This window comes from Trachypithecus francoisi, unplaced genomic scaffold (assembly GCF_009764315.1).
Source record: "Trachypithecus francoisi isolate TF-2019V2 unplaced genomic scaffold, Tfra_2.0 Lachesis_group5, whole genome shotgun sequence".
NCBI lineage: Eukaryota > Metazoa > Chordata > Mammalia > Primates > Cercopithecidae > Trachypithecus > Trachypithecus francoisi.
Genome location: NW_022681470.1, coordinates 1,125,784 through 1,186,731, shown reverse-complemented (window position 1 = coordinate 1,186,731; position 60,948 = coordinate 1,125,784). Strand labels below are relative to the sequence as shown.

Below are 60,948 nucleotides of genomic sequence, written 5' to 3'. Positions count from 1 at the left end.
TCCCTGCGTATAACTTAAACAGAGGAAAACGGGTTGTAAAAAGGTAAGAGGAAGCCAAAGATGGCAAGAGGACGGGTGGCCTCCGCAACGGATCATCGAATATTACAGTCCTGCCACCCGGGCAGAGGATGGTTCACAGGGCCATTCCATATACACGCTAAATAGAATAATCAGACCACAGGCTGCTCTAGAGACCATCACCAACCAAAGCGCCTCAGCCCTGGAAATGCTCGCGCAACAACAAAACCAAACGTGCGCGGCAATTTATCAACACAGGCTGGCACTGGACACTTACTAGCAGAAGACGGTGGGGTCTGTGGTAATTTTAGTATCTCCAATTGTGGTCTTAACAGACAATAACGGAAAAGCAGTTCTAGAAATTGCCTCAAACATTGGAAAAGTAGCCCATGGACCAGTCCAAACCTGGAAGGGATGGGACCTGGCAAACCTTCTAGGGGGCGGTTCTCTAATTTAGGAGGATGTAAAACTCTGGTAGGGACGGGCATCTTCACCACTGGGGTCCTCCTGTTTCTCCCCTGTGTTACCCTAGTTTTAATGAAAGCCATTAAAACTCTTGTTGAAACTACAGTAAACCGCCAGACGATCCAGACGATGCTCCTGCTACAATGGGACCGTGGATGCCAACCCGTCTCTCAAGAATCCCCAAAATTGGCCAGGCGTGGTGGCTCAAGCCTGTAATCCCAGCACTTTGGGAGGCCAAGACGGGCAGATCATGAGGTCAGGAGATCCAGACCATCCTGGCTAACACGGTGAAACCCCGTCTCTACTAAAAAGTACAAAAAACTAGCCGGGCGAGGTGACGGGCGCCTGTAGTCCCAGCTACTGGGGAGGCTGAGGCAGGAGAATGGCGTAAACCCGGGAGGCGGAGCTTGCAGTGAGCTGAGATCCGGCCACTGCACTCCAGCCTGGGCGACAGAGTGAGACTCCGTCTCAAAAAAAAAAAAAAAAGAATCTCCAAAATTAAGTTTCTTCTTTTGTTTCCGAGGTGCCCACGCCACCCCCTATGTCTTGCCTGAAGTAGTTATTGAGAAAGTCGTCCCTCTTCCCTCTTCTACAGAAGACAAATAGACAGGAATGAAAGATTCTCCCCCGGGCCTGAAAGCTTGGGGGGATGAATAACTCCTCCCTTCCCAGGCCCAGTCCCAAGGCCACTTGCGCCAGCAGCGTGAGTCAGTGAGACAGGAGAAGCAGGAAGTGGGCTGGCCGGAAGACACCTACCCCTGAGGATGGAGAGAGAGGCCTTCCGGGTACCACGTAGCAGTCATGTCAGACTGGGACCCTTCCTGTTTGCAGAGGACTATAATACCCCTGCCCTGTCCTCATTTGCTGCTGACACCATTTTAGGCCTCAGCCTGCCGGCACCCAGGTGCTCATTAAAACAGCATGTTGCTCCACACCGCCTCGTGTTGTTTGCTGGCACGTTCTTGGGGTTCGAACCAATACAAGAACCTTTCAATGCCTTTAATTACTCTGTTAGTATATAGCAGCTCCACGCACTATGAAATGCCCAGACTCTGGCCAGGCTGCCTGAATTGAAATCTTGGGTCTGCTGCGTGTCCCTCAGCAACTTCTTCTGTCACTGTATGGCCCATCTGTAAAATGGGCATGATGATTGTGCCTCCTTTGCAGGGTGATCATGAAGATTCAGTGAGCCGCTATGTGCCAAGCTCTTCCAAGAGGGCCTGGCGTTTCAGCAGGTGCCACGGGAGGTAAATGGTGAATAATGCAAGTCTCTTCTTCCCAGTCATAGCAAGGCTCCTAAGTCTTGTTCTGCTGGCCTGATCATCATCTACCAGAGGGAGGGCAGCTTGAGGTACAGGTAAATCTTGAAGAAAAAGTGTCCCTCGCCACTCCCCTGCCTCACCCCTCCATCCCCCCAGCTCAGGTTAAGGGCTTGCAGGCACAGCTGCACCTCTGCCCAGGCAGCCCCAGGGCGGTGCCCTGGAGCTGCTTCTACAGACTCCTAGGAAATTGCTCAGAGCCACGCAGCAGTGTTGAGAATGGAATCCAGGCAGGGCTCACCCCTGCATCTCCCTAGAGAGCACTTGCAGACCTCTCTGGAAAACAGACAGGCAGACTGGAGATTGGAGTTGGGAGAACTGAATACCCCCAACTTAGTGGTGCACAAGTGGTGTTTCCATAACTTATGCCAGAAAGTCAATTCAGTTATCAAGACAACTATGGACTAGGATGCACCACCATCCGCAGACCTGGACCCTGCCTGAGCCTCTCCTGCAGCACGGTTGGATTAAACCCATCCCAAAAGTGATGCTTTGGGATTGCAAAGATAGCTGCCCCTCTGAGGAGACAGGAGGGGGCTGGGAGGGTCACAGGGCGGCAGAGCCACGGCGTCCTGGACTTTCCTAAGCCCGTTTCCGATGGGGCTGGTGGCTGCGGTGGCTCTGACTGGGCAAAGGAGAGGGCATGGGTGGCAAGAGTGCTCCTAGGCATTTCCAGGCAAGGGAAGGCCTCCTCTCACAAAGTCCCTTCTCCCCAACCCCATTTCAAAACACACCAGGGTCTTCCTTTAAAAACCTTTGTTTTGGCCGGGCGCGGTGGCTCAAGCCTGTAATCCCAGCACTTTGGGAGGCCGAGACGGGTGGATCGCGAGGTCAGGAGATCGAGACCATCCTGGCTAACACGGTGAAACCCCGTCTCTACTAAAAAATAGAAAAAACTAGCCGGGCGAGTTGGCAGGCGCCTGTAGTCCCAGCTACTCGGGAGGCTGAGGCAGGAGAATGGCGTAAACCCGGGAGGCGGAGCTTGCAGTGAGCTGAGATCCGGCCACTGCACTCCAGCCTGGGCAACTGCGAGACTCCGTCTCAAAAAAAAAAAAAAAAAAAAAAAAAAAAAAAAAAAAAAAAAACCTTTGTTTTCTTCTCTGGATGTGTCTTCACTTCACTGTTACTGTCAGGCCTGAGGCTCAGCAGACGTCCTCTCTTCAGCCACGTCCTGAGACTGAGCACAGCCTGGGGAAACCCCACCCTCTGAAGCAGCCGCTCCAGGCTCTACCTGGAGCTGAGAGGCGCTCAGGCGGGGAGGAAACTGCCCTGCTTCAGCCATGCTTTCGTCAGAAACTTCTTCCCCTTCAGCCGTAAGATGCAGAAAAGTAATTTGCTTCTTCCTGCTTCTTAAAACCCAGCTCAGAAAAATTTCATCCATCTCCATCCTGCCAAAAACAATGACAAAATCACTCACTCATTCAGTATTCTCAGACTGTCCCGTCTGAGGCTTACTCCTCCTCCAGCTTGAAGCCACCGGAGGACTGAGGTGAGCAGTGTGGCTTCACCGCCGCCCTGCTGAGGCAGTCTGAGGGCAAGGCACTTGCAGTCCCTGCTCTGCGTCCTCGCCTGCCGCGGCGACCGCAGGATCAGCCCCAGAACTGAATGAGGTTGCAGGAAACTCGGTTCAGCCCAAACTCTGTGACCTCAGATAAAACATTTATCTAAGTTGTCCCCCCGGCCAAAGGAGGGCTCTGGACAACTTACTGTGTCTCTTTCAGCTTTAACATTCTAGATTCTTTTTTGTTGTTTCTGTTTTTAGACGGGGTCTTACTGTCACACAGGCTGGAGTGCAGTGGCGTGATTGAGGTTCACTGCAGCCTCGACCTCCCAGGCTCAGGTGAACCTCCTGCCTAAGCCTCCCAAGTAGCTTGAACCACAGGTGCACACCACCACACCTAGTTACTTTTTATATTTTTTGTGGAGACAGTTTTGCCATGTTGCCCAGGCTGGTTTCAAATTCTTGTGCTCAAGCAATTAGCCTGCCTCGGCCTCCCAAAGTGCTGGGATTACAGGCATGAGCCACCACACCCAGTAACACTCTAGATTCTTGACTAAATGTGAGTAGCTGAGTTTCAAAATGCACTTTAAGACTTTTTTCTTTCCTCCTTTCTTTCCAGTCTCAAGATATAACCTTGAAACAAACTCTAAAAACCTTTTTTTCCTTAGTCTTAAAATATAGCCTTGAAATGTACTTTGAAACTACAGTCCCTTCCCTTTTCCACTGCACACTTCCTTACCCCATGCACCTTTATCTAACCCTATGCTTCTTAGGAAATTCCAGGGGTTAGTTTAAAACACACCAGGCATGCAGGTCCAGCTGCGAAATTCTTCCCCACTTACAGATTGCCTCAAGATGGATAATCTACAGCCTGATTGTAACCAGCAAAAAAAGGCTCTGGCTGCTCGCCACTTGTGGGAAGAAGTCAAAATAATAAAAAGTTGGCCCAGCATCGTGGCTCATACCTGTAATCTCAGCACTTTGGGAGGCTGAGGCAGGCGGGTCACCTGAGGTCAGGAGTTTGAGACTAGCCTGGCCAACATGGTGAAACCCCATCTCTACTAAAAAATACAAAAATTAGCTGGGCATGGTGGCACATGCCTGTAATCCCAGCTACCAGGGAGGCTGAGGTATGAGAATTGCTTGAACCCAGGAGGCAGAGGCTTAAGTGAGCCCAGATCATGCCAGTGCACTCCAGCCTGGGGCACAGGGCAAGACTCTGTCTCAAAAATAAACAAATAAATAAATAAATAAATAAGTTATTATAGCTTGAGACTAGAAGGTTCAAGGAGGAAAGGAGAAAGAAAAAAAAAGTTTTAAAATGTGGTTTGAGGCTTAGCTGCCAAGCTGCTCAATTACATGGCCATGGCCACTGTGGAGATGGTGCCAACCTGCACTCCAGGTGGACCGTAACTCAAGACAGGCATCAGGGCAAGACTCAGCCCCTGCACCTGCACAACTCCAGCATGGCTTTCACATCAGACTTCCCTTTTTTAAGCCCCTGCCCTCAGCCCAAACTTTGGAAGTGGTTTCTTTAGGGCCTTGGCATTTCCTATCAGATAGCATTTCATCAGTAAAGCTGCTTTCCTTTGAACACACCTTGCTTCTTGTGAGCAGCTGCATTCCTGAGGGAGTATCACTTTACTGTGGAAACCAGAATGTGGAGGGCAGCTTTGGTTTCCTGGAGTGGTAGAACACTATTGATTACCTAACTGGTTTTGAGATTTAAATCCTCCCTTAAGAGGCGGAGCTTGCAGTGAGCTGAGATCCGGCCACTGCACTCCAGCCCCGGCGACAGAGCAAGACTCCGTCTCAAAAAAAAAAATAAAATAAAATAAAAAATAAAAAATAAAAATAAAAAAATAAATCCTCCCTTAAAAGAACTGTAGTGGTTTGAATGCGGCCGCCATGAAGACCTTTCTCTGGGACTTGTGAATGTGACTGTATTTGGAAAGAGTGTTTGCAGAATACCTAGTTGATGCCAGAGAAACAGTGTTTGCAAGATACCTAGTTCATACCAGAGACTGGTGTCTAGGCAGTGGCAGCTCTCCCCAGCACATGAACATGCTGGTTTCCAAGCACCTGCTTGGATGGGAGTTTTGTTTCTTTTGGGAGGGCAGAAGTGATGGGGTGTAGCGCTATCCAACACATACCAAGCTCTCATTTTGCAGGAGCATGTTGTCTTAGACCGCAAGCTGGATAATGTAAGCAGACACAGACAGAGGTCTCTGCCCTTGGTGAGTAACCATGGAGAAAGTGGTAAGAAAGGAATGTATTGGATATCATCTGTCCTCTTCTTCTCAACTATAATGCAAGTCTGCACTTGCCATCTTCGAGCCCCAACACTGCACACCTGGCCACTATTTAATCTAACTGTGATCCACTCGTCCAGTGCAATAAGGCCAAACATCCACTCAGGTTTGTGGCAGGAGAAAGGAAGGTGTTTATTTGCAGGATGCCAAGCAAGGAGAATCAGGCAGCTCACACCTAATATCTGACCTCCACAGCGGCTTGCAAGAAAGGGTTTTTAAAGGCAGGGCGGCTGGTGCAAAGGTAATGAGTTATCACGATTGTTCACAGTCAGTTACACATCAAACGCCTTGAATCTTTCCCCGATTCTCACTACTGCATCTGACTAGTCATTAAAAAAAGGAAAAAAAAAAAAAAAAGGAAAAGAAAAAGAGAAAAAAATAAAGGCGGGGTGAATTTTAGGAAAGCAGAAATCACAAGCAAAACTGTAAATGGATACATTGAAATTGCGCATTGGTTTAGCCTCCAAAGGACAGGAAACCTTGAAGCGGACGCTTACAGGTCATCGGTAGAATTCACAGATTTTTCTGAGTTGCGATAGGTTACAGAAGAGAAGCTTTGTTTAAAATTTGGGGTCAGTAGAAAAGAATGTTAGGTCTGGCTCTTGGGAACGACTTCCTCCAGGCCCCTCAGGAGGAAATTGAAGACAATACCAGTTAGAGTTTAGTCCTTAGGCCCCTTCTCTGAGGTTTCTGTGCCAGTGAATCCTTGACCGGCAAGGAGCATGCCTTTGATATGCAAACTAACCCATTCAGACCCATACCTCCCACATCTGACAGGACACCCCAGGAGGCAACATTCCTCTGTCTTATGCATCCCAGAGTCTGGTGCCAGGCAATTAGGAACCATCCCTGTAACTCAAAGCCCATAGAAATCATTCAAACTAGCCAATCCTAAACTGTTCCCCTGGCCCTGCTTTGACTCTCTCCAAGAAAACCCCAATAAAGATAGTGGCCCAAACCTTCTCCTTGCTCCTGTCTTCTGCTTCCCGCCTCCTGTGTCTTCCCCATGTGGCCCTGCCTGGCCTGCTGTGCCTCCGGTCTCTAGGACCTGTGAGTAGAATACACTTCGTCTTTTCCTAAGACTCTCCTCCATCTTCTCTTGTGGCTATACCTGATTGATCCTCACATAAAAACGTGCAAAACAGCAGGTATCCAACCCCTCCGTATTTTGACAAGGCATAGGAAGACCAATATAATGGGGGCAGGATAGACAAACCATACCAGAGCATTTTTCTTTTACAGCAAGTGATGGAAAAAGGGTGGTTCCCCTGCCGTTTGGTTGTGTGATTAGAAGACAGCCCTTTGTCACAGAGTTGTCGGCCTGCCTGTGATATTCGTGGCTATGGCTAAGATGTGTGAGGTAAGCCCCTGGTTCCTCCCACTTCCGTGTATTCCTGAGGACTCTGCTTTCCCACACTTTGAGTTTTGCGTCTTCTCACAGGGAATGTCTGTGGCTTCTCTGTACTTTGGTGATTATATGCACACAAATCATAGTGACTTGGCTACAGGCTATGGTTTCAAGAGAAGATAAAGTTCTCAGTTGGCCTCTGATGGGCAAAACAGGTACGATGGACCCCCTGGGCTTTGCCCTAGATGAGCTCATGATCACTAGAAACCGTCCCCCAGATGCTGGGCCACTGGCACTCTACCCGCTGCCCTATATATGGGTCTGGGCTGCTGGAGGTACCTGGTCTTCCAGTGGTCCCCTCAACACTCCCTTTCCTGTAGCCAGTCTGCCCTAAGCAAGTTTCCGGACCTCTAGCCTTGCTGCATGGACTAGTAGTGGGCACTGACCATCACTTTTAAGACCAAACAGTATCAGTGTTTGTTGCTAATATTAAGTGTGGCTGGAGGTTGGGTGTGGTGGCTCACACTGACAATCCCAGCACTTTGGGAGGCCATGGTGGGGGAAGCTCAGGAGTCTAGAGACCAGCCTGGGCAAAATAGTGAGAGCCCGTCTTTAGGGAAAAAAATAAAATAAAATAAAAGTGGGCTTATTTGATGGAATTGCTGAAGTGCTATAATCATTGCTGAGTCGTCTTCGTAACTCTGCAAGCAGAAGTGCTTGTGTCTGGTCCAACTGCTTTTGGCAGAGGAAGGGAAACCATCTCACAGGAGAAAAGTGACTTGGACAAGATCTCCACAGGCTTCAGCGCTGGCCTTCTCTTTCCTTTGTACCACAGTATGATTTAGGACTGATAGGGACCCTCCCACCAGTGGCCTCATCTTTTTCATTTGTTTCTTCTTCTAGCTGAGGCAAGAGTTGGGGAGATAAAGAAAACAGAAAAAAGACTAAGGTTGGCTTAAAGCTGTGGTGTGACCAGGAGTGCAATCTACCCCCAGTGTATGCAACAGTTATTTCTTCTTTCTTTTGGGGAGGGGCCAGATCAGGTGACCAGAACTATCTAAGCCTACAGGTCTTAGAAAACATCTTTTGGTTGTGCTTCACATTTTATGTTATTTTTTTTTTGAGATGAAGTCTTGCACTGTTGCCCAGGCTGGAATGCAGTGGCGCTCCACCATTCACAGCAACCTCTACCTCCTGGGTTCAAGGGATCTTCCCCCACCCCAGCCCCCCAAATAGCTACAGGCATGTGCCACCACAGCAGGCTACTTTTTCTATTTTTTTTCATAGAGATGGGGTCTCACTAGTTGCTCAGGCTGGTCTCAAACTCCTGACCTCAAGCAATCTTTCTGCCTTGGCCTCCCAAAGTGTTGGGACGACAGCAATGAGCCACCACGCCCGGCCACATTTTACTTTTTAAATGAAAATGAGGCCGGGCGCGGTGGCTCAAGCCTGTAATCACAGCACTTTGGGAGGCCGAGACGGGCGGATCACGAGGTCAGGAGATCGAGACCATCCTGGCTAACACGGTGAAACCCCGTCTCTACTAAAAAATACAAAAAAAACTAGCCGGGCGACATGGCGGGCGCCTGTAGTCCCAGCTGCTCGGGAGGCTGAGGCAGGAGAATGGCGTAAACCCGGGAGGCGGAGCTTGCAGTGAGCTGAGACCCGGCCACTGCACTCCAGCCTGGGCGGCAGAGCAAGACTCCGTCTCAAAAAAAAAAAAAAAAAAAAAAAAAAAAAAAAAAAAAAAAGAAAATGAAAAGCCTAACAGGAATGTTGACTCAGTGAGTTATCATGCACCTGTGGTTTCGTGGCGATGCCAAGGGATCAGAGGAACGAAGAGGGAGGCTGTTGCTCAGCTGGGGTCTCAACCTCCAGAGCAAGGGGGAGACACAGCCCCAGCCAGCTACCCGGCCCCTGGGGTGGGAGGGAAGGAGCGAGGGGTAGCTGTTCTCAGCTAAGGCCAAAGGTATCAGTGGCCAAGAGGGAGACAACGATCACTGGGTTGCAGCCCCCTCCACCACCGTGGTGAAGGGTGTTGGGCTGGAGGTTGGCAGGCCTCTCCTGAGAGCAGGTTCCCCCAGCTGCTCCTGCTGCATGGCACCAACCTGGGTTTCAGCTACATTACCCAGGAGGACTTCCAAATCCAGAGGCAATTCTATTTCCTGAGGCGCCTTGGTTGGCTCTGCATCGGTGGTGGGGACTCAAGAGACAGCCTCCCTGTGGTTTCCAGTCCCCTCACATTCCCTTTGTCGCTTTCTCCTTCATGATGTGGTTTTACACAGATAACACTGGTAAGTAGAACAATGTTCTTCTCTGAGTCAGACGTGTGAAGCAGGAAGGTGAACAACCTTCTCAAGACCTCAGAGCTACTGAGAGAATCCTCAGGACAAGTAGGAGCACACAGGTAGGTGGCGTAAACATGCACAGAGAGCCTGGCTTCTACTTGGAATTTTCCCCTCCCTTGGCCTTAAAAATCGGATTTCTCCCTTTTCCAGATATGTTGATATAAGAGACAAACTATTTAGAAAGCAAAAGCCTCAACCGTTTGTGTTCAAAGTATAACCAAATGATTTTATTGCATTTACTGCTCCTGGGCACGCAGATGCATCTACACAGAAACAGTAGTTGTGGTTATAAAATCTTTTAACGAGTTTGGGGCAGAGGCTTTTAAGTTATTTTTGAGACAGGGTCTCATTCTGTCATCCAGCTTGTGCAGTGGCGCAATCTTGGCTTACTGCAACTTCTGCCTCCCAGACTCAAGCAATCCTCCCACCTCAGCCTCCAGAGTAGCTGGGGCTGCAAACGTGCACCATCACACTCAGCTAATTTTTTGTATTTTTGGTAGAGATGGGGTTTTGCCATGTGGCCCAGGCTGGTGTCACTGAGCTAGGCGATCCACCCACCTTGGCTTCCCAAAGTGTTGGGATTACAGGTGTGAGCCACTGCACCCAGCCCAGAGTTTTCTTGATGTGAAAATTACGTGAGTGACAAGGAGCACCAGGAGCTTTGCCTGGCTCACTGCCTGTTGGTAGGATCTGACATATGAATAATACAAAATACCCGTCTGGTGTGACTTGCAGATTAAGTCACTGCTAGACTATAGCCTTGATGCCCTCTCTTGCTGACCCTAGCCAACGTAACCAGTCTTCCAGGAACAATACCACGTTTTAAATTGCTTGAGGTTTCACTACCTACTGTCACTCAGTCCCAAATCCCAGCAGGAGACACAGCTCCAGCTGGCCTGCCCAGCCCCCATCAGAAGGCAGGGAGGGAGGGGAATTTGTCAGCCTTAAGGCTACTGAGTAAGATTCTTCCATGCAGAGGACACCTGCCCTGAATGCCAAAACTTGGGTCTGAACACTGCCTTTGATGGAACTGTGAGCAAGCTCACTCAAGTTTGTATTGACTCATCTGTGAATTAGGAATGATAGCATACCTCACGTTTATCCGGAGTCACGGGCTGAATGCTGTCCCTTTCAAATTCCAATGTTGCAAGTCCCAACCTCTGGTACCTCAGAATGTGACCTTATTGGTAAACAGCTGCTGCGGACACAGATGACATTATACTGGAGTTGGTGGGATGGGCTCTATTCTGACATGACTGGTGTCCTTAAACAAAGGGAGGCTTGGGGACAGACACGCCACAGCAAGAGTGTCATGTGGAGATGAAGGCAGAGAGTGGGTGACACCAAGGAACGGCAACTGCCAGCAAAGGCACGAAGCCACTTCTCCCTCACAGCCCTCGGATGGCACCAACCCTGAGGACATCCTGATCTTGGATGTGCAGCTCCCAGAACTGTCAGGGAATACACTCCTGTTGTTCTAAGCCAGTCAGTGTGCGGTACTTTGTGACAACAGACCTAGAAAATGGACACACCAGCACTCCAAGCTAATGTATACGTCAAGTGTGATGCCGGGGAAGGTTCTGTTCTGGAGCTTGGCTCACGGGACAGGAGAACCCCTCACTGGGGGCTGAGCTCCACATTCCCAGACAGGACAGATTGGAAGAAGGGACTTAAGTGCCTTTTAAACGATGACCACTCAGCTTCTAACCCGCAAGCATTTAGCAAGGATCTCTGGGGTATAAAGACACTATGGGGGGGGTGTGCAACACAAATTAAAATGTAAGCTTTGCTTTTGGTGCGCTCCAGATCCTTAGTAACTGGCCCTCAGGAAAATCAAAAGGTATGATGACTGTTTCCAAACCTCAAGGAGGAGCTCTGCAGACCCCTGCCACAGACTCCAAGCCCAAAAGGGCTGCCTGATCTTGGATGTGCGGGGTGCTCCTGCCTACCTGATGGCCAGGCATCTTGGGCACAGACATGACACGTCTGGCTCAGTGTGCCTGACCCTGCTCTCCACTGAACCCGTCCGTCCCACCCTGCCTTCTTCCTTCCTCCAGTCCAACACCCTCCAGCAGCTTCTCAGTGGAAGTGCAGGCACCCTGGAGCTTCAGGAGCAGATCCTAGCGTTCAGACAGGGAAGGAAGGGAGTATACTGAGGTTTGGCTGGTGACCAGGGTGCCGCCCCGACGGGGGATAACCCAGTTTTACTCCCCGAGCTTGGGGAGCATGGGGCAGGGGTCTCTAAGACGCAGAACACCTGGCATGTCCAATCTGGTGGTGGCACATCCCCCCGTTTTTGGCACAGCAGAAACAGAACACTCGGCCACTCTTTCAACACCCGGGGGAGGGAGAGTGCTCCCACGGTGCCGCCCGAACGCTCACTACCTGAGAGCAAGGCCAGGAGGGAGGTGTGCACTCTATCCTGGGGAAGGGGCGTCCTGGGTGGGGGCGCTGATCAGTACCAATGTGAAGGGCAGCACCGGCCAGGGTGAGGCTGCTCCAGGTGGGCAGGCTCAGTAGGAGTTCAGAGCCTGCTTGGAACGGCGCTTCATGTGTAGGCGCTCGTGGCGGAGGAGGTCATAGTTCTGCGTGAAGCTCTTGACGCAATACCGGCACTGGAAGGGCCGGGCTTTGTCCTTCAGGTGAAAGTGGCTGCGGTGCCGAGCCAGGTGGTCGTGCCGCTGGAAGGCCTTCCCACAGTCACAGCACTGGAAGCTCAGCTTGGCCTTGCCATTTTCCAGCGGCTCTTTGGGACCCTCGTCCGCGTCCTCGGACGCCTCCTGCTCTCTCTTCTCCACCGGCTGGAGTCTGTCCGGCTGCAGGTGTATCCGCCGGTGGGAGAGCAGGTGGGAGTTGAGTCGGAAGCTCTTCCCGCAGACACCACACCGGTAAGGCTTCTGGGCCTCATGGCTCTCCAGGTGCCCATCCAGGTCCTCGCTGTCACTGAACAGCTCCCCGCACACTGAGCACTCGTGCGGCTTCTCCTGCTCCCTGCGGCTTCGCAGGTGTCGGATGAAGTTGACCCTCCAGCGGAAGATTTTCCCACAGTTCGGACACACGTAGGACTTCTTGGAGGTCTGCACGTCGCCCCCGGCCTCGACGCTGCCCCGATGGGAGGCGGGGAGGCTGCGCTGCTTCTCTTTGGGGCTCTCCGGCTCCTCTGTGCAGTACGCGCCGTGCTGGGAGTCTTCCTCCCCAGAGCTGGACAGAACGATCTCGATGGTCACTTCTTCGTCCAGGCTGTTCTCTAGAGATCGCGGGTTGCCGCCAGCTACAGGAAGGCAACATGCAGGTCAGCGGTGCTGCACAGGCCACATCCCAGCCCCTACGACCCCGGCACAGGAAGACTCAGCTTGGAGTCTACAAACCCTTATTTTTACAATGTTCCTCGGTGACCGGGGCGGCCTGGCCGGCCCTGCAGGGGCCACTGGTGTAGCCTGTGAGGACGAAATCTTCAGCATAGGCCACGCTGTGTCCAGAGCATGCTGGACACTTTGCTCTCCCTCTTCCCAGCCACTTTCCCTTATCTTCACCCCCAACCCTTTTGAGCTCTACCACCCCATCCCAAGCTCTAGGAGTCTGTATTTATCCGTGCAAAGCCTTGGCCATTTACAGATCACATACTTAACGAGGTATGGGGGAATGCTCTATCAGGATAGTGAAAGGACTTGGGAGAGGAAGACTCTACACCCTACACATATCATGTGCTGGGCACCTGCATGCTCCAGGGACTGTGCTAGACTTCTGACAGGCACATTCCGATCTGCTCCTGGATGCAACCCGATGACCTATTGGTTGCCATGTTTACACATGAACTAAGGTGATCTGTCCCAGGAAGGAGGGCTGAAATGCTACTCAGCCTTGCTGGGCTGCTCAACAGTCCCAGACTGCGGGTACCCCACGGCTCCCCGGCTCCCAGTAGCACCGCATTTCTGAGGCTACAGGTGGCCATGGGTAAAGCTACTCTGGACTTCCTGCATCCTGAGTCTGTGACGCTGGGAAGGTGGAACCACGGGGAGGGGCTGGGTGGGCAGTGCAGAGCCCGGCCTGGGGTCCTGGCTTACGGAGCAGAGCCCATCATACAGGTGGCCTGTTTCCTCACTGCTGTGAAATGCAGGAGTCAAATCTAGAACTTGGGGGAGTGAATCAGGCCCTCCTAGATATGAGCAGGAACATGGTTAGTCTGGGCTTCATGGCTGTGGGGAGGAGAGCCCTGACGGGTCAGAGCAGCTCAGGACAGGAGAAGCTAGACAAACAGAAGAAGCGCAAGAAGACACAGAGGCTAAGGAGAGCAGAGAGACGAAGGGCAGTGGTGGAAGCGGTGGGGGCATTTGTCCATCAGTCACAAGGGGGTCGGGGCAACATGAGTCTGCGAGTGGGTACTGAGTCTGCCAAGAACCCATGTAGTGTAGGAGGGAAATCACCAGATGAAGACAGAGAGTGTGTGTGTTTTAAATTTTTTGTAGTGATGGGGTCACACTATGTTGCCAGGCTGGTCTCAAACTCCTGGGCTCAAGCGATCCACCCATCTCAGGCGATCCACCTGCCTCAGACTCCCAAAGTGCAGGGATTACAGGTGTGAGCCACTGTGCTCCGCCGAGAGGCTAGGTTTGACGCTCATCTCGACTCTTGGTTTTCTAGCTACAGGTACCTCGTTCCAGCCAGAGAGCTTCTCAGAGCTTGGGTAACCTCGTCTATAAGGTGAGCATGACAGTGGTAGCCGGTTGCTCTAAGTTGCTGGTGGGGCAGGTGAGGTCATGTGTGTGATGTACTTTGTGGACCTCATGGGGTGGAGACAAGAGCAAGGTGTAACTTTTACCAGGCTGCCGACAACAAGGTACTTGATCGGCAGTTGACTTCTGTTAACGGATCTGGGTGGAAGAAGAAAACAAAGTGACAAGGTGGGCCGCTAAGATCTCTTATTTGTTAACTGGGTGAGGAGATGGAATGATGAGAGCAGACAGTGCATGTTATTGTGTCCGCCTGAAAACTCACATGAGGAAGCCCTAACCCATAGGGCCTCAGCATGTGACTACTTGGAGACAGGGTCTTTCAAGAAGTAATTAAATCAAAATGAAGTCACATGGTGGGGCCAATCCAAAATCACTGGTGTCCTTCTGAGAGGAGGAGATTGGAGGCAGACTTCAACCAAGGGAAGGACCCTGTGAGGACACAGCAAGATGGGAGCCGTCTCCAAGTCAAGGAAAAAGGCCTCAGAAGACACCAGCTCTGCTGACGCTTTGATTCTGGACTTGTTGCTTCTGGAATTGTGAGAAAATAAGTTTCTCTGTTGTTTAAGTCACCCAGTCTGTGGTACTTCGTGATGGTAGCCACAGTAGACTAACATAGACTTTGGCACCAGGAAGTAGGGTGCAGCTAAAACAAAGACCAAAAACTGTCGAAGTCATTTTAGAACTAGGTGATGGGTAGAGGCTAGGAGAGTTTTGAAGTGCATGTTTAAAAAGCCTTGAGGAGGTGGCTGGTAGAAATACAGACATTATAGGAAATTGGAGAAAAGGAGATCCTCCAATTATAAAGTGGCAAAGAATTTGGCCAAAATTCTGTGGAAACAGAAATTGTAAGTGATGAACTTGGATACTGAGCTGAGGAGATATCTAAGCAAAGTGTCAAAGGCAAAGACTAGTTGTTTGCTGCTTACAGTGAAACGTGAGATGAGAGAGAAACTCAAGAAGGAACTGTTATAGCAAAAAGGAACCATGACTTCAAGATCTGGAAAATTCTGTCTATCCATTCTGCAAAAAATAAGAAAGTGTGCACTGGAGAGACATCAAGAGTGTGGCTGGCTCATCATCTGTTAAAGAGATTCTGAGTGTGATTCATGGATCCAATCTACCATCTCAAGAGAAGCCAGGAACACAGATGAGGTTATCCAGGAAGGTCTACGGAGGACACCCTCGTCTGACGGCCTGCAACCCTGTGAACTGCATGGAGGGCAGGGTTTCTGAGTATTATACACCAGCACAAACACTGCCAGTTGGGACTGAAAGGAAAAGAGATGGGATGAAATAAAAGAAGGCTATTGGATTTCTGGGATTCTACAAACTGGCCAGTAGAGCTATCTGGCTATGAACATGGACTCTCCTTCAAGAAAAAGGAAGAATGACTCCAAAGGTGGCTCAGAGGTTACAGGGCTGCCACTGCCATCACGGGACCAGAGGGTACAGGCTCAGGAGGTGAAGTCACTTCCTTCTGAGTTCCAAAGAGCAGGGCCAGTAGCTGCTGGGCCTGGAGAATAGAGAACTGAGCCAAAGGTTATTCCTGAGCCTTAAAATCCCATGGAAATGACCTGCTAGTTTTTTTTTTTTTTCTTTGAGATGGAGTCTCGCTCTTGTTGCCGAGGCTGGAGTGCAACGGCACAGTCTTGGCTCACTGCAACCTCTGCCTACTGGGTTCAAGCAATTCTCCTGCCTCAGCCTCCTGAGTAGCTGGGATTACAGGTGTGTGTCACCACGTCTGGCTACTTTTTGTATTTTTAGTAGAGAAAGGGTTTCCCCGTGTTGGCCAGGGTGGTCTCGAACTCCTGACCTCAGGTGATCCGCCCGCCTCAGCCTCCCAAAGTGCTGGGATTATAGGCACGAGCCACTACACCCAGCCCTGACCTCCTAGATTTAAGACTTGCTTGGGACCCATTACCCTTTCTTCTCTTGGATTTCTCTTTTGGAACGAGAATGGTCTATGCTATGCTTTTCTTACAGTTGTACTTTGGAAGCAGAAAACATCTGGCTTCACAGTTCATAGCTGGAGAAGATTTTGCCTCAGGATGAATCATACTTCAAGTCTAACCCATACCCAATTGAGACGCTGATATTTAGATGAGATTTTGGACTTACAGTTGATGCTGAAATAGGCTGAGAATTTGGGGGCTGTTGGGATGAGGTGAATGCATTTTGCATGTGGGAGAGACATGAATTTTGAAGGTCCTGAGGGTGAGGTCTTACAGGGGATGAATTGTGTTCTCCCAAAATTTCATGTTGAAGTCCTAACCCCAAAGGACCTCAGAATGTGACTGTATTTGAAGATAGGCTCTTTGAAGACGTAATTAACATGAGGACATATGGGTGGGTGGGCTCCACAGTCCAATATGACTGGTGTCCTTATGAGAGAAGATCAGGACACTGACAAACACAGAGGTAAGACCACATGAGTACACAGCAAGGCAGTGGCCATCTCCAAGCCAAGGAGAGAGGCCTCAGAAGAAACCAGCTCTGCTGACACCTTGATCTTCTATTAGTTGCCTCCGCAATACTGAGAAAATAAAATTCTGTTGTTTAGGCCACCTAGTCTGTGGTACTTGTTATGAAAGCCCTAACAGAGTAATATAGCTCACAGCAGACAGCATCACCTCAAATCAGCTAAAATGACCAAAATTCGATGCATAATTTCTACAAAAGGGGAAATAAATCAAGGACAGTCCTACTATGTGCTATCAACACAACAACATGAAGAGAATTCCTTGGAGAAAACAGATGAGACTGCTAGAAGTCTGCCCACAACACCAGAGGGTAAGCAACATCTGGGAGTGTCCTGTGTGGGCGTGGATACAGAGAAGCAGACCTGTCACCAGCGATCCGGCATCAGCTGGCGGCAAAAGCCTTTTAGGAAGGCAAGCTGGCAGGAGCTACCAAAATAAAAACAGTGCCTACTCTTTGAAATCTATTATCTCTCCCTTCTCAGTAGCAACCCTTGGCTTCTGACTGTTTCAGAGCAGTCTGTGTCAGAGTCCAACAAGGGAAGAATGGAGTTGAAAACTCCTGTGTATACATGAACATCCATCCAATCTTCTAAAAGTATATTGATGGGGCTGAGAGACATGCTATGGGCAGAAAGAAGCTAGAGAAGATTCAAAGTGCATCACAAACATCAAGCCTGCGCTTGAACTCCAAGTGGACCCCAAATGAATGCATCACCCTTGGCATGCAGAGGTGGGCTTCTTAGAAAACCAGGGGTGGGCATCCATGCTTGTGGAGCAGGATCTCATCCTTTCAGATCTCCCACACTAGAAAAGCCCCTCTGTCCATGCATGAAAGGGGGCAAGTACAAAATGCATGGAGCTGGGTCAAAATGGCACAAATCTTGCCTTTAAAAGCATCACAGGGAGAACAGATAATGCGTGTGAGTCGGTCTCCATAGCTGCAGAAAACTACAGTGACACGTGGGTTCCAGTAAGAATCAGAGGCTTGGGTTTGATATTGAGAAGAACTTATAAAAGACGGCAGCATTGTAGCCTCTGCTTCTGGAGGTGGTGACTTTTACCAAGACGACTCAGAGTCTACACTGTGGCTATTTCTCTGAAAGCAGGAATGGAACATACACTTTCCAAGAGTCCTGTGCAGCTTCAGTACACTAGAAACCTGCTCTTTAATCCCAATTCCAAGACTGTGCCAGGATGCCGGCCATCCATGCTGAGAGAAGAAAAACACTCGCCACATCACCAACAGCACTACAGCAGCACCCTGCTTTGACACACCCTCCCTGGCCCCCAGAAAAGGCAAGGAGGGTGAGCCCGGGACTGGGAGTGAGCTGGAGAATGACCCCAGCACAGAGGAATCTGGACAAGCAGGTAAGAACACCACCGCAGCGGTCAGTGGGGATCCTGAGGAGTTCAATTCCTAACTGTCCCATGCCCTCACCACCGCACATTTCCATCACACACCCACATGCCCCCAACACACAGGTGCACCTGTGAACGCACACACTCACACATGCAGCTCAACCCATACACCATGTATATGCAGCACACCTGCATTCCACACCACCATCCCCCATGCCACACTTGCACACATACATTCAGGCGACACACCAGATACACATGTGAACACATAGACACACAGGCACACACCCCACACCTCCCTGGCCCTTCTTTACCTGGGTAGGTGTTTTGAGGCACCACCGTCTGCGGGCAGGCCTGGGACCCCGGCACCTGCAGCTCCTCACGTTTCCTCCTTTCTTCTACCTGGAATGGCTGGAGACTTGGAGAGTCTTTCCAGAGGAAACGGAAAAATTGATTTGTCTTGCACCTACAGCACTACCTGGGAGGGTGCTACCTGAACAGATGCCAGGCTATGATCTGGGGGTGGCCCTGGGCTCCCTCCTGGGGACTGGCAGGGGGTGGCCACTCAGGAAGTGTCTGTTGAGTGAATGAACTTGAAGGCAGAATGGGCCAACTCCACAAACATGAGCTCTGAAGCTAGACAGTCTACGCAGATCCGGATTCTACTCCACTTACTCTATGGCAGAGACAAGTACCTCCCTCAGCCCCGCATTTATTCCCACTTTCTGTGGTGGGTTTTCTATAGTCATCACCACAGGCTCCTGCACATCCTGCACAAACAGCTTGTGCAGAGCCTACGGGGTAGAGATGGGACAGGAGCTACTGTGCCACGCCGTCTCTGAACGCTTGTTCCAGGTGGGGATGGTGTGTCAAAACCTTGTCTGCTTCACGCTCTAGGTCTCAAAAGGGAAGGAGGTGTGGAGTTGCTGATGTTTCTGTCAAAGCTATTTCCTCCTGAAGGAGCAGGTGCCTCGAAGCACCATGGCATGGAGATCATGGGTGCAAGCGCTGGCGACACAGCCTGAAGGAGGGCTGGAAACTGCTGCTGCTGAGCCCCAGCACCTCCCCACACCCCAGTGTCCTCACAGCACCCCTGCACCAGGCAGATGGAAGACTAGACAGGTGAGGCACCTCAAAGGGCTGTGCTCGGTGCCCAGTAAGGAGGAGACACTCCCTCCGCAACGAGGCTTGTCGTGAGTATCTGACCTCACTCCTGGAGGGGCCGCTGTATGGTCAGCACAAACCAGATGTAACTTACAGGCAGAGGAGTAAGACATTCCTATTATTTCCCAGTCCTTGGCCGAGGGAGTACAATCCCAATGCCTGGCAAAAGTAAGATCCCCCATTCTTTCTATGAAAAGTCAGGGACAAGGCAAGACATGCAAGACCCACACAGAGTCTGGGGAAATGAGGAAGGCAACTAGGGGCTGCAGAGAGAAGTCAGCAAGTGGGCTCATCTCTGGCTGCCAGCAGCCCTTCACCCTACTCTGTCCACTCAGTTCTGGAATCATTACTTACCCAAGTAGGAGACCTGGGGCACTTCTTTCCCCTGGAGATCCTGCAGCTCTGGAACGCGTGGCTCATTCTCCTCTCTCTGGGAGAGATCCGGCTGGGCAGCTAGCTCGTCTGTTCAAAGAAAAAGGCAGGATACATGTTTATTAGTAATCTGATCCTACAGCAACCAGGGCTGGTCCAGAAGAGAAAAGGTGGAGGGATGCCCAGCGGGCGTGGCACCATCAGGGGTGAGAAGTGAAAAGGCCAGAGCCGGCAGCGCAGGGGCAGTGGGGGCAGCACATGCAGGGAGAGCTATGGGCTTGGGGGTCTCTCTGAGGCTTCTGGGTGTAAAGCAGATGTAGAAGGACGAAAGGGTAAGAGCGATGGAAGAGAAATGGGCATACAGCGCATGTTCTGTTTGGTTCTGATAAGCCTGATGAGGTGAGACGGCAGGTGATCAGTCGCATACACTCTGCCTACAGGGAGGCCGCTGTGTGCAAATGACCTCCCATCCAGGTTGGGGGTGAACAGAGAAATATGATGCAGGCCCCGCTTCCCTGATCTTAGGGGACGAAGTTGACTCTTAATCCAAGTGAGAACTCCCCTGCCCAGTTCCCTGGTCTTGAGGTATGGGGGGAAGTTAAGTCTTACTTGGAGGAATTGAGACCCCGCAATCCTCCCCAATGATGAACTCTCCATAGAAGCCAGTCTGGGCAGGATCTAGAAGGGACCAATCCTCTTCAGAGAAGCATAAAATCATGTCCTTGAATGGAGAAACCCGATTCTGAAAGCATAGCAGAACAGGGACGCCTCAGTCTGGGACGAGCTAGCTGTCTCAGTCTTAGTCCACTGAGGCTGTGAGAACTCAATGCTGTAGGACGGGCAGCTTCTACACAACAGAAAACTGTTGCTCACAGTTCTGGAGGCTGGACGTCCAAGATCAAGGCACCAGCATGCTGGGTGCCTGGTGAGGCCCCACTTCTTGGTTCAAAGACAGGCAACTTCTGTGTCCTCACAAGATGGAGAGGGCAAGGGAGTTCTCCGGGGCCTCTTTTAGGAGGGACTAATCCCACTCATGAGGACTTTGCCCTTGTTACCTGATCATCTCCCCAAAAGGCTCCACTTCCTAATCCCATCATCTTGGGGATTACAATTTCAACACAAATTTTGGGGAGATACAAACACTGAAACCATTGCATTCTGCCCCTGGTTCCCCCCAAATTCATATCCTTTTCACATGCCAAACAAATTCATTCCATCCCAATAACCCCCAAAGTCTTAATTCATTCCAGCATCAACTCAAAAGTCCAAAGTCCAACATCTCATTTTAATATTATCTAAATCAGTTACGGTTCAGACTCAAGGCACAGTTCTACCTCAGACAAAATTTCCTCCAGCTGTGAACCTGCGAAATGAAAAAAGTTATGTGCTTCAAAATATAGTGGTGAGGCCAGCGTGGTGGCTCACACCTGTCATCTCAGCACCTTGGGAGGCCGAGGCGGGCAGATCACCTGAGGTCAGGAGTTTGAGACCAGCCTGGCCAACACGGTGAAACCCCATCCCTACCAAAAATACAAAAAGTAGCCGGGTGTGGTGGTGGGTGCCTGTAATCCCAGCTACTTGGGAGGCTGAGGCAGGAGAATCATTTGAACCTGGCAGGTGGAGTTTGCAGTGAGCTGAGATCATGCCACTGCACTCCACCCTGGGCAACATGGTGAGACTCCATCTCAAAAAAAAAAAAACCCAAAAAAAAACCACACACACACACACACACACACACACACACACAGAGAGGTGGGACGGGCACAGGATAAACATTCCAATTCCAAAAAAGGGAAACAGAAAAAAAGACAAGGAGTAACAGGTCCCAAGCAAGTCCTAAACCTACAGGTCCCAGCACATTATGGTTTACAGCTTGAGATTCATCTCGAGAATAATCCTTTTTGTCTTGATACTGTGCTCCCCAGGCCCACTGTGTTGGGAGGTGGCCCCACCTTCCAACCCCACAGGTGGCACCTTCACTGGACAGGAGTTGAGCCCCCAAGGCCCTGGGTGGCCCTGCCCCACGGCAGCCCCTAGGGAGGGCCTGCCCTCAAGGGGGTTCTCTGTGGTGGCTCCACCTCCGTGGCGGCTCCACCTCCGTGGTAGCTCTGTGTCTCTTTCACAGGCCCAAGGCTCTCCTGGGCTGGAACTTGGCTGATGGCCCCACCATCTAGGGCTTCAGGGTGACTGAAGCGGAGCTCTCTGCTATGGCCCCTGCTTCCTACGGTTCTTGCGCTCTGGGCCTGTGATGGGCAGAACAGCTCTGATGATTTCTGAATTGCCTTTGGGGTCATTTTTCCATTTTCTTGGACTAGCTCCCAGCCTCAGTTTCAATGGCAAAACCTTTATCTTCTCTCCTAAACAGGCTGGCTCACTCTTATCAACATAGGCTGACAAATATTCCTGATCTTTAAGTTCTGCTTCCCTTTTAAGTAACAGTCCCATCTTTTTTTTTTTTTTTTTTTTTTTTTTTGAGGCGGAGTCTCGCTCTGTCGCCCGGACTGGAGTGCAGTGGCCGGATCTCAGCTCACTGCAAGCTCCGCCTCCTGGGTTTACGCCATTCTTCTGCCTCAGCCTCCCTAGTAGCTGGGACTACAGGCGCCCGCCACCTCGCCCGGCTAGTTTTTGTGTTTTTAGTAGAGACGGGGTTTCACCGTGTTAGGCAGGATGGTCTTGATCTCCTGACCTCGTGATCCGCCCGTCTCGGCCTCCCAAAGTGCTGGGATTACAGGCTTGAGCCACCGCGCCCAGCCAACAGTCCCATCTTTAAATCACTTCTCTCTTTTCACATTTCACAAGCTGCACCTTCAAAACTTTGCTTAGATACTTCTGCAGCCAAATATCCAATTGCAGTGGCCTGTAAGTTCTACCTTCCACAAAACACTAATACATAAGCACAGTTCAGCCAAGTGATTTGCCACTATAAGAAGGATGGCCTTTCCTCCATTGCCAGTCACACATTTCTCACTTACATCTGGGATCTCATCAGAATAGCTTTACTGTTCACATTTTCACCAACATTCTGGTTGAGAATAGCAAATCTCTTCTTTTCTTTTTTTTTTTTTGAGATGGAGTCTTGCTCTGTCACCCAGGCTGGAGTGCAGTGGCCGGATCTCAGCTCACTGCAAGCTCCGCCTCCCGGGTTCACGCCATTCTCCCGCCTCAGCCTCCGGAGTAGCTGGGACTACAGGCGCCCGCCACCTCGCCCGGCTAGTTTTTTGTATTTTTAGTAGAGACGGGGTTTCACCGTGTTAGCCAGGATGGTCTCGATCTCCTGACCTCGTGATCCACCTGTCTCGGCCTCCCAAAGTGCTGGGATTACAGGCTTGAGCCACCGCGCCCGGCCAAATCTCTTCTTTTCTTTTGGAGCCTCACCAGAATCACCTTTAATAGTCTGTTCATGGGCCGGGCACGGTGACTCACACCTGTAACCCCAGCGCTCTGGGAGGCTGAGGCTGGCAGATCACCTGAGGTCAGGAATTCCAGACCAGCCTAGCTAGTCAAAATGGCAAAACCCTGTCTCTACTAAAAATACAAAAATTAGCCAGGTGTGGTGGTGCACGTCTGTAATCTCCGCTCCTCAGGAGGCTGAGGTTACAGTGAGCAGAGATCGCGCCACTGCACTCCTGCCTGGGTGACAGAGCAGGACTTCATCTCAAAAAAAAAAAAAAATTGGCCGGGCGCGGTGGCTCAAGCCTGTAATCCCAGCACTTTGGGAGGCCGAGATGGGCGGATCACGAGGTCAGGAGATCGAGACCATCCTGGCTAACACGGTGAAACCCCGTCTCTACTAAAAAATACAAAAAACTAGCCGGGTGAGGTGGCGGCGCCTGTAGTCCCAGCTACTCGGGAGGCTGAGGCAGGAGAATGGCGTAAACCCGGGAGGCGGAGCTTGCAGTGAGCTGAGATCCGGCCACTGCACTCCAGCCTGGGCCACAGAGCGAGACTCCGTCTCAAAAAAAAAAAAAAAAAAAAAAAATTGTTTGTTCAGGGCAACACAGGCTTTTTCCAGCCTGCACTTCAAAACCCTTTCAGCCTCTACCCATTACCCAGTTCCCAAGCTTCTTCCATGTTGTATTTGTTAGAGTAGCACCCCAAATTTTTGGTGATAATTTTCTGTCTTAATCCATTTGGGCTGCTCTAACAAAATACCGCAGACTGGGGACTCATAAACAACATAAATGTATGTCTTACAGTTCTGGAGGCTGGGAAGTCCCCAGCTGATACCAGCATAGTTGGGTTCTGGTGAGGGCCCAGTTCCTTGCTCCATAGAAGGTCATCATTTCATTGTGTTCTCACATGGTGGAAGGGGCAAGGCTGTTCTGAGGCCTCTTTTATAAGGGCACTAATCCATTTACGAGAGATTTGCCCTTATAACCTGATCATCTCCCCAGTGCCCCACCTCTTGATGCCAGCAGCTTGGGGGCTAGCATTTCTTTTTTGTTTTTTTTTTTTGAGGCGGAGTCTCGCTCTGTCGCCTGGACTGGAGTGCAGTGGCCAGATCTCAGCTCACTGCAAGCTCCGCCTCCCGGGTTCACGCCATTCTCCTGCCTCAGCCTCCCGAGTAGCTGGGACTACAGGCGCCTGCCACCTCGCCCGGCTAGTTTTTGTACTTTTAGTAGAGACGGGGTTTCACCGTGTTAGCCAGGATGGTCTCGATCTCCTGACCTCGTGATCTGCCCGTCTCGGCCTCCCAAAGTGCTGGGATTACAGGCTTGAGCCACCGCGCCCGGCCTATGGGGGCTAGCATTTCAACATGTCAAAGTTGTGGGGAGGGGACACAAAAACATTCAGACCATAGCACTAGGGAGCAGGGGGTGGAAGCTGGGGCTGAGGGAAGAGCCCAAAGCAACATGTGCAGATAGAAGGGAGAGAAAGGAGACTGACTACCCCAGGTCCAGGCTCCAGGGGACACACTGCTTTGTAATTTCTGCTCTTGGATCCACCTCATCCTTATCTTGTTTGGCAAAATCCAAATGGCAGCTGCCCCGCTGGGTGGCCAAGGATGGGGAGAAACAGGTCTTCCTACTCTGCTGGGGAGGCTGCACATCCACCGCTCCTATGGTGGGCTGCTGGACAATGTCCAGAAGTTACCAGCGTGCTCACCCCTCAATGCAGAGATTTCTTAAGTTGATGTCGCACATGTGCAATGTGAAGTCTATAAAAGCTGCTTCACTGCAGCATTGATCTAATAAATACTGAAAACCTTGACACACATCAACAAGACAGCGGATTAAGTAAGCTACAGAAATCTCCCAAGGGATGATCCTACACGCACAGAAAGAACGAAGGCCTCTCTGCACCGAGAAGGAATTCTCTTCAAAGTGTGTTGTTGCAGGAAAACACCTGTGCATGATGGAATCCGGATGGCCACCAAGTGCAGGGCGTGGGAGTGCCGAAGCTTAGCTGCCTCTGAAGAGGGACCCAGGACTCTGGGGTTAGGTGTAGCAGGGAGATTTTTTTCATAAACTTTGAATCACGGACCATGGGAATGTGTCAAAAAACTGATTTTAATTTCTATTTTTATCTTTATATTGTTTTAGACAGTCTGTCACCCAGGCTGGGGTGCAGTTGCACAATCACAGCTCACTGCAGCCTCAACCTCCGGGGCTCAAGCAATCCTCCTGCTCAGCCTCCCAAGTAGCTGGGACTATAGGCGTGAGCCACCACGTCTGGCTAATTTTTTACTTTTGTAGACATGAGGTCTTGCTGTGTTACCCAAGCTGGTCTCAAACTCTTGGGCTCAAGCAGTTCTCCCACCTCAGCCTCCCACAGTGCTGGGATTACCAGTATGAGCCATGGTGCCTGGCCTAATTTTCATTTTAAAAATGATGGTATAGCCATACAATACTAGGAAACCAGGAAAATAAAGCAGTCCTTTCTATAATTGGAAAGGACCACAAAATAAAATTTTTGTGGAAAAAATAAAATTAACTCATAGGACTTTCATATTACTAGTATCTATGTGACAAACAAAAAAGGAACAGAATAATTTTTAAAACATGCCTTGTATCTGCCTACCTCTCTGGAAAACTATCAGTTACTGTCAGATGGTTTCCCCAGGTGTTGGGGCCAGGCATCCAGGACAAGGCTGGGAAGGAGTGATTTTCTTTCTCTTTTTTTTGAGGAAAAATAGAATGAGGGGGTGGGGGTAGGTGAAGAAGAGAAAGAGATAATGGGGAAAGTGAAGGAAAGGGTATTTGGAAGTCTCTGTACTGTTCTTGCAATCTTCCCTAACTTTAAAATTAATTCCAAAGAAAAAATTTAAAATAAAAATAAAGAGAATACCTCAAAAATTCTAAAATTGCATCAGGGTTTTGGAACAAGGACTCTTGCCTGTACATATGAAACACAGGCATCTTGGTAAAAATTCGGACTCAGTAGGTCAGGGGTGGAGCCTCAGAGGCTGCATCTGAATGAGCCCTAAGTGGACGTGCTGCTAGGAAGAGGCCAGTGCGGAAAAGCCTCTGAGCCCTAAGTGGACGTGCTGCTAGGAAGAGGCCAGTGCGGAAAAGCCTCTGAGCCCTAAGTGGACGTGCTGCTAGGAAGAGGTCAGTGCGGAAAAGCCTCTGAGCCCTAAGTGGACGTGCTGCTAGGAAGAGGTCAGTGCGGAAAAGCCTCTGAGCCCTAAGTGGACGTGCTGCTAGGAAGAGTCAGTGCGGAAAAGCCTCTGAGCCCTAAGTGGACGTGCTGCTAGGAAGAGGTCAGTGCGGAAAAGCCTCTGACCCTAAGTGGACGTGCTGCTAGGAAGAGGTCAGTGCGGAAAAGCCTCTGAGCCCTAAGTGGACGTGCTGCTAGGAAGAGGTCAGTGCGGAAAAGCCTCTGTCTTCCCAGGCTGTTGAGAATCCAAAACAGGCCTCGGGAAGCCACTGGATTTCCTTACAAGGACTTGTGGGAAACAACCTGATGCTGGTTTCTTAAACCATGGTTGACAAAAAATACAAAAGAATCCAGCACTCTGACAAGACTTCCTGGAAGGGTGTGTGTGTGTGTGTGTGTGTGTGTGTGTGTGTACGCGGGCAGAGTATATATTAACAACAGATCGGCTGCTTTTTCCTTTCAGCCTTGGTTAGGTGTTTGAGAATCTACTTGCTATAGTGTGAATGTGTCCCTGAAATGTCTTGTGTTGGAAACTTGATCCCCCATGTGGCAGGATTGAAAGGTGTGGCTTTTAAGAGGTGATGAATGGGTTGTCATGGGAGTGGAACTGGTGGCTTTGTAAGCGGAGGAAGAGAGACCTGAGCAAGCATGTCAGGACATTCAGCCCCTCGCCATGTGATGCCCTGCACCCACCTCGGAACACCACAGAGCCCCCACCAGCAGGAAGGCTCTCACCAGATGGAGCCCCTCGACCTGAATCTTCTCAGCCTCCATAACTATGAGAAGTCAATCTATTTTCTTTATAAATTACAGTTTCAGGTATTCTGTTATAAGCGACCGAAAACTGACTAGACAGTCATGGCATCACAGGAGCAAACCCAGGTCCAAGGGCCAGGTGGGTGGACAGACAGTACTCCAGTCACCTACAAAATCTGACACGGCCACTTGACAGGATACCCAGGGAGCTTTCTGAACCATGAAGACCAATGCTTACCTGTTGGGGAGGAGCATAAAAACAGGACAGTGATCTACAGCAGGATCCTTTTATTTGTGACAGATGTATTTGTGAGGCGCACAAATAAATTGGCAGAGAAAAGTCCAGAAGGGAGTTCACTAGACCATGCAGAAGCTTCTCACATGACTGGGAATGAGTGGTATCTTTTCACTTCCTACATTTTGTTAATTTTTCACATGAGAAGGGATGGGGAAAATAGATAAACATGTCTACTTACGACTAAACCTTCAGAGGAGATTTTTCTAATGCCTCCCACTAAGCACAGTGAAAACCCTGGCCACTGCATATAAACCAGCACAGGAGACTCTGAGAGGTGGAGAGAGGGTGGCGGAATGGTCAGGGACCTTGGAAGAACATGTGCTAAGTTCACTGGTTTTTCTTTCCACCACGTATTTCCCTGACTTGAAGCCAAAGAAGCCAGCCACCAATAAATACCCATGGGCACAGAGCAAACACAAGCTCCAACAAAAGCCTGCTCTCTCAGCCACAGGACCCGGAAAGGGGCAGCCCCGCCACACGGAGAATAACTGCTCTACTCCACTTAATCCCACGTAAGAAAACTGTGGCCCCTTCTTACCAACACCAGCAGAGAATGAGTGGGGAGCCTAGACTTCCACCCTCACCAGATGCAATGAGGTACCCTCACACCCCTGCTGGGGTGGTCTCACAGAAGGCCAAACAGGGAGCTGGGACACCTCCTCCGATGCTAGCTAAGAACGAGCCCCTGCCCGCCCGTGGAGACCATGTAGAGAGCTGGAACTCCACTCCCACTCAGCTTATGAGGAGCGTCCCCACTTTGGTGCCCGTGAAGACCCAGGAAGAAACCTGACATTCTCTCACCAGGTAATAACAAGTGGTGGCCCACCTGCCCTTCTCTTGCTGGAGCAATGTCAAAAACAACACAGCACAACCAAACAAAACCAGCTACACCGAAGTTAAGGTCCAGAGTCTCATCACACAAAAATATGCAGGCAGAAAATCACTTACTATACCAAGAACTGGAAAGATCTGAAACAGAATGAACAAAGATAACCACCAATAGATGCCAACCCTCAGGCGACAGATATGTTAGAACTATCTGACAAAGAAGCTGTCATAAAATGCTTCAGCGAACAATTATAAGCACACTCCAAACAAACGAAAAAATAGACACAGAATGTCTCAGCAAAGAAACAGAAGATACAGAAAATAATTAACTAGAAATGTGAACAGTACACACCACAATATGAGACAAGAAGCTCAGTGAATAGGCTCAGCTGAGGAGGAGACAGAAGCAAGACTCAGTCAACTTGAAGACGGAAAAATAAAGTTATTCAATCTGAACAACAGAGAGAATACAGGCTGAAAAAAAATGAACAGAGTCTCAGGTACCTTTATAAATCACACAGTTTCTAACAAGAGATCTAAAACCCATCTCCTTAGCACTCTGGAGAGGAGAAAGAGAGGGAATAAAAAAGTACTAGAAAAATCTAGCTCAAGACTTCCCAAACTTGGCCGGGCGCGGTGGTTCAAGCCTGTAATCCCAGCACTTTGGGAGGCCGAGACGGGTGGATCACGAGGTCAGGAGATCGAAACCATCCTGGCTAACACAGTGAAACCCCCTCTCTACTAAAAATACAAAAAAACTAGCCGGGCGAGGTGGCGGCGCCTGTAGTCCCAGCTACTCCGGAGGCTGAGGCAGGAGAATGGCGTAAACCCGGGAGGCGGAGCTTGCAGTGAGCTGAGATCTGGCCACTGCACTACAGTCCGGGCCACAGAGCCAGACTCCGCCTCAAAAAAAAAAAAAAAAAGACTTCCCAAACTTGGAAAGAGACATTAACCTAGAAATTTAAGAAGCTGGGCAAACTCACTGGGGCGCGATGGCTCACGCCTGTGATCCCAGCACGTTGGGAGGTCAAGGCAGGCGGATCACCTGAGGTCAGAAGTTCGAGACCATCCTGGCTAACACGGTGAAACCCTGTCTCTACTAAAAATACAAAAAATTAGAGCCAGGCATGGTGGCACACGCCTGTAGTCCCAGCTACTCGGGAGGCTGCGGCAGGAGAATCACCTGAACCAGGGAGGCAGAAGTTGCAGTGAGCCGAGATCGTACTATTGCACTCCAGTCTGGGCAACAGAGCAAGACTCTGTCTCAAAAAAAAAAAAAAATTATTAAAAAAAAAAAAAAGCTGAGCAAACTCTAAACAGGTTAATCTAAAGAAATCCATAACAAGACACAGCATAATTTAACTTCTGAAAACTGAAGGCAAAAAAAGAAAAATCTTAGTCAGTCAGAGTAAAATAATACCTTCCTTATAGGGAAAAAATTTTTGAATGACAGCAGATTTCTCATCAAAAGCCATGGAGGCCAGAAGGAAGTAACACAGTATTTTTCAAGTGCTAAAAGAAAACTGTCAACTGTGAATCTTTCATCTGGTGAAAACATCCTTCAGGAATGACGGGGAAATGAAGACCTACTAAGATGAGGAAAAAATAAGTAAGTCCATCACCAGCAGATCTATCTTAAGAGAATGGCTAAAGAAATACTCTAAACAAAAAGAAGGAACCTTGAAACGTAAGAAGAAATAAAACAGTAAGCCAAAATATGGGTAACAGATAGGTTTTCTTTTTCCTTTTGAGTTTTCTGAATAATGTTTGACAGTTGAAGAACAAATTACAACACTCTATGATGTGGTTCTAAATGTATGTAGAGGAAATATTTAACACAACTGCATTATAATAGGGGAAGAAGGGTGAGGGTATGTAAAAGGAGGCATATTATATTTCTTTCTTTTTTTTTTTTTCTGATGGGGTCTCACTCTGTCACCCGGGTTGGAGTGCAGTGATACAATCACAGCTCACTGTGCAGCCTCAACCTCCTGGGCTCGAGCAATCCTTCTGCCTCAGCTTCCCAAGAAGCTGGCACTATAGGAGCACACCACCATTCCCAGCTAATTTTTTAAAATTATTATTTGTAGAGACAAGGTCTTGCTATGTTGCCCAGGCTGGTCTCAAAATCCTGGGCTCAAGCAATCCTCCCACCTTGGCCTCTCAAAGTGCTGGGATTATAGGCATGAGCCATGGCACCCGAACAAAGGAAGTACGTTTCTACACTTCACTCAAACTGATAAAATGACACTCAGTAGATAAGTTATGTATATATAATGTAATACTTAGAATAACCACTAAAAAGGCTATACAAAAATATACACACACGGCCGGGCGCGGTGGCTCAAGCCTGTAATCCCAGCACTTTGGGAGGCCGAGACGGGCGGATCACGAGGTCAGGAGATCGAGACCATCCCGGCTAACACGGTGAAACCCCGTCTCTACTAAAAAAAAAATATACAAAAAATTAGCCGGGCGAGATGGCGGGCGCCTGTAGTCCCAGCTACTCGGGAGGCTGAGGCGAGAGAATGGCGTAAACCCGGGAGGCGGAGCTTGCAGTGAGCTGAGATCCGGCCACTGCACTCCAGCCTGGGTGACAGAGCGACACTCCGTCTCAAAAAAATATATATATACATACACTCAACACCACACTAGGTAAATCGAAATGGAATTCTACATGTTCAAGTAACCCACAGAAAAATAGGAAAAAGGAAACAGAGAAACAAAAACAGAGCCAGAAAAATAGAAAGTCTTAAGCCCTAACATGTCAGTGATGACATTAAATACAAATGGTCTACACATATCAATTAAAACACAGTAAATGGCAGAGCAGATTAGAAAACATTATCCAAATATATACTGTCTAGGCCGGGTGCAGTGGCTCACACCTGTAATACCAACACTTTGGGAGGACAAAGCAGGTGGATCACCTGAGGTCAGAAGTACAAGACCAGCTTGGCCAACATGGTGAAACCCTGTCTCTATTAAAAATACAAAAATTAGCTGGGCCTGGTGGTAGTAGTCTCAGTTACTCGGGAGGCTGAGGCAAGAGAATTGCTTGAACCCAGGAGGTGGGGGTTGCAGTGAGCTGAGATTGTGCCACTGCACTCCAGTCTGGATGACAGAGTGAGACTCCACCTCAAACAAAATAAAACAAAACAATAAACATATACTATTTAAAAGTAACTCACTTCAAATATAATAATGTAAGCAGGTTGACTGTAAAAGGATGGAATAAATATATTATGCAATTAATAATCAAAAGAAAGAAGCTTTATTAATATCAGATAAGAGTAGTTTCTTACAAAACTAAACACATACTTACCAACGATTGCATACCCAGGCATTTATCCCAGAGAAATGAAGACTGATGTGCACATAAAAACCTGCACACAAATATTTATAGCAGCTTTATACAATAATGACCCCAAAACAACCTGGATGTTCCTCAACCAGTGAATGGTTAAACGAACTGCTGGACCTCCATGCCATGGAATACTACTCAGCAATGAAAAGCAATGGATAGTAACACACGCAACAACCTGAATAAAGCGCCACAGAATTGTGTTGAATGAAAACAGCCAATCCCCAAAGGTTACATACTATACTAATCCATTTATATAACATTCTTGAAATGAAATGACATTACAGAGCTGAAAAACAGATCAGTGGTTGCCAGAGGTTGAAGAGAGGGCGAGGGTAGGAAAGAAATGAGTGTGGACATCAGGTAACAGGAGATATGGTAAAGCACCTGTTCTGTATCTTGAACACATCAATGTTAATACCTTGGCTGTGACATTGTACTATATATAGAGAATATAGATTTTTACTCTGTATTTTACCATTGAGCGTTTAAAAAGTTCACAGGATCTCTCTGTTATTTCTTACAATGGCATGTGAATCTATAATTATGTTAAAATAAGAAGGTTAATTTAAAAAGAAAAACAAAACTTCATGTGTACCATGTTCGAGGCAGCATTACTCACAACAGTCAAAATGTGGAAGCAATGCAAATGTCCATCGACAGATGAATGGATCAACAATGTGCTATATACACACATGGGAGTATTATTCAACCTTAAAAAGGAAGTGGATTCATGGTCGGGCGCAGTGGCTCACACCTGTAATCCCAGCACTTCGGAAGGCCAAGGTGGGTGGATCACGAGGTCAAGAGTCCGAGACCAGCCTGACTAACATGGTGAAACCCTGTCTCTTCTAAGAATACAAAAATTAGCTAAGTGTGGTGGTGGGTACCTGTAATCCCAGCTACTCGGGAAGCTGAGGAAGGAGAATTGCTTGAACCCGGGATGCAGAAATTGCAGTGAGCCGAGATCGAGCCACTTGCACTCCAGCCTGGGTGACAGAGCAAGACTCTGTCTCAGAAAAAAAAAAAAGACGGAAGGGAATTCCAACACATACTAAGACATACATGAACCTTGAGGACAGTATGCTGAGTGAAATAAACCAGTCACGAAAAGGCAAATAGTGCATAATTCCACTTATATCAGGTATTTATAGTCAAATTAGTAGGGACTGAAAGTAGAATGGAGGTTGCCAGGGGCTAAGGGAAAGGGTAAATGGGGAGTTATTATTTAACATATAGGGAATTTCGGTTTGGGAAGATGAAAAAGTTCTACAGATTGGGTGTACAACAATGTAAATGTACTTAACACCACTGAACTGCTTACTTAAAAACAGTTAAGATGGAAAATTTTAGGCCAGGTGCGGTGGCTCAAGCCTGTAATCCCAGCACTTTGGGAGGCCAAGACGGGCGGATCACGAGGTCAGGAGATCCAGACCATCCTGGCTAACACGGTGAAACCCCGTCTCTACTAAAAATACAAAAAACTAGCCGGGCGAGGTGGCGGCGCCTGTAGTCCCAGCTACTCGGGAGGCTGAGGCAGGAGAATGGCTAAACCCGGGAGGTGGAGCTTGCAGTGAGCTGAGATCCGGCCACTGCACTCCAGCTGGGCGACAGAGCAAGACTCCGTCTCAAAAAAAAAAAAAAAAAAAGATGGAAAATTTTATGCTATGTGTATATTACAATTAAAAATAGAAATTAAAAAACACTTATAAACAAGAGCTTCATGATGGCGACTTTTAGTGCACTGGGAACAAACTATCAGAGTAACAAAACAACACTGACTTATCGAAATCTCTGTACTGTGCTCGCTATGGCATTTACCAGGGACTGCAGGAATGGAAAGGTGAAGACCAAACCTCAATAGGTACCGAATGAACAGCATCCCCTTGTGCGTTATACTGTTAAAGACGCAACTTTTTTTTTTTTTTTTTTTTTGAGGCGGAGTCTCTCTCTGTCACCCGGACTGGAGTGCAGTGGCCGAATCTCAGCTCACTGCAAGCTCCGCCTCCCAGGTTTACGCCATTCTCCTGCCTCAGCCTCCCGAGTAGCTGGGACTACAGGCGCCCGCCACCTCGCCCGGCTAGTTTTTTGTATTTTTATTTTTATTTTTATTTTTTTTGAGTCGGAGTCTGGCTCTGTCACCCAGGCTGGAGTGCAGTGGCCGGATCTCCACTCACTGCAAGCTCCGCCTCCCGGGTTCACGCCATTCTCCTGCCTCAGCCTCCCGAGTAGCCGGGACTACAGGCGCCAGCCACCTCGCCCGGCTAGTTTTTTGTATTTTTTTTTAGTAGAGACGGGGTTTCACCATGTTAGCCAGGATGGTCTCGATCTCCTGACCTCGTGATCCACCCGTCTCGGCCTCCCAAAGTGCTGGGATTACAGGCTTGAGCCACCGCGCCCGGCCGTTTTTTGTATTTTTTAGTAGAGACGGGGTTTCACAGTGTTAGCCAGGATGGTCTCGATCTCCTGACCTCGTGATCCGCCCGTCTCGGCCTCCCAAAGTGCTGGGATTACAGGCTTGAGCCACCGCGCCCGGCCAAAGACGCAACTTTTAATAAGAAATACTGGTTTTACCTCCTTCTTGTTTGGGAATAGTCACAGTACACAGCAAATGTTGACATGTATGTGTTGAGCATCAGGGTAAACGGGCGTGTGTCACAGCTTTGGTGGGGCAAAAGCAGGTTATGGAGATGCTCCCTAACTGGGTAACCTGGCTAACTCCTTTCCATCCCTAGCCCTCCCTTCTCCAAGTTTAAAGTCATGTCGGCTGCGCACAGTGGCTCATGCCGGTAATCCCAACACTTTGGGAGGCTGAGGCAGGAGGATCACTTGAGGTCAGGAGTTCGAGACCAGCCTGGGCAACATAGTGAGACCCTGTCTCTACAAGAAAATACACAACTTAGCTGGGTGTAGTGGCATGCACCTGTAGTCCCAGCTGCTCAGGAGACCATGGTGGGAGGATGGCTTGAGCTCAGGAGTTTGAGGCTGCGGTGAGCTGCAACTGTGCCACAGCATTGAAGCCTGAGTGACAAGGCAAGACCCTGTCTCTAAAAATAAAAATAAATAAAGTCATGGCAAATGAACTGTGCAGAAAGCAAACTGCTCAGTTTCTGACATTGTGCTGAGATATGATAATAGTGTGTCTACTGTTTTTCAGTTTTCTGTTGGGTAAGGAGCAACTAAACAAAAACAGGAGCCACACCTCCTGTTCCCATGGGAGGGGATGATGCTGTCATAACTAAATCTCATGCCAGCCAGTGGAAAGCATTAGGAGGGAAAGTGAAGGAGATATGGCCAGAAAACATGGCCAAAGGCAGTAACTGGGCTAGAGAGGTGAGTAAGATCACCTGCTGAACCAGCCCCCAGCTCTGACTCTGACTCCTCAGAGCGCCCGAGTAAGCAAGTCTTTTTTTTTTTTTTTTTTTTTTTGAGACGGAGTCTCGCTTTGTCGCCCGGGCTGGAGTGCAGTGGCTGGATCTCAGCTCACTGCAAGCTCCGTCTCCCGGGTTCACGCCATTCTCCTGCCTCAGCCTCCCGAGTAGCTGGGACTACAGGCACCCGCCACCTCACCCGGTTAGTTTTTTGTATTTTTTAGTAGAGACGGGGTTTCACCGTGTTAGCCGGGATGGTCTCGATCTCCTGACCTCGTGATCCGCCCATCTCGGCCTCCCAAAGTGCTGGGATTACAGGCTGGAGCCACCGCGCCCGGCCTCGAGTAAGCAAGTCTTATACAAAAACACGAACGAGTACATTCGAGGCAATTCTGGAATGACTCACCATGTAGGTCTGTGACAGGACTGAAATTATCTGTGCTTTCTTCCCTCCACTTCCTAACATTTCTAAAATATAACCATTGCTGCGATGATTATTAAATTGAAAAATTCTCTGTAAAATAAAAGAGCAGAGAGATCTCCTTTTTCACAAGAGGGGAACTTAGACACACTGAGAGGCCCATCAATGGGGACTCATGGGCCTTTGTTTCCTGCTATCGTCTGCACAAAGCTTCCTGAAGGTGGCCTGATGACAGTCAACCCAGTGAGCGGCTGGGACCACAGGGCAGGAGGAGAAATGGGGCGTCTCTTAAGCTCACGCTCTGCCCATTTTAGCTTTTCTGGGCCTGGACTGAACATCCTGTGTGGCAGTTACAAAGCTGGCTGGGGCCCTAGGAAAGCTGCCCTGTAGCCTACAGAGGCAAACACGGGATTTTCAAGGACTCCTGTAGAAACCACTCACCGGGGGTAGCTGGAGGGTGGTCACCTGCTGTGTGTCCCGCACATTCTCTTCCTGAAGAAGGAAAGCATCTTGCAGAACTGAAAGAGATCAGAAAATGGTGTCCCAAAGGGGACCAGGGCCAGGTCTGGTGCTGATACCTTCTGAGCTTCCCAGGGCTCTTCACTTCCATTTTGGTAGCAAAGAAAATCACAAGAGAGGCACCAACAGGGAGCTGTTTCACGGTGCTTTTCATAAAACCCCAGTCTCTGTTCTTACCTGTAAAATGAGGATTACAAAATGCTGCACATGAAAAGCACTCTGTAAACCACAAAGATTGCTGTGACTTTGTTTCCAGATATAACAAGGGGGGCTGTAACAGAGAGTGCTTGGGTTCATGATGGCACAGTCAATTAAATGAACTCTTTCACCTCGGGTAGGTCCCCGGATCTCAGCATTGTTATCCAAACTATGGGAAAATAAAGGTTAAAACTCCATGGAGTTCAGCCGTGTGTGGTGGTACAAGCCTGTAATCTCAGCTATTCCTATTTTGGGGACTAAGGTGATAGAATCACTTGAGCCCAGGAGTTCCACACCAGTATGGACAACACAGACAGTATTTGTCTCTTAAAAAGAAAAAGAGAAAAAAAAAAAAAGAAGAAAAAGAAAAAGCCGTAGAGTTGAGGAATCTATAAGAACTGTTAGGGTCTGGATGTGGTGACTCATACCTCTAATCCTAGCTCTTTGGGAAGCCAAAGTGGGAGGACTGCTTAAGCTCAGGAGTTCAAGACCAATCTGGGCAACACAGTAAGACCTCATCTCTACTAAAAATAAAAAAACTGGAAAGCTGAAACAGAAGGATTGCTTGAGCCTGAGAGATCGAGGCTGCAGTGGGCCACAGCTACACCACTACATTCCAGCCTGGGCGACAGAACATGGCTCTATCTCAAATGAAAAAAAAAAGTAAGGGCTGTTGGCAATCAGAATTACTGTGGAACTCCATAAAAAAGAAGGAAAATCCTGTCATTTGTGATGACATGGATGAACTTGAAAGACATGCTATGAGCAATAAGCCAGACACAAAAAGAGAAATACTCCATGCTCTCACTTAAATGTGGACTCTAAAAAAGTTGAACTCATAGAAGCAGAGAGTAGAATGCCGGTTACCAGAGGCTAGGGAATGGGGGGACTGGGGAGACACTGGTCAAAGGGTACAAAATTTCAGTGACACGAGAGGAGTAAGCTCAGGAGTCCTATTGCATAACATGGTGACTATAGGCAGTAACAACGTACTGGGTACTTACAAATTGCAAAGAGGGTAGATCTGAAGTATTTTCACCACACAGAGAAAAAGGAGAGGTGTATGAGGTAATGCATTATAATAATTAGCTTGACTTTTTTTTAAGAGACTGGTCTCACTATGTTGCCCAGGCTGGAACAGAACTCCTGAGCTCAAGGGATCCTCCCACTTCAGCCTCCTGAGTAGCTGGGACTACCGGTGTGCCACCATGCCCAGCTAATTAGCTTGATTTAATCATTTCACAGTGTGTATAGATATCAAAACCTCACACTGTTCACCGTAAATACATACAATTTTTTGTCAATTTGAAAACAGAAATTAAACGAAGAAAAACTGTTACCACCGTAGGAACTCCTGAAAGAGCATTTGACACAGTGCCCTAAAGACCCTCATACAAAATGTAAAGTGTGGCTTTGGGACCATCTCACCAGTCTTATTTTGGGCTACCAGGGACTCTGCCACTCTTGTCTCCTGAAATTGGAAACTATCCCCTGTTCAGGCTTCTGCCATGAGCTACATTCCCTGCCAACAAGGCAGCCATGTAAAAACGAGTGCTGTGTTTCAAAAGGTACTCCTTTCTCAGATGAAGACTTGGAGAGCTGTGCTATAGTCTATTGGTTAACCCCAGGTCATACGTGAAGTCATTATCACAGCAAACCCCAGAGGTCAGTGTCCCTGGCCTTTCAGACTTGGGACACAAAGCCTGCAGGAAACAGCAGCTGCAGGAGTGGCTATGTGGAACTAAGGATGGAGTCAGGAGCCCATACAGATGGCAGTGCCATTCTAGGGGTCTCAGTGGAAGGCAGCCTCTTCACTGTGTCTGAAGGGAAGCTCGGGCTGGATGGGTGTAGATTTGAGGAGGTGGTATTTTTGTGTGTGTACGTTCTAGTTCAAGTTTCTATCTTCATCTTTATTTAACTAAACCTCCCAGTTTTATTAAGGTATAATTGACAAAAACTATGTATTTTGTGTATGAAAACTGTACAATGTGATAACTATACATTGTGAAATGATTAAATTAAGCTAATTAACAAATCTACACCTCATATTTTTGTGATGAGAACATTTCTTATTTACTTTCTTAGCAATTTTCAAGTATAAGATGCATTATTTTTAATCAACATCACCATGCTCTACCACAGAGCTCCAGAATTTATTCATCTTATCTAATGGAAACTTTGTACTCTTTGATCAACATCTCCCGGAGGGGGTGTTTTATTTTTTAGAGGTGGGTTCTCACTATGTTGTCCAGGCTGGTCTCAAACTCCTGGCCTCAAGCGATCCTTCTGCTTCAGCACCCTTAGTAGCTGGAACTATAGGCGTGAGCCACTGTGCCTGGCTAGCAGGTGGTATTTTAGTTCTGCTTCCTCATACCTGCCACCTTCTGGGATATGTGGCTATCTCAGATATACATATGAATATGTAGCCCACCCTACCTTTGGCCCCGATAAATGAATACATGGACCCTTTCGAGAATCACTTTGGAGAGCTAGAGACCCTACACAGAACCTGGGTTGTGGGGAAGATCTTCAAGATGAGTAACTATACAGCTCTGATGGGTAGTGCATTCCAGTGATAAATTGTCCTAATAGTTAAGGTTTTCCTGATTGTTAACTATTGTCACACCTACTTTGCCTATTGATTATTGCTCATGGAAATGGGAGAGCTGGCCCTGTTTTCCTAAACCCCATCTGTGGTTGCTCGCTTATCTCAGAACTTTATCAAGAAGCAACTGCACAGGCTGCTGTAGTTCCTGAAACTCTTCCCCTCCTCCTGCGTGCCTTCCCAGACCCCACTACAAGGCCTCTCACAGCCCCCCACTTCCTGAATAACCCAAGCTACTTGCACGTGCATTATGTGGGAGACTGGCTGCTTCCCTTATGCCTGTTGTTATGGGCTAAGTTATGCCCCTCTCAAATTCCTATGTTGAAGTCCTAACCCTTAGGTACACCAAAAGGCGACTGTATTTGGAGACAGGGTCTTTAAAGAGGTCATTAAGATAAAATCAGGTCATCCGGGTGGGCCCTAATCCAATAGGACTGGTGTACTTACAAGAAGAGGAGATAAAGACACAGACACACACAAAGGAAAGACCATGTAAGAGACCCAGAGAGAGGTGTCTGTTACACTCGCTCTGCAAACTTCTCTTAGTGTAAACATCTTCCTCTTCCTCTCCCTGAAAGAAAACTGCCTGTCATCGAGAGTCCTAGCACAAAGCTTGTTGTCAGCTTTCAGGGCCAGATATTCATAGGTTTTTACGGGTCCCAAGGAGAGCCAGTGGCATAAGAGACTTCCCCTCCCAGCTCCTTCTTTTTTGTTTTGTTTTGTTTTTGTTTTGAGACGGAGTTTCACTGTTTTTACCCAGGATGGAATGCAACGGCATGATCTCAGCTCACTGCAATCTCCGCCTCCTAGGTTCAAGCGATTCTCCTGCCTCAGCCTCCCGAAAAGCTGGAATTACAGGCACCCACCACCACACACAGCTTATTTTGTATTTTTAGTAGAGATGGGGTTTCACCATCTTGGCCAGGCTGGTCTCAAACTCCTGACCTCAGGTGATCCGCCCACCTCAGCCTCCCAAAGTGTTGGGATTACAGGTGTGAGCCACTGCGCTCAGCCCCTAGGCCCTTCTAAATCCCTATCTGCAAACTTCTCTTAGTGTTAACATTAGGCACGTCTAAAGCCAAGGAGAGAGGCTTCAGAAGAACCCAAGGCTGCTGATACTTTGACTTCAGACTTCCAGCCTCCTGAACTGTGAGAGAATACATTTCTATTACATAAGCCACCCACTCTGGTACTTTGTTATGGCAGCAAACAACACACCAGCCTCCTGAACTGTGAGAGAACACATTTCTGTTACATAAGCCACCCACTCTGGTACTTTGTTATGGCAGCAAACAACATACCAATCTTGACTTACAAGCAAAAAAAGGCGGAAGAGTTTGTACGATTTGTACAGAAGTCACTATAGTTTTTCCACACAGAGAAATTTAATAGGCATTTTGGTTTTATTACTGAAAAGCTTATCATAAGGCCAACACTTCTGCAAACAATAAGAAAGCTCCCCTGGCCCCCCAGACACTTTCTTTCCACTGTACCTACAGAGCACTGTGGCAAGTCCACCCGGAGGAGCCCGCGTGCCAGGAAAGGCCACCCGGAGGAGCCCGCGTGCCAGGCGTCCTTCAACCCAAGAGTACTGGTTTCCCACGATATGGACTTAAAAGCTTTGGGCGGCCGGGCGCGGTGGCTCACGCCTGTCATCCCAGCACTTTGGGAGGCCGAGGCAGGCAGATCACCTGAGGTCAGGAGTTCGAGACCAGCCTGGCCAACATGGCAAAACCCCGTCTCTACTAAAAATACAAAAATCAGCCAGGCGTGGTAGCAAGCGCCTATAACCCAGCTAATTGGGAGGCTAAGGCGAGAGAATTGCTTGAACCTGGAAGGTGGTGGTTGCAGTGAGCCGAGATCGCGCCACTGCACTCCAGCCTGGGTGACAGAGCGAGACTCCATCTCAAAAAAAAAAAAAAAAAAGTTTTGGGCATCTCAGGCCTCGTGCTCAGCCTTTTATAGGTTGTATCGCATTTAATTGTCCAAAAACCCCAAAAAAGGTCATTACTATCTCTGTTGGACAGAGGAAGAAACGGAGGCTTTCGGAGTTTAGAAGCATGCCTCATATCATACCCAGAAGATTCAAATCTAAGTTTATAATCTGACGACAAAACTACTTTTCTGTAGCAACCACGTACTTCATACACATACTCAAACCATGTCTAGCTGATGTTCTGGTCCCACACACTAGATACCATCCTGTGTTCTCCAAAATATTTTTATATCTCTTTGCAGCATCACAATGCTCCTGTAAATAGGAATTGTTTAGCCAAGGAAACAGAGGTTCCAAGAGACAAGAGATGGTCATGCTCCATTCATGCAGCAGGCCCTAGTTGTACACTAGCGGTCCCTAGCTGTCATCAAACTGACAAATCCTGCAAAGATGCACCCTCAAAGAGATGAGAGGGCACCACCTCAATGACACCCACTTACAGAAGAGTTAGCTCCAAGAGGATCTAGAACCATGAAGAGAACAAACATCCTGATGAGATTCTCGTTTAACTGCTCTAGGAAGGGACTCACACCCTGATAACAGCTCATAGCTCCTCAGGGGACAGGAGAAAACTGGTGATGTAAAAGCCATCAGCTTAAAAACCACCCCAGTGTACAGTGTGCGGTGTGTGCTCCCCCAGATCACCCCTGCTACTCCCTGGGCTGCATACCTGGATCCCCGCTGAGCTGGCTTGGTGCTCTGCTTGGGAGCCCCAGGCACTGTGCCAGGGCTATGGGCTGGGCATCTTGGCTCTTTGCAAGGTCGCCGTGGGGCTCTACTGGCAGCTGCTCCTGCTCCTGGTCCAGAGGGCTGTCCCCATCCTCAATCACCACAGGGTCTTCACAGTGCTTGAGCTGCAATCCCAGAGAGAGCTTTTCAGGGCTAGGTGAAGAGGTCTCATCTCTCCCTGGGCCTGGTGACCATCCACTCCACAGCTGCCCAGCAAAGGCTCCACTTAGGCCCTGGACTGGGCTGTAAAGGGGCACGACACCATCATGCCCAAATTAGAGCCTTCAGGGAGTAAAACTGGCCTTCCTAGGAAACTCTAGTCTGGGCCTAACCAAAGTACATGGCTCTCAATGGAATTCCTCATTCCCTGGCCAGTGCATGCATGGCCCAGCCAAAGTGTCTAAGCACCAGATCTCTACCCGTCCCAGCCCCACCCCTTCTACTCACCCACTGCCAGGGTCTCCCGGGCTCCCGTTCCAGTGCCTCCACCGCGGCCACAGCCTGCTCTCCACTCTCAGGCTCCTGCGCCCGCACCCAGCTCTGGATCTCCCGGGGCAGGATGGCCAGGAACTGCTCCAGCACCAGCAGCTCCAGAATCTGCTCCTTGGTGTGCCTCTCAGGCCGCAGCCAGCCCCGGCACAGGTCCCAGAGGCGTTGCAGGGCCTCCCGGGGGCCTGCCGCCTCCTGGTAGCGGAAACGGCGGAAGAGGCGCCGAGAGGACTCGGGACTGGGAAGCTCCCCCTGGGGGCTAGGGTTCTCTCCAGGTGGACTCCTCATTTTCCTGGGCTCCTCACTTTCCTTCGGAGCCAAGACTCGGGGGCACAGGGCTGTGGGCATGATGGGATTTGATGGGGGTCAGCAGCAGAAGACGACCCTATTTCCAAACAGAAATCACTGGCTTCAGTGTTCTGGTCTCCTGCGGTCATTTCTGGGGGACAGTGACAAGGACACTGTCAATGCCCTCAGAGACCAGCCCTTTGGAGAAGCCCTGGGAAGGGTAGGGAGTGTTGGTGTGGCTGGTCTTTACACACAGGATGAAACAGACAGAAAGATAACCTCCCCCCATCAGTACCATTACGTGTGGATTCCCGTAAGCGGGTGACTAGATGAACAAGGCAGGAAATCTGGGAGAAAGTGGTGGCATTTCAACGTGACACTGGTGTTTTGAGCATCCCAGGAAACCAACAGCGCCACATGCAGATGTAATCAAGACTCTCTGGTACCTTAAGTGGCTGGGTCCTCCTGGAGAGACCTGAGATGGGCAGGCCAAGCAGGCCACTATATTGAAGCTCTGGAGCCGAAGTCACTGTTGTTGTTCTTAAGACCTTTAAAAATAGAGCTGGAAAGACAAAGACAGACATGCATCGGATGAGCCTTCAAGCACATCCAGGAATGGAAAATCCATCCTGCTGGTGGCAGAGGGCTGATGGTGCTCAGTGCTGGATGGACAACCCAGCCAGAATCAGCTTTGCCCAACAGAGTCTGCAATGGGAGGCAGGGGAAAACACCCAGGGACAGGGAACATCACATGAGAGAGCCACATGCAGTCTACCTGGGACAAACAACACTGCACTTAGAAGTATCCGTGGTTTCCTGTGAGCCTTCTGCCAACTCTTGCCTGACGTTCAACCTCGCCTCCACCCTCATGTCTATCCTTGACCTCTTCAAACCACATTCAAGGCAACGGCACACCCGCCAAAGCCGTTCCTCGGCCAGGACAGAGGAGTGGGTCCCTCACCGCACAGCTCAGCCCTCAAAGAACCCCTGAACACTGCAGCTGCCACACCCTCAAGGTGGGACTCAGGGGTCCCTACACCTCCCCGCTGGTGTGCAGACAACTAGCCGACACATACAGGGTGGCAAAAGAGACCAGCAACCAGTATACCTGGCTGGTGTTCATGATTCCCACTCTAGAACACTGACCCGTGAAAGGGCACATGGGGACACTCACAGGGCCCTTCTCTGCCATCAGGCTTCTGTGATCCTTAGGACGGCAGTGCCTGCCACTCCTCCATCTGCAGGAGGTTGTCCAGCGTGGCCGCGTCTTAACCTCCAACAGCTCACAAGGGGGACTCGGGCCTCACTCCCATTTCACAGGAAGACAAGTGATGCCAGAAAAGCTACCAAACAACTCAGTGGTTCCAGAAACACCCACTGCTCTGAATCTCTTTGCTTTCCAAAGTAACAACACATACAGAATCGCATATGCGGGCCGTGGAGGCGTCGGGCTGGATGCATTACAGGGCTCCCCGCCACCGGATTCCCTTCCAGGGCGGCTCCGGCATCTGGAGCCCGGGGTGGGCCCCGCCCGCCCTGCTCGGCGGCCCCCTGCGGCGCCCATCACACACCTGCAGCGCCCAGGACTACTCAGGTCCGCCCCCCCGGAGCACCGGCGCCCACCCAGGCTGCCACTCGGATCGTCTCCAACCAGACGGCCGCGTCCGTCTTTGTCACGGCGGCACCTGGCGCGTCGGAGGCTCGGAGGAGATGCCTGATGAATGAACTAACGTGAGTGAGGCGGAGGAGGGCCCCGCAGGGGCGGAGCGAGCTCCCAGCCGTTCGCGGAGGAGGGACCGAGCTGGATCGGCAGAAAGGGAAGGAGAAGGTCGCTGTGGGCCAGGGAAGGGGCAGCCCGCCCTCCGCGCCCTCGGTCTCCCTCACACGCGCGCCCCCCGTCTCGCCGGCTCCGGGGCTCCTCACCTCACAGCCTGGAGCTCCCTCCCGGCGTCCGGCCGAGAGCCCTCCTGTGGCGGCGGAAGTCCAGGGCAGCCGTCCTCATCCTCCCAGCCCGCCCGGCCGGGCGTACTCGCTGAGGCGGCGTCTCCGCAGGCGCCCGCTCCTTTCCCGGCCCGTCCAGACCGCGTCTCCCGATCATCCGGAAAGCCACGGCTCGGCTCGGGGGCAAATGGAGGCGCCTGAAAAACAATGGTGTTGCTTTCTCCCCCGCCCGCACCTTCCTGAGCGCTGGGCTCTGGGCTGGGAGGCGGCGCCGCGGAGGCCGGCGCGGGCCGAGGAGGGCGGGGCGGGGCCGGCCGCGGGAGCCGGGGTGCACTCACCGCCGCGGCTCGTCCCTGTTGGCGGGCGGCGCAGGCCTGGCCGCTGCCGGAGCCCGCCGGACGCCGAGGAAAGGAAAGGCCGGAGCCCTCCGGCTCCCTCCCCTGGGACACTTCCTGCTCCGCTCTAGGACCGGGGAGGTCTTCGCATCTCAGTGGTTCGCTCCCCCGCCCCCCGGCCGAGGTGTGCGCTGGGGGTGACATCCGACACCCCCGGCCCGCCCAGCTCCGCGCGCGCCTGGGCCTGGCCGCCGGGCCGGGGGCTTTGTAGGTCAGCCACGTCGCCGCGCCCCGTCCTTCCCGCGGGCCCGCCGGTCCGGAAGGTCGGCCCGGGGCTCTTTTCTCCGCTGTTCTCCTTCTCCGGCGCCCCCAGGACACGCCGGCCGGTGGACGCCCGGAACGGCAGACCGGGAGGCGCGGCTGGGATGGAAGCTGGAATTGGGGGTGCGGGATGGAGCGGAGGGAGGAGGCCCCGCGCGCCGTCGGCCGCCTCATTTCAGACTCCCCCTGCGAGCCCCCCGCCAGCCGAAGCCCGGGCCGCCCAGCCCCTCCTGTCGCTGCGGGACGCCAAAGGTAGCGCTCGCACCCGCGCCTTCCGGGCCTGGCGCCCACGTGCGGAGTCCCCGGGTTAGGAAAGGCCGCGCACCCGGAGGCCACTCCGAGCCTCGGGACGACCCTGAGGAATGCGCAGGGGGTCTACCGTGAGTCCTGGCCCTGAGTGGGGGTCGCGGGGCTCGCAGAAGTGAACACGGTTACCGCTGTGCGCAGTGGCGGAGGGAGAGGATGAGGGACTCTGACCCAAGGTTATGTGGCAGTGAGGGGCAAGTAGGAATGAGGGCCTCCGGACCCCACCCCGAGACAGGGCTGCTGGCCGCTACACTATGCTGAATATAGCCCAAATTCTGACATGGGTCGTCCCCGGGGAGGGGTCATTTTTCAGGCTCCAGAGCTGAGAGAAAGTTTGAACCCGGTCCCTGAGCAGGCCTGATTCCCAGGGCCCCTTCTCCATCTGCTCTGCACCAAAATTGGATTCTCCCACGCAGTGGAGAAGGCTTCTCAAGGTTCTCCATCTTCCAGAGGGTAGCTGCTGCCCGTTGCTCCAATTTCCTTAGGATCTCCTTTCAAGGGCGAGCAGAAGGAAATCAGTTTCCCAAAGAAAGTGGCCGGGTTGAGTAAGTGGGGACAAGGTGGTTGGACTGAGGCACAGGATCCTTTAGCTCTGTTACTCTTCTCATCCCGTGGCCCTGGGCACCACCACTTCCTCCTCTGAACTGCTGGAATAATCACTTCTGACTAGCAGACTTACTGGGAGCGCTGTTTGTCAATGTTCACATTCTGACTTTAGCAGGAGATGGACCAAGCGAAGGAGTGAAGCCTTTGTTTGTGAACAGTGATTGTTTCCCAGATGCCAGCCAGCCAGATGCCTGGCAGGGCCACACAGATCTCAGCTGGAGCCTACAGGTGCAAGGAGGAGCCACCCCTTTGACTTCACTGGACTGACATTTACAGGACTCACGTACAGCCTGCTCTCAGGAACACCAGCCAGGAACTGTGACATAGAGGAGAGGAAGTGGGAGGAACCCAGGGGTCATCAAAGGCTGGTAGGGCTTAGGTGCTTTGGCAAACATCCTAGTCTGTGGGTGCCACAGCTCCCAACCCTGTGACTGGCCCAGGAACTGGCTGTTGAGTGGGCATCTGTGTTCATAGCTCTGCCCCTTGCAACCCTAAAGCAGATAAAATGCAGGAGGCAGAAATTGGTGGCAGACAGTATCCAGTTAATCCCCACTACCCAATTCAGTTTCTTCCCCACAACGTCCCTGCCCAGTTGTGTCTCTCACTGTTCACCTTTTGAGACACAAAATGGGTTGTTTATGCTGCTTCTGCATTTAGCTCAAAACGGGGCTTAAGAGTCAAATTTCTGGAGTCAGGCACCTGGGTTAAATCCTGCCCCATCAATTCCTAGCCAGGTGACCTCAGGCCTACATAACCTTTCTGTGCCTCAGTTTCCTCATCCAGAAAACAGGGATGATGCTGTGTACCTCATTTGATGGCTGTGTGGGATTGAAGCTTCAGTCATTCGGTAAACCTATACCGAGTACCTCCTGTGCGTTTGTGAGTGCCAGGCAGCCTTCCAGGTGCTCAGGTCCATCTGTGAACATACTTGGCTATTGGAGGAAGCAAAATCAGTAACATGACCTGCTCTCTTTGATCTGTGCTACAGAAAAAAAGGAAAGTGGAGAGAAAAGGAAAGGGAGAGGCATCACAAAGTCAGGAGTGCTGGGGAGGGGCTGGTAACAGTCATGGTATTAAAGAGGAGGGCAGGCAGGCCTTATTGTGAAAGTGGTATTTGAGATGAAGGAGTTGATCAGAGTCCCTGTTTCCCACGTGGAGACCACCTTGACAGCAAAGGCCCTAAGGGGGAGTGCTGCAAAGCAAGGTGGCGGCTGAACGAGAGGAGAGGGATGGTGTAGAGCTGGGTGGGGGCACAGGAGCCCGTGGGGAAGGTGTTCGCCTCTGGACGCAGTGGACGACGTGGGGTTGTATCAGATGCCACGGGTGAAGCATCGGGAAGAGGACCCTGCACATAAATCCTGCTCAAGGACCACGCCATCATCATGCCCAGTGTGTGCATGTATTTGGTTTGTATGAATATGATATTGCCAATCGTATCTGTTTTTATGAAATGTTTGCTTTGTGCCAATGATTCCATCCATGGGGAGATCGTAGAAGAACGATCCAAGGAGCTGGGAGGGGAATCAAATAATAAATCAGCCATTCTGCAATATAGCGCCATTGGTGATAGGTGTCATGAAAGAAATAGAACATGGTAGGGAAGAGTGTGCTGGGGATGTTCAGGTAGGGCCTCTGTCAGGAAGTGACATTGGAGCGGAGAGCAGGTGGGGGGCCCCTGAGCAGAGGTGTGTGGGAACAGTATTCCAGCAAAGGAAACAGCGTGTGCTTGCTCAGCTGGGCAGAGGAACAGTGAGAGAATGGTGAGGCTGGAACCAGGTCACCGGATTTTATAGTCATTAGAGAGTTTCAAGTAGGAGTGTGGCCTAATGGAATCTTGATTTTATCAAGATCACTGTGCAGAACAGATGCAGCAGAGTCCCTGTTAGGAATCGCTGTAGAGATCCAGGCAGGAGATGCTTGGTTCCTAGAGTTGGCTGGTGGACGCACAGCTGGTGAACAGTAGCCCAATCCAGGCTCTGTGTTGAAGGCATGCTGCCGGTGTTAGAGGAGTGAGGAACGGCTGTGACTGGGGCTGAAACTGGATGACTGAACGGGCCCTCTAGAGATGGCAGATGCAAGGAAGCAGGTTTCCAGGAAGGGGTTGGGTTTGGAGTTGAGTTGGTGGATTTGGGACTTGCTAGTTTTCAGATGCCCAGGAGACAAGTGGGGATGACCCTCTGGGACAGAAAACTGTGGCTGGAGGTGGAAATCTGGAGTCGCAGTGTGTAGCAGGAGTTGGGACAAGAGGGTTGAGTGTGTTTTGAGAAGCAGCCCCAGGGAGGGCAGACCCTGTGGAATGCCAGCCCTGGACCCTGGGAGCCCAAGGGGTTAGTGGAGGAGAAGGGAGAGAAGGGGAAGTAGGAGGAGGAAAGTGAGAGGGAGGACGAGGGCAAGAGAAGGGGGTAGGGAGAGCTGCTACCGCCTTGAGAGAGAAGGAAAATTGCAGGTGTGGAGCCCTGGAATCCAAGTGAGCACCTGTGTTTCAAGGAGAGAAAGAGGTCAGGGGGATAAATCCAGCCCCAAGATCGAATCCGATGAGCAAAGTACACTGCCCATTGAATCTAGTAGAGGGGCCCCTGAGCAGAGCAGACAGTGGAGTTCCTGGGCTAGGGTACTTTCTGGAGGAGAAGGGAGATGACAGAGTGGACATAGCCCCGTGGAGAAAAATGGTCTCATCTTAAAGATGGGAGAAATTGCAGTGCATCGCCTGGAGGAGGGGGGGCTGGCGCCCAGGGCCTGTGGGGAGCCAGAAGGCAGGGAAGGCTGCGTCTGGACCTGAGGCAGGTCCACAGGATCTGGGCAGGGAGAGCCTGGGGCAGGCTTCTTCCAACTTTGCCAACACTCCAGTAAAATATGGAGCAAGCGTGACATTTTATTTTATGAGCCAACTTGGCTAGCTGTGGTACTCAGTTTTTGTTCAAACACCAGTCTGGCTGTTTCTGTGAGGCTGTTTTTTAGATGTGATTAATAGTTAAATCTGTAGACTTGGAATGCAGCGGGTTACCCTCAATAGCTTCGTCCAGTCTGTCAAAGGCCGTAAGAGCGAAGACTGCGGTCTCCCGAGGAAGGAATTCCCCCTGCGGCGTGCCTTCCGACTTGCTACAGCCTCGGCTCGTTCTGGATCTGCAGCCTGTCCTGCAGCTTTTGGACTTGCAAGCCAATCAGTTCCTTAAAAGAAAACACACTCTCTCATCTCTCTTTTGATCTCTAGCTCTATATCTCCCACCCCCTTCCCTCCCCCGACTCCACATGCTATTTGTTCCGTTTCTCTGGAGAACCCTGACTGCTTCACAGGGCCCTCAAGTGACAGGGAGAAAGGGGCTGAAATGTGAGAGCAGGGGAAGAGGGTGTGAGGCGGCCATCTTGCAGTGTGGAAAGGTGAACGGACAACAGCAAAGGAAAACGTGAATTACGTATAACCTGGACAGTGAAGTGTGCACAGGGAGATGTGATGTGTCACCGAAAGCCCAGTGCTTTGCGGGTGGGCAGCCATTCCACTGTGACATCGACCCCTGCAGAGGAGGGCGTCATTCCACATAATATGCTTGTAGACCGATGACAAATACAGGTGTGCAAATAGGTGAAGCCCCATCACCGGACCAACCGCACCTGCCTCCTCTGGGAGCTGTCAGAACCCACAGGCCCCAACCACAGCTTGTGTGGCTAACCAGGCACCAGGGACTTGCATGCTTTTGGCAGTGCGAGAAGCTCTGGTGTAAGCTGGGTATAGTAGACACTCAATAGACTGTGGCTCTAGGAACAGTAGTGCTGGTTCTTACTGTGTTAGTCACAGACTTCTAGGGTGCATGGACAGCAAGGCATTAATCTGGTCCCTTGTTGTGGCCTGTGGAAAGGGGTCAGTGAGAAGCTGTTCAGTGAAACAGCTTTGTGTGATGACATTTTCTCACTATAGAGGCCTCCCAGCTGTCGCAGAGGCCTGTTCATCTGTTTTTTTTTTGAAAGCAAAAACACTTTGAGATTTGCAGGTAGACTGACATAACCCACTCTCAGGGCCTCCAGTGAAAGTACCTCTGAAAATGGCCAAGTTGTCACTAAAGAGATGACATCTTTTTCCTTGAAATCAGCATTGGATGCTACAGTCAGGAAAATAAAACCAAGACCCCAAACATTGGTATCTGGAGCTATTCTTGAGCATTGGGCTGTTCATGCTCATTCAGCCAGACCATCAGGGACGAGCTTGTGCCTCGACAAATTCAGATTTGCTGAAATGACCAGATTTATTGTCTTGATGCAGTGAGCTGGGGGCGGGGGGGGGGGGAGGCGCAGCATTCAGAGGAGGCTGGAACATGGCTTGATAAGGGGAGAAGTATTTTTGCGAGGTTTGGCTCCAGATGGTGGGGGGAGGGGGAGGGGAGGAGGAGGATGATGTCAGGTGTGATATAAGTATGGGAGTAAGTCTCCCTCGTGAGATCTTTAACAATCACTCCCAAGTGGCTGCAGCAATTACAGTCCAAGAATGATATGAAATTACAGGATTTATGATGCTCCAAGGTCCTGGAGAGGGCGGCACCGCAAGCGTGCAGAGGCCGTGTTGGAGGAGAGCTAAGGGCCCAGGCTCCGCAGTGCAGGTGGAGGGTTGAGAAAGAGAACCTGTGGGCTAGTACCTGTGTCAAGGGTCAGGGTGGGGCACACAAGCAGAAGGTATGAGGGGATTTTACTGGTGCATTGGAATGTCACTGGGTCACAGTCAGGGGAAGGCAAGAAGGGGACCTGGAGGCGGAGACCAGGCTTATCACACCAGTGTGCCTAGTTGCTTGGGGGACTCACCGCCTGTGTGTGATGTCGAGGCCTTACGGAAGTATGAAGTTTTAATAATGGATAATGTGTCAGGGAAGTGGGAGTCGCGTCTGCACTGGTTGTTGTTTAGAGGTGGGCTCAGGAGAAGTAGGGGTTCACTAAGGGTGATGGGCTGTCAGGAGGCAAGGATGCCTTAGTCATTGCGTTCCCCCAGTCATAAATGAGTGTAGCAAGTGGGTCTAGGGTGTTCTTGGTTAGAAAGCAGGAGTCTGTCTGTCAAGTGGGTGTTGTGTCAAGCTTCGGCAAGACCTTGGGGAAAAGCATGTGTCCTGTGAATGCACGGTGGGTTACTCTGTCTCCTTAGTCTGATGAAAGGCAGGGCTGCCTGTTCTCTTTTCTCAGTCCTTGCAGATCTTGCAGATTTTCTCACGTTCGCTCCTGGAGAGATTTTGTCTTGTTTTGTTTTTGTTGTTGTTGTTTTTTGTTGTTGTTGTTTTGAGATGGAGTCTCGTTCTGTCGCCAGGCTGGAGTGCAGGGTGCCATCTCGGCCCGCTGCAACCTCCGCCTCCTGGGTTCAAGTGATTCTCCTGCCTCAGCCTCCTGAGTAGCTGGGATTACAGGTGTGTGCCACCACGCCTGGCTAATTTTTGTATTTTTAGTAGAGACAGGGTATCACCATGTTGGTCAGGCTGGTCTTGAACTCCTGACCTCATGATCCGCCTGCCTCAGCCTCCCAAAGTGCTGGAATTACAGGTGTGAGCCACCGCGCCCAGCCTGGAGAGATTTTGACTCTCTTAGGAGGGAAACACCCTGATCGTTACAGTTCTGCAGATGTTTCCATGAATGTGAGTTTGATCTTTTGTGATCGTCTTTGCTGTCTGCTCCTTAAATGGGTTGAATCCCAGGATCCTGGAATTTCAGGAGAGAAACTGATGTTCAGAGAAAGAGAATAGTGGGACCCAGTGTTACAGGGGTATGTGTGTGTGTCTGAGCGAGGGAGGGATGGGGAAGTAGACTTTGTACAGAATATGTTCAGCATTTGCTAGGTATATTATCTGCGTTGTATTGCTTAATTCTCACCACCATCCCAGGAAGTTGGAGCCCTGAGGAGAGTTTGGACTCTGCCTTCCAGAAAAGAAGGGTTTGCTGCAGGCCTTAAATGGGGTGATTGGTTCTTGGGCGAGTAAATGCAGACCCTCGGTATTGTAGGACAGTGTTTCAGTCGATCTAGTAAAGGAGGAAAACATCCTTACTCACAGTTCTGGAATTTTATGTCCAGCTATTCCTTGTATGCCATGTCACTTAGGAAAATTTAAAAAGTATCTGGCTGGGCATGGTGGCTCACGCATGCCTGTAATCCCAGCACTTTGGGACACCAAGACAGGAGGATCACTTGAGTCCAGAAGTTTGAGACCATCCGAAGCAACATAGCAAGAACCCATCTCCACAAAAAATTCAAAAATTAGCTGGGCAGAGTGGCATACACTTGTAGTCTCAGCTACTCAGGAGGCCGAAGCCGGAAGATCGCTTGAGCCAAGGAGTTGAGCTATGATTGTGCCACTGCACTCCAGCCTAGGCAACAGAGCGAGACCCTGTCTCAAACAAAACAAGTAACTATCAATTCTGTTCAGCTTCTTGCCACCTTACTCTTTCCATAGCATTTTCTGAAATTCAAGTCATCTCTGACAACTCTGCATTTCTCTCCTCACATCTAGTATTTGCCAATTGATAAAAAGTCTGGGAGCCTCAATGCATCTTAGATTTATTTTTGTCTGTGCAATCCCACTTAGAAACCCTAACCCATATCCTGATTTCACCTCATAGCACAGACCTCATCCTGGATCCCACACCCTGTTATGTGTCCTGATTCCAGCTCAGAGCACAGACCTCATCCTGGATCCCACACCCTGTTATGTGTCCTGATTCCAGCTCAGAGCACAGACCTCATCCTGGATCCCACACACTGATGTGTGTCCTGATTCCAGCTCAGAGCACAGACCTCATCTTGGATCCCATACCCTGTTATGTGTCCTGATTCCATCTCAGAGCACAGACTTCTTCCTGACCTCAGCGTCTCTCTCCAGCCTGCTCACTAAGGTGCAGTTTAAGCCATGCTGTCCCTACCCTGGGTATTTTCCTTCTGTCAGACCCACATACAGGCAAATTCTATTTCTGCTCCCTTGCTATGTGTGTTGCTTAAGTGGTGGGAGGTGATGGGTTAATTTTTCCATTCATAAACTGTTGATACACCTGGTCCAAATGGATAGAACAAAATCTGGCACTTAAATAGCCAGCGCAGAGGTCAAGATACTTAGCAGGTTCTTGCTCATCACAGTCCTTCTTCCTCCTCTATTAGCTGCATATAAACTTTTAAACTTTAAAGTATTTGACATTTCTCATTTTATTGTGTCTTAATCTGCCTTTCTGCCACTGAACACTGTAATAATTAATTTTCGGTGTCAACTTGACTGGGCTAAGGGATGACCTGATAGCTGGTAAAACAATAACTCCAGGTGTGTCTGCAGGGTGTTTCCCAAAGAGACTGGCATTTGAATCAGACTGAGTAATGAAGATTTGCCCTCACTCATGTGGGCCGGCATTATCCAATCTGTTGAATGCCCAGAGAGAGTGAAAAGGCAGATGAAGGAGGAATTCTCTTTTCTTCTTGAGCTGGAGCACCCACCTTCTCCTGGCGTTAGACACTGGGGCTCCAGGTTCTTGCAGCTTCATACTCTGACAGTGGTCCCCCAGTTTCATAGGCCTTCAGCCTTGGACTGAGAGTTACACCAATAGCTTCCCTGTTTCTCCAGCCTGCAGATTGCATATCATAAGGCTCAGTCTCTATAATCATTCAGGCCAGTTTCCATAATGAATACCATCTTCATCTATCTGTTTCTTTCTTTTTTTTTTTTTTTTTGAGATGGAGTCTTGCTCTGTTACCCAGGCTGGAGTGCTGTGGCCAGATCTCAGCTCACTGCAAGCTCCGCCTCCCGGGTTCACGACATTCTCCTGCCTCAGCCTCCCGGGTAGCTGGGACTACAGGCGCCCGCCACCTCGCCCGGCTAGTTTTTAGTAGAGACGGGGTTTCACCGTGTTAGCCAGGATGGTCTCGATCTCCTGACCTCGTGATCCGCCCGTCTCGGCCTCCCAAAGTGCTGGGATTACAGGCTTGAGCCACCGCGCCCGGCCCATCTATCCGTTTCAATCTGTATCCTGCTGGTTCTGTTTCTCTGAAGAACCCTAATGCAGACGCCACCTGCCAGTTATTTGTGCTCCCACATGAAGTATTCTGAATTCCTCTCAACCTCCAAACATTCCAAGTACTTTCTCTAAGTCTTTTATTTAATTTATTTATTTCTCTGAGACAGGATCTCTGTTGCCTAGGCTGGAGTGCAGTGGCACAGTCACAGCTCACTGTCGCCTCTACATCCTGGACTCAAGCAGTCCTCCCACCTCAGCCTCTCAAGTAGCTGGGACTACAGGCATGTGCCACCACGCCCTGCTAAATTGTTAAATTTTTTGTAGAGGCAGTCTCACTATGTTGCTCAGGTTGGTGTCGAACTCTTGGGCTCGAGGCATCCTCTCACCTTGGCCTCTCAAAGTCTTGGGATTACAGGTATGAGCCACCATGCCAGGCCACTAAATCTTATAAGCATAGCATGATCTGTTGCAGGAATTCTTCAGCTCTCTGTAGCTACTGTTTTTTTTGTTTGTTTGTTTGTTTAACTTTGCTAGTTGTCTTCTGTCCCCGTTCCTTCAGGCCCAGTTCACTGCATGTGCAAATAGGGGTGGCAGGGAGAGTCCTTGGGTAAAATTGTATCCCCTAACAAGGTTTATGTCCTAACTTTTGGTTCCTGAAAATGTGAATTAATTTGGAAATAGAATATTTGCAGATGTCATCAAGTTAAGGTGATACTGAATAAAGGTCATCATGAATTAGAGTAGGCCCAACATCCAGTGACAGGTGTCCCTATAAGGCCATGTGAGATGATAGAGACGGAGACTGGAGGGATGTGTACAAGGTCAGGAGCACCATGGATGGCTGTCATTCACCAGAGTCTAGGAGGAGGCAAGGAGGGATCCATTCTCAGAGCCTTTGGAGACAGCATGGCCCTGCAGATGCCTTGATTTCTGACTCTGTTGTTTCAGGCCACTCAGTTCATGGCAATCATGACAGCAGCCCTGGGAAACAAACAGAGGCTTGTACCCACCCACCCTCTGACACCCACTGACTTGACCGACAGTCTTAGGAAACTTGCTGCCATCCTATATGCTTGTTTTATAAAGATTGTTACCAGACTGTACACATTGAATATTTTTGCTTGTTTTATAATGTTACCAGACTGTTCACATTAAATATCTTATAAACAAATCTGAAATGCTGCATTGAGACTTGAAACTTGTCACCTTCAGCTTTACCCACCAACACTTTTTTTTTTTTTGAGATGGAGTCTCACTCTGTCGCCCAGGCTGGAGTGCAGTGGCGCGATCTCGGCTCCCTGCATCCTCCGCCTGCCGGATTCAAGCGATTCCCCTGCCTCAGCCTCCTGAGTAGCTGGGACCATAGGCGCCTGCCACCATGCCCGGCTAATTTTTTGTATTTTTAGTAGAGACAGGGGTTTCACCGTGCTGGCCAGGCTGGTCTCAAACTCCTGACCTTGTGATCCGCCCACCTCAGCCTCCCAAAGTGCTGGGATTACAGGCGTGAGCCACCACGCCTGGCCCACTTTTTTTTTGAAACGAGGTCTTGCCACATTGCCCAGTCAATCTTGAACTCCTAGGCCCATGTGATTTTCCCAAGTAGCCAGGATTACAGGCACACACCCCCATGACCAGCTTTTCCCCTGCCTTTTAGTTCCCACACCTCACTGGTTAAAATTTACAATGTCCCCCAACTCCGATCCATCAGCTTTTTTGAATTCTGGTTGCCTTTTGTTGAGTTGTCTCCTGGAATATCGAGATAATTGCCAACAGACCTTAGGGCCTTTATTTCTTTCCCTCTGAGTTAATTCAACTTGGCATTTACTGGGTATCAAATCAGACAGCAGCCTCACTCAAGCGTGAGCAAGTGGGGCTTATTCTGGATGACCTGGAAACCCCACGGGTGCAATCGGAAGATGAAATAAGTGAGACTGACAGTAATGCAAAGAGGTGGGCGGCCACCTCCCAGGGAGAGGAACAAAATGCCTCCCTGCTAAGTCCCCCCTCCCACCACCAAGACAGTGTAGCAGCCAAGGGAACTGCCCTCTGAAGGTTTGCTGAAAAATCAACTGACAAAATTCAGATGAATAGGAGAAAAGGCATACAGATTATTCGATCATAGTTCTAAATGACTCAGAAGCCTTCAGAATGAAGACCAAAAGACACAGGGAAAAACCATCTATTTTTTATTTTTATTTTTTGAGATGGAGTCTCGCTTTGTTGCCCAGGCTGGATTGCAATAGCACAATCTCGGCTCACTGCAACCTCCACCTCCCGGGTTCAAGCTATTCTCCTGCCTCAGCCTCCTGAGTAGCTGGGATTACAGGCGTGCGCCACGATGCCCAGCTGATTTTTGTATTTTTAGTAGAGATGGGAGTTTCACCATGTTGGTCAGGCTGGTCTCGAACTCCTAACCTGTTGATCTGCCTGCCTCAGCCTCCCAAAGTGCTGGGATTACAGGCGAGAGCCACCATGCCCGGTGGAAAACTGTCTGTTTTTATGCTGAGGTTCAACAAAGTGTAGATAGCATCACAGAGAAATGACTGGGGAAAAGGGCATGATCTAAGGCTAACAGGCCGAGTGGGGAAACCCAGCAGGGCACCTGCTTAGATTCTTCCTGGCTTTCCCGTGCAGCATTTATTCTGGCTATGGGGCAGGCCCTCTATGGGATGGTGGCTGGGGGTCTTATGACCTACAGTCCAAAAAGGTAGGTCAGATTATTTATTTATGGTCACTTTTTATACAGAAAGGTGGGGGGAAGTTAGATTAATATTTTTAGGTATAATGGCTGGCTTTAGGGAAAAGGGATTCTGGTTTCACTTTGGAGAAGAATTCTAGTTTCTATTATTGGCCTCAGGGGAAAATGAGGGGCCAGAGACAGGAAGGCAGGAGAAGGTCTCAGAGAAAATTTGCTTCTGAGGCTGCTATTGAGGTCTTCATTTTGGGGTATCATCTTCTGAACTCCAAGAACAAGAAGCTTCTTTCCCTACAGAGGTGTTCACAGCCAGGAGGGGCGGCCTGCAGGTGACTAGGGCACAGTGCATTTGGAGAAGAACCAGCAGGAAAATCAGCAGGCCCACATTAGCTCTGGACTTCCCTGCCCTGTCATCAGCCAGGGATGGCTCCAAGGGGGCATCTTTTAGGTTTGTTTCAGGCTTATTGGGGATTCACCAGCTTAAAGAAAGAGGGAAGGGCGTCCTGGAGACCTACACAAGGTGGGGCCTCTTTTTTTTTTTTTTTTTTTTTGAGACAGAGCCTCACTCTGTTGCCCAGGCTGGAGTGTGGTGGTACGATCAGCTCATGGCAACCTCTGCCTCCCGGGTGCAAGCAATTCTCATTCCTCAGCCTCCCAAGTAGCTGGAATTACAGGCATGCACCACCATGCCCGGCTAATTTTTGTAATTTTAGTAGAGATGGGGTTTTGCCGTGTTGGCCAGGCTGTTCTCAAACTCCTGGCCTCAAGCAATCTGCCCACCTGGACCTCCCAAAGTGCTGGGATGACAGGCATGAGCGACCACGCCTGGCCAAGCCTCTTGAAAACACTATTTGAGGCCGGGCGCGGTGGCTCAAGCCTGTAATCCCAGCACTTTGGGAGGCCGAGATGGGTGGATCACGAGGTCAGGAGATCGAGACCATCCTGGCTAATACGGTGAAACCCCGTCTCTACTAAAAAATACAAAAAACTAGCCGGGCGATGAGGCTGGCGCCTGTAGTCCCAGCTACTCGGGAGGCTGAGACAGGAGAATGGCGTGAACCCGGGAGGCGGAGCTTGCAGTGAGCTGAGAGCCGGCCACTGCACTCCAGCCTGGGTGACAGAGCAAGACTCCGTCTCAAAAAAAAAAAAAAAAGAAAGAAAACACTATTTGGAGGGAACTGTGTGACAGACTTGGAGATAAGACCTGGAGGCCCCCCGGGTACACCAACCTAAAGAATTTGGATTTTACTCTGCAGGCTGGAGTTTATGATTTTTTGCCTGCATCCCCAAGAAAGGCATGTGCTCTGATAATTCCTGCTCTATTCTGTTAGAAGAAGGCAGGACTAGGCCAGTGTGGTGACTCCCACCTGTAATCCCAGCACTTTGGATCACCTGAGGTCAGGAGTTGGAGACCAGCCTGGCCAACATGGTGAAGCGCTGTCTCTACTAAAAATACAGAAAATTAGTTGGGCGCGGTGTCAGATTGCTGTAATCCCAGCAACTTGGGAGGCTGAGACAGTAGAATCCTTTGAACCTGGGAGACGGAGGTTGCAGTGAGCCGAGATCGCACCACTATACTCCAGCCTGGGCAACAAGAGGGAAACTTCATATCAAAAAAAAAAAAAAAATAGGCAGAACTGCTATTGACAAAGATTTTTTGAACCCAACTCTACTCATGCTCCTGAACTCTTCTCAAGCCCTGATTTTTGGGCTTCTGTGTTTATCTCTGCATTGTTTAATCCTGCTAGGTCAGGTTAGCCAGAATCCTGCACTATTGATACTGATCACCCTTGATATCTAATTGAGTTCCTCATTCTCCATCATGCCTCTGGTGATGTGGTATCTGATCACCGTGATATCTGATCAGGTTCCTTGTCCTCCATCATCCCCTAGGTAATGTCTGATCACCATGGCCTGCCTTTAGCAAGAGTCCTGTTAGGTCATTTAGCCAGAATCCCTGCACCCATGGTGTTTCTTCTTAGTAATTTTCTGCTGGCCCCCACCCTGCTCCTTGCCTATAAATTTCCACCTTTATTTGTGTTCAGAGTTGAGCCAATCTCTCTTCCCCACTGTAAAACACTGCTGTGGTGGTCCCTATACTTATCTTGATTGGCCTCCTGAATAAAGTCTGCCTAACTGTTCTTTAATCAGTAGCATCATAATTTTTTCATAAACACTGTCACATGTTATAATGGGTCTTTCAAGACAACAAAGTGGGCCAGGCATGGTGGCTCACCCCTGACCAGCCTTGGGAGGTTAAGGCGCGCAGATCATTTGAGCCCAGGAGTTAAAGACCAGGATAGGCAAATCTCTACAAAAAACAAATAACTTAATAAAACAATTAAGTAGGCATGGTGGCTCACACCTAGATTCCCAGCTACTCCAGAGGATTTTTTTTTTTTTTTTCTTGAGACAGAGTCTTGCTCCGTCACCCAGGCTGGAGTGTAGTGGCACCATCTTGGCTCACTGCAACCTCTGCTTCCCGAGCTCAAGCAATTCTCCTGCCTCAGCCTCCTGAGTAGCTGGGACTGCAGGTGCGTGTCTCCATGCCCGGCTAATTTTTGTATCTTTAGTAGACATGGGATTTTACCATGTTGGCCAGGCTGGTTTCGAACTCCTGACCTCAAGTGATACCCCTGCCTCAGCCTCCCAAAGTGCTGGGATTACAGGCGTGAGCCACTGCGTCCGGCCTTGAAAGGACTGTTTGAACTCAGGAAGTCAAGGCTGCAGCGAGCTGTGACTGTGCCACTGCATCTAGCCTGGGCAGTAGTGAACATCCTGCCTCTGAACACAAACGAAAAAGACAACAAGGTGTTAGTGAAAGGTTCTCATCAGGCTACGGGCATCTTCATGGGTAGCAGGGTTCAGTTAGCGTATCTGAGAAGGACAAACTGGAGCCCCAAGGCCAGGAGAGAGAAGCGCAGGTCTCTGGTACACTGGCCAAATGACAAGAAAAGATGACGCCACAAGTGGAAAAGTGCACACTTGACCTTGTGATGGTTAGATCATGTTCTTTAAAATACTGTACAAAATTAGCTTTGGGTTATAACTATAAGGTGTATATAAAACATAAATGAGCCAGGTGTGGTGGCATCACGCCTATAATCCCAGCACTTTGGGAGGTTAAGGCAGGAGGATTGCTTGAGGCCAGGAGTTTCAGGTCAGTCTGGGCAATATAGGGAGACTGTATCAATAAACATTAAAAAACAAACAAACAAAAAACTAGCCAGGCACAATGGCACGTGGCTGAGCCCGAGTTTGAGACTGCAGCGAGCTATGACCCCACCACTGCACTCCAGCTGGGCCACAGAGCAAGACACTGGCTTTTTTTTTCTTTTCTTTTTTTTTAAAGAAAGAAAAATGAGGCCGGGCTCGGTGGCTCAAGCCTGTAATCCCAGCACTTTGGGAGGCCGAGACGGATGGATCACGAGGTCAGGAGATGGAGACCATCCTGGCTAACACCGTGAAACCCCGTCTCTACTAAAAAATACAAAAAACTAGCCGGGTGAGGTGGCGGCGCCTGTAGTCCCAGCTACTCGGGAGGCTGAGGCAGGAGAATGGCGTGAACCTGGGAGGCGTAGCTTGCAGTGAGCCGAGATCCGGCCACTGCACTCCAGCCTGGGCGACAGAGCAAGACTCTGTCTCAAAAAAAAAAAAAAGAAAGAAAGAAAAATGAGTTTTATGTTTAGATTCGATTCCCGTCTTCAAGATACCTCATTATGTATTTGTAAACATTCCAAAATTTTTTAAAAATCCAATATCCAAAATCCAAACCACCACTGCTCCCAAGCATTTAAGGGATACTCAACCTGTACCACAGACGGGGTGACATGAGCAAACATTTATTTCTGGAGACTTAGACGTCCCAAATCAAGGTGCCGGTATAATCAAATGGAGATCCCCTCCCTGGTTCATAGAGGGCTGTCTTTCTATGGTGGGGGTGGGTAGAGCTCTCTGGGGTCTCTTTTCTAAGGGCACTAATTCCATTTATGAGTGCTCCGTCTTCATGACCTAATCACCTCCCAAAGCCCCGCTTCCTAATGCCATCAGAGTGGGGGTTAAGATCTCAACACAGGAATCTAGGGGGACATGAACATTCATTCCAGTTATGTCCCCCCAGATTCATATGTTTGGACCGGGCGTGGTGGCTCACACCTGTAATCCCAGCATTTTGGGAGGCCTATGTGGGAGGATCACTTGAGTTCATGAGTTCCAGACCAGCCTGGGCAATATAGGGAGACCCCGTCTCTACAAAAAAATATAATAAAAACTGTTATCCTGGCGTGGTGGTGTGGCTTATGGTCCCAGCTACTTGGGAGGCTGGGGCATGAGAATCGCTTGAACCCGGGAGGCAGAGGTTGCAGTGAGCCGAGACCGCACCACTCTATTCCAGCCCGGACAACAGAGCAAGACCCTGTCTCAAAAGACAAAAGCAAAAAGTTACTTTGCATGCTCATTTATTGTGTGTTGAATTAGAATTTACTTTCATCCTTCGTGTAGCTTTCAAAAATCTGTCTCACCATCATCAGTCTACTTGATAATTTCTTTTAAAAGTTTTTTCCCTCGCTCCTATGTAACTGCCCCATCAGCAAATTCTGAGAATTCTGGGGACTCTGAGAAGTCCTCAGAAATTATCCGGTATCGTATTATCTAATTGAGTTGAAACCAAGGCCAGGAAAGAGGAAGGACCCAGAGCGCTGGAAGAATTTCGGGGCCACAGTCCTTGGTTCTCACTCCCAGTTTCGGGTCTCTTTGTACCAGGGACTGGTGCAAGACTGTCTAGAATTCCAGAGCCTTCTCGATGTTCGGGTCAGACGTCCATGCTCTCCAGCACGCCTCCTCCCCAGCCCTCTCCAGGGGCCCCCAGGCCTCGCACGGTTCCCCCTCCCGGGCCTCCACCTCCC

At 49.9% G+C, this 60,948-nt stretch overlaps 1 protein-coding gene across 7 annotated transcripts; it reads right to left on the bottom strand.

The window, feature by feature from the left end:
• Positions 1-8,739: 8,739 nt before the first annotated feature.
• Positions 8,740-44,114, bottom strand: ZNF496 (zinc finger protein 496). 7 transcript variants are annotated; one of them, XM_033195761.1, is made up of 12 exons: positions 43,805-43,940; positions 43,453-43,595; positions 43,056-43,224; positions 42,328-42,443; positions 41,552-41,978; positions 41,046-41,229; positions 35,499-35,575; positions 35,043-35,150; positions 20,029-20,161; positions 19,402-19,509; positions 18,198-18,311; positions 8,740-12,582 (listed from the first exon to the last, which is right to left on the bottom strand). In XM_033195761.1, the coding sequence occupies exons 5-12, from the start codon at positions 41,939-41,941 to the stop codon at positions 11,825-11,827; spliced, it is 1,872 nt and encodes a 623-aa protein (XP_033051652.1). In that variant the 5' UTR covers positions 41,942-41,978; positions 42,328-42,443; positions 43,056-43,224; positions 43,453-43,595; positions 43,805-43,940; the 3' UTR covers positions 8,740-11,824. The 7 variants fall into 7 exon arrangements, with proteins under 7 accessions (XP_033051652.1, XP_033051651.1, XP_033051653.1 ...); XM_033195760.1 differs by lacking the exon at positions 43,056-43,224; XM_033195762.1 differs by lacking the exons at positions 43,056-43,224; positions 43,453-43,595 and having other exon boundaries at positions 41,552-42,032.
• Positions 44,115-60,948: the final 16,834 nt, after the last annotated feature.

Excerpts from the sequence above, each read along its gene's own strand:
- ZNF496 (XM_033195761.1), bottom strand. The coding sequence starts at position 41,941 with ATGCCCACAGCCCTGTGCCCCCGAGTCTTGGCTCCGAAGGAAAGTGAG. Across the intron at positions 35,576-41,045 it reads CCAGCTCAGCGGGGATCCAG|TTCTGCAAGATGCTTTCCTT; the intron begins GTATGCAGCCCA and ends GATCTCTTTCAG. Across the intron at positions 20,162-35,042 it reads TCCTGTCACAGACCTACATG|AATCGGGTTTCTCCATTCAA; the intron begins GTGAGTCATTCC and ends CTATGCTTTCAG.